At 43.8% G+C, this 72,089-nt stretch overlaps 1 pseudogene; it reads right to left on the bottom strand.

Moving 5' to 3' along the window:
- Positions 1–40,707: 40,707 nt before the first annotated feature.
- LOC122116162 lies at positions 40,708–42,535 on the bottom strand (annotated as a pseudogene).
- Positions 42,536–72,089: the final 29,554 nt, after the last annotated feature.

The raw sequence follows: 72,089 nt of genomic DNA, 5'->3' as shown, positions 1-72,089 counted from the left end.
TCTCCTCCTGAGCGCCACTGTGTCAGAGTGTAAGATGAGGCCCGAGCTGCAGCCTGTTTAAATAAAACAGCTGTAGAGTTCTTCTTGGTGGGGGTCCTGTGACCTTGGCATAACAGGTATAATTTTAAAGGGGAAGGAAAAAAACAAATTGTTTAAATAGGGATACAGGTGGACCCATTGCAACAATGAGATGTACAAGACATTATGTTGAAAAATGTACTTTACAACTTTGGCAGGGGTGGGGGTGGGGTGGAAATGGGAAAGGATGGGAATGGGAAACAATGGAGGGGGCAACAATGCTTCATAAGAAATGTACTCATTATCTTGCCCATGTAATTGTAACCCCTCTGTATGGTTTTTTCACAATAAAATAAATAAAATATCTAAGTAGAGAAAATCACAGACCTTCATAACAGGGCTTACAGAAATTTGTGTAGAACTTTAACACTCATTACAGATAAATTTAGTACAGTAACTACATAAATGGAAATTAATGAGGTGCTTTCTTGTATTATGCACCTTATTCTACCTATAAAATTACTTCAAGATTTGTAAATATAGATCTCAAAAGCCAGATTGCCTAGACTCTAAATGGACAGAAAAGTTGGTAAGTGCACTGTCAGGCAGGAAGTGGACTGCATCCCAGGTTATATCACTTAAGTTTTGAAAAAAGAAAAAGCACTGTGCATTTATGTAATTAAATTTGTATATAAATTCACAGTGCTGACATCAGGAAAAATAAAGGGTGTTCATTCAATGTCATACATGTTTAAAATTTTCACCACAGGGTAGGACTGTAGTTCATTGATAATGTTCTTTGGCCTGGCTTGCTTGAGGCCCCAAGTTTGATCCTCAATACTATAAGAAAAAAATGACAAAATTTTATTTTAAAATTGAAAACAGTGAAAAGTCAGCTTATTAGCAATACTAGCTGCAGTGTCACACTCTTCTAAAGGACACAACATTTTCATTTGTTTAAAAAAATGAAGCTAGACATGAAGTCATGATGGCACGCACTTCTAATCTCAGCTTTGTAGGAAGCAGAGGGAGACTGCTATATCTAAAAATTAGTGAGGCCATCAGTTCAAACTATTACAGCAAAAACTACGTAGATCAGTAAATAAATGGAGAATCCTTGCCTCATTTAATTTTATATTTATCTAATTTGAGAAAAAAGTAAGTTAAAAGTGCATTATCTCATTTGATTAAGTAAGGTCATACACTTACTGACATACCGAATAGCATTTGGTTTTCAGCATCTTTATATTACAGACTTTATTTTACAGACTTCTGATTCTCAAGCAACAAATCTTCTCCACACAGATAAAGGTAGAGTCGCGATTTGCACAAGTCAAGGTGCTAGCACTTAAAATTTTCTGACGGCATGAACTCACACTTTGTGTGTGTGTCTGCACACATGTATATGTGAGTGTGCACGCATGTCCATGCTCAGGCCTGAGCACTGTCCCTCAAGACTTCTGGCTCAGGGTTGTCACTCCACCAGTGAACTGCAACCCCACCATGGTTAACAGGAGGTAAGAGTCTCCTGAACTTTCCTGCCAGGCTGTCTTTCAACCTTGTTTCCATTTTAGCATCCTGAAGACCTAGGAGAACAGGCGTGAGCTTCTGCTGCCTAGAAAGCAGTGGATGAGTCTTGACCAAGCCAGGAATAGGCAAACAAGCTCTGCTAATGACAACAACTACACACCTAAGATCACTACTCAGAACATTGACAACTACACCCCTAGCTGCAGTACTCAGAACAGTGACAACTGCACACCTAATCTCAATACTCAGAACAATGACAACCACACTCAAAACTACAATACTCAGAAAACTGAATACAGAACACCAAACCTCAATACTCATAACAGTGAAAACTACACACATAAGCTCAGTACTCACAACAGTGACAACTGCACACCTAAATTCAACATTCAGAAAAGTGACAACTACAAATCTAACTTCAGTAATCAGAACAGTGACAACTCTACAGCTAACACCAATATTTAGAACAGTCAAAACAGTGACAAATGCACACCTAATCTCACTACTCAGAAAAGTGACAACCACACACCTAACCTCAATACTCAGAAGAGTGATGACAGCACACCTAACCCCAACACTCAGAACAGTGACAACTACACACCTAACCTCAACACTCAGAACAGTGACAATTGTACACCTAATCTCAACTCAGAACAGACACAGCTACACACCTAATCTCAATACTCAGAAAAGTGATAATTTCACAACTAACTCCAGTACTCAGAACAGTGAAAAATACACACCCAACCTCAATACTCAGAACAGTGAAAACTACATACCTAAACTCAATACTCAGAACCGTGACAACCACACTCCTAACTTCAATACTCAGAACACTGACAACAGCACACCAAACCTCAATACTCAGAAGTGACAAATATACACATGAACTCACTACTCAAAACAGTGGCAACTACACACCTCATTTCAACATTAAAAACAGTGACAACCAAACACATAACCTCAATATCAGAACAGTGACACCTGCACACCTAACATCAATACTCAGAACAGTCAAAACAGTAACAAATGCACATCTAATCTCAATACTCAGACTAGTGACAACCGCACACCTAACCTGAATACTCAGAACAGTGACAACAGAACACCTAAACTCAACACTCAGAATGGTGACAACTACACATCTAACCTCAACACTCAGAGCAGTGACAACTACACTCCTAACCACAGTACTCTGAACAGTGACAACCACACACCTAACATCAATACTCAGAACAATGACAATAGCACACCTAACCTCAGTACTCAGATCAGTGACAACTGCATATCTCAAACACTCAGAACAGTGACATCCAAACACCTAACTTCAAAACTCAGAACAGTGACAACTGCACACCTAACATCAATCTCAGAACAGTCAGAACAATGACAACTGCACACCTAACCTCACTACTCAGAACAGTGACAGCTATATACCTAACCTCAGCACTCAGAACTGTGACAACCACACACCTAACCTAAATACACACAAAAGCAACAACTGCACATCTAACTTCAGTCATCAGAATAGTGACAACTACATACCTAAACTCAATACTCAGAACAGTGACAAATACACGCCTAACCTCAGTTTTCTGAACAGTGACAACTACCACATAACCTCAGTACTCAGAACAGTGACAACCGCACACCTAACCTCAATATTCAGAGCAGTGCAGACCAAACCTCGACTCAGACCAGAGATAACTACCCACCTAATCTCAGTCAGAACAGTAACAACTACACACTTAACCTCAACACTCAGAATAGTGACAACTACACATTTAACCTCAGTACTCAGAACAGTGACAACTACACACCTAACTTCTTTCCACAGAAAAGTGACAACCACATACCTAACCTCAATACTCAGAACAGTTACAATTGCACATCTAACCTCAACACCTAGAACAGTGACAACCACACAGCTAACCTCAACAATCAGAAGAGTGACAACCACACACTTCACCTCATGACAACCACTCACCTCACTCAGCACTCAGGGAAGAAATGGGAGGCAGGTGCAGACGCCTCAGGCCAGGGCCGGTCAGGTGGAAGTGTTTTCTGAAGTGCCCTTCCTCTTCCTGCACCAGGCCATGGTCTGATGAGGCGGGAGACATCTAGAAGCTTGGAGGTGCCAGGGTTAGGAACGCCTGTCTTAGAGCAGTCAGGGGTGATTCAGGAATGCAAGTGCAGCCAGGCCAGCGCCAGGTAGAGAAAGGCAACCCCACCCCAATCCTCTGTGGCCCCCCACCGGCCCGCCCCCTTCCCTTCATGCCTGTCCCCTTCCTCACCATGTGTGGGCTGGGCCAGTGGTGGTGGAAGCACCAGCCCGCTCCATACTTGCTTGCTGGCTCGGTGGCACCCCAATTTTGTCACACTCCAGGGCCAACTGGGGCGCCAGCCAGGCTCCCCCTTTCATAGGCTCCCACCTTCGTGGCCAAGAGCACTCTTGGCACATGAAATGCCTCCGGGGCTCTCATCCTCGCTGCACACAGCGCCTTGGTCTCATGCCAAGGATCTAGGCAGCTGGCCTGGTTGTCCTGTACCCCGTGCCCTTCCTCTCCTCTCCTACCCATGTACCTGGTGGCTGAGGGCCTGGACTGTCCTGCCAAGGCTCACCGGGCACCGGGAGGCTCTTGAGCTCCTTCTGAGACTCCCTGTGGCCGCCGCCAGCGTCCAGCCTGGGAACATAAGTTCCTGTGTAGCTCCACCGAGGCTGCAGCCACCATGGCGGTCTTGTCTTGCTTGCGGCTATGCAGCTGCTGCTGCTGGCAAGAGCGATTGGCATCGCACAGGATGTGGAACCAGACCTACTCACCTTCCAGTAGCTGGTAGAAGCGGTTGGCCACGACCCAGCAAAAGTTCTCCTGCATAGAATCGCTGGTGGTGGCCACAGGGCACCAGAGCACCCTTATCCAGCTTTGGTCACTGCAGGTCTAGGCAGGCAGCCCACACAAGCAACGCTCAGCACATCCTGTGGCAAGGACCCATTCCACCTGCCTCCTCCCTCTCTGCTGGGCCCTGTCCAGTCCCTCCAAGCACCTGCCCCTGCCACTGCTGCTACCGCTGCCTACCCAACCGCCGTGAGGCAGCCAATCAGCACCCAGAGACATTCCCCTTTCCCAACCGGTGAGCCAGAGAGCCCAATCACAGGCCGGTGGCTGTTACTTCACTTGACCTCTGCACCCCACCCCCGGCCCATTCCGGAGGGACGGGGCCAGAGGTGAAACCACAACAGATGGACGCAGGTGACTTGCACTGCCAACCAGGGGGTCAGTCTTGGCTATCCTGTAACCCCATGGAACTTGGGGTACTTTCCATGTCTGCCACACGTCTGTGAAGGTTACACATTCACTTAGCCATTCAACAGCCATGTACTTAGCATTTAGTGTGTTGTTGAAGAAGCACCAGCTGCTTCTTGTTATGGACCTTAGACCTTAGTCTGCATACTGAGAAAAAAGAAGGAATCCTTTCTAACTTCCGTTCCAAGGTTCTACCTTGAAGACGTGATTCCTAGTGCAAAGAAATAGCCATGAGGACATGACTCCCAGCACAAGTGCAAGGATCTAACCATGAGGTCGTGACTCCCAGTGCAAGGATTTGACCATGAGGATGTGATTCCCAGTGCAAGTGTCTGACCATGAGGATGTGACTTCTAATGAAAGGGTCTGACCATGAGAATGTGACTCCTAGTGCATGAATGTGACCATGAGGATGTGACTCCAAGTGCAAGTGTCTAGCCATGAGGATGTGACTCCTAGTGCAAGGGTCTGAGCATGAGGACATGACTTCTAGTGCAAGAATCTGACCATGAGGATGTGACTCCTAGTGCAAGGGTCTGACCATGAGGATGCGTGGGAAAGCTTTACTTTGGAAATGAAGGTGAAGGTGAAAGGGAAAGATGATAAGGGGCAGATGAAGACGTCTTGAGGTGGGATGGAGTGCAAACCTTATTAAGCTCACAGGAAAGCAGTGTGACTGGGAGGAGAAGGATTAGACAAAGACCTAATTTTAGTCTTCATTCCAGGAGCAGTGCCTTAAACACAACCAATTTATATTTGAAAGGACCACTCTAACTGTGCTGTGAAGAAACTAGAGTGTATTATCCAGGGAAGAACTGATGAGGTCACTTGGACTTAGGATGGTAGCAGTGGATATAAGTAAGAGTGACTAGATCAGCAGGACTTGGGACTGTGTTTGGTATGGATGATAAAGCTGAGGTGACGATTCTTTTGCTGGCGTGGGCATCTGCAATGGGAATGCTTGTCACAACTAAATACAACACTGGGAAGGGACCATGAGTTTCATCTTGGGCATGTTGAGGTTGGTGATTGGATAGTTTTGTTTGTCATTTCAGACATTCAGTTAAGGCCTGGAGCTCAGAACAGATGGGTTTCTTTCAGGAAATCTTTCCCACATACTAGTGGCTGCCCCATCTTACAGACATCACTTTTCTTACATATTGGATTTTGTTCAGGTATCAGGTAACTGTGGACCACAGGGGAAACGGGGCCCCTTCCAGCCTCAACCTTCATTAATCTTACATCATTCATTGTAATTCCATTCTTTTGCCAGCAACTGCTGAGGAATAGGTTGCCTTGAATATCTGGCAGAGCAGATTGGAGGGGGAAAATTCAGGGCAAGCTTTTCTTATACCTAAAAAGAAATTGAAGCTGGGTACAGGTGGTATGCCTAGCATCCTAACTACTGAGAAGACTAATATGTCAGCATCGTGGTTCAAAACCATCCTGGGCAGACAAGTCTGGCAAAAACTCTTCTCTCCAACTAACCCTTCATTGCAACTACACATATGGAGAAAGCCTAGATCCTGAATTTTTTGGTACTTCCAACTTAACCCACTTGGGAACCTCCCTACCTTCCTACTTGTCATTAAATAAGTTCACCAATAAAATAAAGTGGAAAAAAAATAATATGGACAGAAGGTGTGTTTCATTTTTTACTTTTTTGTGGTCATGGGGCTTGAATGCAGGGCCTGAGTGCTGCCCTGAGCTTTTTTCTCTCATGGTTAGTGCTCTACCAGTTTGAACCATACTGGCACTCCTAGCTTTCTGGTGGTTAATCGGAGATAAGAATCTCATAGACTGGGGCTGAGAAGGTTGCTCAGTGGTAGAGCGCTTGCCTTGCATGCATGAGGCCCTGGGTTCAATTCCTCAGCACCACATAAGAAAAAAGACAAAAGCAGGGAGTGGTGCTGTGGCTTAAGTGATAGATCACTAGCCTTGAGCTGAAGAGCTGAGGGACAGTGCCCAGGCCCAGAGTTCAGGCCCCATGACCGCACCAAAAAAAAAAAAAAGAATCTCATATCTCAGCCTTATGATTAGTATTACAGAAGTGAGCCACTGCCTTCTGGTTGGACAAAAGGTTTTGATAAATGCAGTGACATAGTCAACCTCCCAAACATTGTATTAACTAAAAGAAGCCAGAGGTAAAAGGCCATTTATTGTATGATTCCACTGACATAAAATATGTGTAAAACAGGCAAATCCATAGAGACAGAGTAGATTAGTGCTAACAGGAATTAGGGGCAATGTAATGTTGGAGAATTACTCCTCAATAGGTCTTCTGTAAGGTAATAAAAAATACTCCAGAAATAATGCAACAGTAACACAAAATTGTGAATTGCTAAATGTCACTGACTTACACATTTCACATTGTGAAAATAATAATTTTTTAACCACAACTTAAGGAGAAAATGTACTTTGTACCTAGATCAAATTTGAACCCTGTCCTGCCACCCATTAACTCTGTGATTTTGGACATGTATTTTTGGGCCTTGTTTTCTCATCCATAAAATGGAGACATCACAGTCCCTACCTCCAAGGGCTACTTTGAAGTTGGAATGAGATCATTCATATACAGTGATCAGCACAGTGCCATCACATAATAACTTCTCATGAGAAGTCTTGTTATTAAATGTTATTAGTGTCATTCATCATCAATCACATAATTTTCAGTCAGGCTTAATAGCAGATAGAGTCATCTTAAATTTTCTTAAGGTTTGTTTTTGTTTCTGTTTTGGGGCTTGATCATAGAGCCCGAGCGCTGTCGCTGGACCTCTTTGTGCTCAAGATTAGTGTTCTACCACTTGAGATACAACTCTACTTCCAGTTTTTGAGTGTCTAATTGGAGATAAAAATCTCATGGGGACTTTTCTGCCCATCCAGCGTCAAATCTCAATCCTCAGACGTCAGCCTCATGAGTAGCTAGGATTAGAGGTGTGAGCCAACAGCACCCAAATTCTGAAGTTTTCTTTTTTGAATTGGGCTGGTACTGGGTCTTGAATTCAGGTCCTCTCATTCTTGCATTGCTTTTTTTGTGAAGTTTGACATTCTACCACTTGAACCACAACTCTACTTTTGGGTTTTTCCTGGTTAATTGGATATAATAGTCTCACGATTTTCTACAGAGGCTGGCTTCTAAACCTTGATCCTCAGATCTCAGCCTCCTAAGTTGCTAGGACCACAGGTGTGAACACAGGTGTGAACTCCCAGAAGATTATTTTTTTTTTGGTCTGTTCTTTTTTGGTTGTGGGAATTGAACCCAGAACACTGTGCTTGCTAGACAATCACTTTGCCACTGAGCTACATCCCATCCTGAAGATTCTTTATGCAACAACATTAATACCTGTACAAGAGACCATACTTTGTGAAGAACGGTAGCAAGCCAATGTTATCTCTGGTACCTTTAAGCTGTCACTATACCACCATAAAAACATCCACTTGAGAGAAGGGGTTATTGTTTTATCATTGGACTTCTGGAATCAGACAACTTCCCCCCATTATTCCTATTTTCCTTCCAGCAAGGTTAGCATACAAGTTCTTAGGGCTTGTCCTATGAGCATTGAATCTTAATGTCCAAAGCACAAAGGACCATAATAACTGTAAGTAAATCTATCCTATTTGCTTCAGAACTAAGAACTGCTTTAAGATGGCTGAAATGGAGATAAGTTGTCTCTTGCTGATATTATCTGGTCACTGGTTTCTGAATTTACTGTAGACCTTATAATAATAGGTCTCACCTATTTTACTGATCATTTTTCTGCTGGGAGATTGCAATCTTAAATACATTCATGAAATACAATCAGACTGCATTAGCATGAGTTATTTACAACACTGTGTTTGATGTGAGCAATTTTGCAAACATCAAATAACTCAAGATGTGAAAATGATCTGTAGTAATTATAAGTAATTACACACATGCCCATAAAGTAGAAAATATGTATGTAATATTATATATATCCCAGTGGTTATTACCAACAATGGATACACAGTGAAGGTAAACTGTACACAAAATGTAAAATGCTTTGAGTTTCAAAAGTTTCATTAAATATAATATAAAATTGCCAAGTACCAGTGGCTCATGCCTATAGTCGTAGCTAACCAGGAGGCTGAGATCTAAGGACTGTAGTTCAAAGCCAGCCTATGGCAGAAAGTCTATGAGACTCTCATTTCCAATCAACCACAAAAAAGGCCCCAAGGGGAGCCATGGCTCAAGTCTTAAGCTGAAAAGCTTAGAGACAGTGCCCACGCCTTACATTCAAGCCTTGGTGCCAAAATCTTCAGATAGACTTAGAATTTAATTCAATTGAGAGTTCAACTCTCAATAGTTACTCCTTGCGATTACATTTTGGTGAAGCCAAGGAAGAGCAGCTTCAGTGCCTTGAAAGTCACCTTTCTTTCTGTAATTATTTATTCTCTGGATGAATGAATTTCTTGTTTGTGTGTCTTTGCTCAAGGCAAATATTTTTAATGTGTTAAAATTATATAAAGGGCTAGGTGCCTGTGACGTATTCCTGTATCCTAGTTACTCAGGAGGCTGAGATCTGAAGTTTAAGGTTCAAAGCTAGCCCAGGTAGGAATGGCCATGAGATTCTTATCTCCGATTAACCACCAAAAGCCCAAAGTGGAGTTGTGGCTCAAGTGGTAGAGCACTAGTCTTGAGCACAAAATCTCACGGACAGCACCCAGATCCTGAGTTCAAACCCCAGGACAGGCAAAAAGAAAAAAAGCATAAAAATTCAACAAATTAATATATGACAAACAAGATACATCACAGGATCAAGTGGATGTGATACTGTTTATTTTTACTGGTAATTGCAGCTGAATCTTATACAGCGCCTACTAATTGCCAGTCATACTTCTGACCTGCTCGTGGAATCCATGTATCTCCTTAATGACATGGATGCCTTCATTCATTTCCCCATGTTCTGTGGCATGAGTGTTCTAAGAAGAAGAGGTAGGTTTGTCAGTCCAGGGAGAGTGTACTGAGTCTGCTCTCCTGACCTGGTGTTTTAGTGATAAGCACTGAGCTAAAAGTTGAGGTTTTAGTAGGGCAAGCTCTTCTTAAAGACCTATTTACAATAATGATGAGAACCAGTGCTCAAGCCTGTAATCCTAGCTACTTAGGAGACTGAGATGTGAGGATTGCTTGTGCAGACAAGTCCATGAAACTCTTATCTCCAATTAACCATCAAAAAGCCAGAAAAAGAAGTATGGCTCAAGTGGTAGAACACTGCCTTGAACAAAAAAGCTAAAGCCCCACAACCAACCAAAAATAAAAATAGAAATGAAGGAGGAGGAGGAAGAGGAGGGGGAGAAGGAGGGGCAAGAGCAGGAGGAGGAGGAGGAACGCCTATGTAAGCAAGGAACAAACAATATTGTTAGCTGGAGGTACTGTTTTTCAGAAACACCTTAAAAGCAGACTTCTGTATAGATCCATAATTCTATCATTAATCCAAATTATATAAAAGAGCTAGTGGGTACAGACAAGATACTTAGATCCTCCAAAATACTGTTTTGCTATCTGAAAACTATACCAGGTCACTGTTAATGCTGGATTGTCTAAGATGCTGAAATATAGCTGCCATTCTACATCTATTTCAAATTTGTGTTCAGAAGTAAGCTAATACCGTTCTCCTCCAAGGATGATTTGTTGACCAGCAGAATTTCAGGCCTACCTTAAGAGCTGCCAAATATGAATTTATACTTTATAATATCCCTAGGAAATTCCAGTGCTCTGTAAAACTTGAGAAGCTTTTAGCTAGAGTAAAAAAATACAAAGTCAGCATTTGGATCTCTCAGTACCATCTTTTGGGAGCCCAATCATCATGTACGGCTGAGATATTTGCGTTGGTCATTTTTGTGTAGTTATATCCATGGTATTAGAGATGTTAGTTCATCATGGTTGAGGGTGGGATAGAGTAGAGCAGCCCACATCACGAAGGCCACGATGCAGAGAAAGGAGAGGGAACTGGAGACCATGTATAACCTTAAAGCCTCTGTGCTGCCCAACTTCCCCTGTAACCTACTTCCTCCAGGCAGTCCGCCCTCCCAAAGTTTTCATGGTCTCACAAAACAGCAGCACTAGTTGAGCTGTATGCCTTGAAAATATGAGCTGGTGGGGGACATTTCATATTAAGGTATAACATTCTGCCCCTGGGCCCTGCAGGCTCATGTTCCTCTCACAAGGCAAATTCTCCAAGACTCCAAAGTCTTAACAGTTCCAACAATGGTCAAGAGTCTAAATATAAAGTCTTTTATAAGACTCAGGGAACTTTAGACTCCTGTAAAAAAAAAAACAGTAAAATCATATATACTTCTGGATTCTGGTGCTCACATCTGGAATCCTAGTTACTCAGGAGGCTGAGATCTGATGCTGCTTGTGGTTCAAAGGTAGCCTGAACAGGAAAGTCAGTGAGAATCTTCTCTTCAATTAACCACCAAAAAGGCAGAAGCAGAGATGAGTCAAGTGGTAGAATGATAACCTTGAGTATAAAAGCTCAGGGATAGTACCCAAGCCCTGAGTTCAAACCCCAGGACCATTACGTACATGCATACACACACACACACACACACACACACACACACACACATACGCACACACACACACACATAGAAGAATTTTTGTTTTTGGCTGGGCAATGAATGTATCTGATGTGCAGCAACCAGGCTCAGAAAGATAAGGAGCTCATGTCTTCTTTCATATGCAAATCTTTTTAAACTTCTTTTTTGTTGCCAGTACAGGGCCTTGAATTCAGGGTGCTGTCCCTAATTTTTTTCACTCAAGGCTAGCCCTCTACCACTTGAGGTACAACTCCATTCTTAGGTTTTGGCTGGTTAATTGGAGATAATAATATCACAGACTTTCTTGCCTGACTGGCTTTGAACTACAATCAGACCTCAGCCTCCCAAGTGACTAGAATTATGGCCATTAGCCACTAGTGCCTGGAACACATGTGGGTCTTACACCTAAAACAAATATATATAAATACATACAGGTCTTACCAAACTTACTATGGTATAAGCTGGCATGACATATATCTAAAACATAAACATATATATGTAGATATATACATATACATGTATATATCTACATATATATTTATATGTATATATATATATATATATATATGTCATACCAAATTGACTAGAGTATGGTATAAGCTGTAGTGAGATTCCATACCAAAACCCCATCAAAAAGCTAATAGTTTAACAAAAATGACTATCAAGAAACTGAAATGTGTCTTGACTAGAGCAGGTGGATGCTAATGGGAGAGGAAATGAATAGAGAGAAGAATGGTGAGAAAATGTATATATCAGTCTCAATAGATGTATGTGAAAATGGAACTTGGAAACTGAATGAGATAGGTGAGTTTGGGTTTGGGATAGGTGCAGGATCAGAAACAGATGGAGGGAGAATGATTGTTCAAGAAGCACTGTGCACGTAAATCAAAACTCTTCTGTAAAACTATTTGAAGGTAGCAATAAGAAACATGGTAAAAATTGGGCAAAATGCATCCAACAGGTCACAAAAGACCCTGTGGATATTATGAGAGGTACAGGGAGAACATGCCCAACACCAGTGATTAGGGAAATGTGGATCCAAATTGACATTAAATTCATTAAAGTGACAAAATCAGAGAGGACTGATTGTGCTAGATTCTAAGAGGTGATGTGCTTAGAGTTTCCTGGAGGTTTACAGAGCAAAGGCTTGTTTTCCAAATGGCGGTACAGGGAGATGTATGCACCTCTAGCTCCCAAGTGCATGCCAACAGCAGAAGGCAGTGACACACACCTATGTGCATACTACATTGCTCACCATAGTCAAAGAAGCCAGAAGCACCCTAAGGACCCCTTGGCAGGTGACTGTACACAGAGAACATCACATGTATGCACAGTGGAGTATTTAAATGCCGTGGGCTGTACACGAGAATATGTGCCCACACTGGATTATTGACACATAGTGGGCTATACAGAGAACATGGCATGCACACACAGTGGATTATTTACACATAATGAGACTCGGAGAACATGGTATATGCACACAGTGGAGTATTGACACACAGTGGGCTGTACACAGAGACATGGCATGTGCACACAATGGAGTATTGACACACAGTGGGTTGCACACAGAGAGCACAGAGTGTGCACAAGTGGAATATTGACACACAGTGTACTGTACAACTGTACATGGAGAACACAGCATGTGCCCACAGCGGAGAACTTATACACGGTGGACTGTACATGGAGACATGACCTGTTCACACAGTGGAATTACAAACTGTGGACTGTACACAGAGAACAGGATGTGTACACACAGAGGGGTATTGATACACCATGGGGTGTACATGTAGAACACGGCCTGAGCATGCAGTGGAGTATTTACACACAGTGCACTGTACACGGAGAGCGTGGTGTGTGCGTGCAGTGGAGTACTGACACACAGTGGGCATGGAGGACACAGTGTGGTCACACAGGGGAATACTGACACACAGTGAACTGCACACAGAGAACACAGCATGTACACACAGGGTTGTATTGACACACAGTGCACTGTACACGGAGAACATTACATATACATATAGTGGAGTATTTACGTACAATGAACTATACACAGGGAACACGATTTGTGCATGCAGTGGAGTATTTACAAACAGTGGACTATACCCACAGAACATGACATGTGATTGCAGTGGAGTATTCACACATAGTGGACTACATGGAGAACACAATACATGTATGCAGTGGAGTATTGATCCTGAGAAGAAAGGTAAGAGGCTGATTGTTGGGCCTACAATGGCCATTCCTGAGAATGGTTGGCCCTGAGGCCCTCCTGGACTTCTCAGAAATCCTGTCTCCTCAATCCGGCTGCCTGAAACCTCATTCTGGCCCTCAGCACCTCATCCCAGCTGCCAGGGGACCCCTGTTGGCCCTGGTCATTCATCTCGTGGTGCCTGCAGATCCCACTGGCCAGCCTTGGGCCATTTACCCTGGGTGGTCCAACACCCTATCTGGACCCCAGATCCTCTGCCCAGGTAGTCTTGAGACACTGTCTGGCCCTTAGCCCATGACCTCCCTAACACCAGGGCTGGAAGACCTTTGACCCCTTGCCCTGGAGTTTTCCCAGTCTCAGCCAGCTGACTCTTGGCCTCTTGCCAAGAACATGTCCAGCCCTCAGCCCCTAGACCTGGTCTGCCCAGACACCCTGCCATTTGCATTCCTCCTATTAGAGGCTCAGCATGCTCTGAGCTGTGCACTCCACATTGAGGGGGTTACCTTGGGGCTCAGGGTAGCCCACTGGGAGCTTCTCTCAAGTAGGTAGACTCATGAGGGTACTGGTGTGGCCAGGCTGTGGGTGGCAGGCTTCCTGGCCATGTGTAGATGTCTTCTATGAAAGACATTTTGTTTTATTTTGTGAGAAATGAGACAGTGTCTCAATCAAGCCCAGGCCATCCTTGAACTTACATTCCTCCTGAGGAAACCACCACACTGCTCATTTCTTTGCCACATTATAGGGGCGGTGTGCCTAACTCCCAGTGTGCTGCTGAGGAAATGCCTTGGGCAGTTGGCAGTGGGCAGGAGAAGCCACAAGGTCTCTGAATTGATGAAATGGATGTGCAGCCTGGCCTGGCACCTTGTTGCAAGACTAGAGGGATCAGATTCCTGGAAGTTGAACATGCACAGTGTTTTGTTCTGGTAAGTTAGCCCAGGCAGGTGTCAGTGTTGTGTAGGATAGGAGGACTTTAAATGTGGTTTTTATCCGGTCTTGACAACTGAACGGATTTAGGCTTAGAAGGGGGGAGGGGTGACAGAGTTCAGTTGCCTCTGACCACATACATGTGCTCATGTGTATATTCTCTCTGCCCACCCCATTTTTTCTTTGTGTTGTGTATGGGGAATTGATGCTAAAGCTCTTGTTAAATGTGGAATTCAGAGGTAAATAATCATTCTTCTCTTAACTATCTTGAGAACAGAGCTTACTGTGTGCCTTAGGCTGGACTTTGGTGTAGCTCTCCTCATGCCTCTTCTATCAAAGTGCTTGGATTATGGGGTGCCTGGCTCATTTATTTTAATTTTTTGGCAGTACTGGGGTTTGAACCCAGGGCATTGCCTTTGGTATACAGGCATTTCAACCTTAGAGCCACACTTCCCACCTTGGCCCTTTTTCCATTATTTTTCTTATAGGTTCTCACTTCCCCCTTCTTTCTACCTATGTCTCCCAGGGAGCTGAGATTACAGAAATGAACTGTCATACTCAAAGGAGTCTAATTTTTAAAATCTTTTGAAGTATCCTGGTGAGAGAAGATTTTAGGATACGATTCTTTGTATTTTACTCTAAGCTTGCTGATTAGCCTAGCTTCTTTTGCCTTCTGATTGTTTTCATTAATTTATCAGAGATAGCAGGAACGAATAACCAGATCCTACAATGGCTACAAGATCTTATACATCTGACCTTACCTCTGCTCTTTCTTCTCTACTTCTACCTGTAGTTAGCCTGCTTTGACCTTGAATTATGTTCCAGATTGGCTTTTTCCACTTCTGTTAACACAGAGCTATAAATTAGGCATACAAGTTTTCCTTTGACTTCAGTAGCAATAACAAAAACCACTTTGCTTGCAAAGATTACTTGTGTCAATTTTTCCTTGTTGTGGCAATTTTTAGGATGTAATACCACTTAAGTGTTAATACTGTTCAGTGTGTCAGCAGCAGGGATTCCTTTGCTTTGATCATTGTTCTAATTGTCTATCTTGGATTTGGAACATTTCGGTGTTCATATTGTTGAGTCTTGAAGTCTTCCCTGTGTTCTAGAATTTCCTTAATCTACACCTGAGGTTTAGTTTTTGTGAGGCTTGTTGATCATGGATGTGTAGCTGTAAGTCAGAAGGAGTGGTGGACTGGCTGTTGTTCACATTTAACCACTGCCCTTGTCCTGCCTTTGCAGGCATTGATTCTGACTCCCAGAGGCCATACATTTAGTGGGTATTCCTATGGGGGTTGTGCCACCGGGTTGCTGACCACCTCTTCTGTGGCCAATTCTGTGCTTGAACTTGGTGGCATGCTTATTTTCCTAATTTCCCTTTGGAAACAGACAGTTTTGGCTCAAATAACTGTGAAGATTGTACCTGTGGGCTCAAAGGGGGTTTAGGGGAAGAGGTTATCCAAAACTCTGATGTCTGCAACAGTTGATGGGGTGTGGGAGGTTGGCTCTGACCTTTCTTTGCCTTCCAGAATGATGTTAGCCATGGAAGACTTGGGGGGAAAACACTACCATCTTTTCCAGCACGAGGACTTGGAACTTCTTTTCTTAGACAGTGGAAGAACTTTTCCACTTCTGTTCCAGGTTCTCTACAGATGCAGTAGCAGCAGAGCAGGCAGGTGAACTGTGTATGCCCTGTGAGATATCTGGGTAGATACATGGGCATAGAGAGGCCTGGAAAGTCCTGAATAGCTCAGGTAAGCAGCCCAGAGGGATAGGCTGGTAAGGGTAATGTCTAGGGAGAAACTTGGGCCTAAGTAGGGCTTGTTCCCATACTATGTCATTGAGGCAGCTATCTGTCCTCCAGATCTCATCCTGGTATACTGACATATTTTGGGTGATTGTAGGAGGCCAAGGAATGCTGTAAACCATTGTTATAAAGGCTTCCTCACCCTGATGAGTGCTCTTTTCCTCATGAGTGCTCTTTTCCTGGTGAGTATGTGCTCTCCTCCTGGTGTATATGTTCTCCTAGTGAGTGCTCTCCTCCTGGTTGAGTGTTCACCATTTTACTCCCACTCGTGGACTAGTGGATACTGATGACATTCTTGGAGAGCCTGGGAGGAGGAGCATCAGTGTGTCTTCCTCTTTTTTTTTTTTTTTTTTAGAAACAAAGGACTTTATTGGTCACAGCAATAGCAGTGGCCCAAGAACCCCCATCTTCTTGTCCTGGTTCTCTGAGACCCAATTCACGCAGCAGGGTAACATGAAGACAGCTGAGTGATCACTGCTTATGCAGTAAGTTGTGAGAACAGAACCTCAACATTAGGAAACCTGAACACTTTATAATACAAAATAGTATGGGTGTTCTTTATCCAAAGAGAGACAGTATCTTCTATAGTGGTTCACAATACAAAAATATTTTAGAAGTTAGTTCAGGACTAAAGCAGTCATTGCCTTTTGTGGCAAAACATGGACATTGAGAGCTATGTGAAGAACTGCCTCCTCAACAGATGTTTCAAATAATTTATTGAAAAAAACTAATAAATTCTGTGTATCATATATGATACTTTCCCATAAGAAAAATTTTAAATTTCACAGAACTGTAAACATTTTTATTTTTACTTTTTTTTTCTTTTGCCAGTTTTGGGGCTTGAACATTGGGCCTGGGCACTGTCCCTGAGCTCCTTTTGCTCACAGCTAGCACTTGAGCCACAGCACTACCTTCTGGCTTTTTCTATAATTAATTGGAGGTAAGAGTCTCACAAACTCCTCTGCCCTGATTGGGCTGGCTTTGAACCCTGATCCTCTGATCTCAGCTTCCTGAGTAGCTAGTATTACAGGTGTCAGGTGTGAGACACCGGTGCCCGGCAAAAGTTTGTATTTTTAAAAAGATGACAAAGCAGTGAAACTACCACAGTGTTATATGTGTTTTCTTCATTTTTCTACTTAGGAAAAAGCCTAAAAACATTTAATATATTTTCTCATGATTTTTCTGCTAAAAGGATATACAAAAGTGGATGAATCTATCTTTTCTTTGTTCAAAATATTTTAACATTAAAGTCTAATGACATGTTACAATACATATATTTGTATGATGTTCCTATTTCTATAACAGTTTCTCTACACTCTATGAACAGTGCACACATGATTCTGTGTAAATCCTTACAGTGTTTCATTGTTACAGAACTTGAGTCCAAGTCAAATAAGGGAAAGACTAGGTCTAAGTCAGTCCTCACCTGTTTTCACAGCCATACTGGAGCCTGACCAGGTGATGGTGCTGTCAGCCCAGCTTAGGAGGCCTAGAGGTAAGTCAAGCCACCCTTTGAATTGTAGATTCACCTTGTTGTTAGACAAAGATAGGATATGCAGATATACTGTGATTAAGCCCCTGGGAAATCCTGCCTCTCTTGGTGCCTTTTGTTTTATGTTGGGGCTTTATCATGACTCAAGCATGAGGTTTTGGTCTTTAAAATTTGGTGTAAGCTCTAGTCTAGGCTGCTGGTCTATGAGACAGGAGTCCACCATGTAGACACCGGCCTTTAAATAAAGATTCCTGATTTAAGCTTTCAAAATGTGGCTTCTCTGGATTTGCATCTGAGATACTTTATAACACAAGTACATGTTAATGAACATGACCAAAGTCTTTGTTTAAAATATTATTATAGCACCAGTAGAATTTGACTAAATGTGAACCAAATTCATAATACATTCTCTAAAATCCTATTCAACAACTTGAAGTTTATTATGTTTGTATATGTCCTGCGTATGAGAGAAAATAGGTTAATTCTGTAGCAGGACACCACAAAAAAAAAAAAGAAAGAAAGAAAGCATCATTTTTTTCCATATGTAACTAAACTATTGTGCTAATATATGTGCTATTGTGCTGTATATGTGCAGATAATTCAAAAGTATTGAAGAGAGAATAGCACCTTAGAAACAACCCTAACATAAATAGTATAACAAAAAAAATTAAGTCTAATAATCTCTTTACATCTCTTTTCTTATTTGTTTCCTGGACCTAGCTCATTCACTTACATAAAATTATTTATGGAGCCCTATATTATAAATCAAATGTTTGTATAAACAAAAACCACATTAGATGCTTGGCAAGCAAAAATAAATTAATTTGATTAAATTACCATAGCTAAGATATGGAACCAACCAGATGCCCCTCAGTAGATGAATGGATCAAGAAAATGTGGTTTATATATACACAATGGAATTCTATGCCTCCATCAGAAAGAATGATATTTCCCCATTTGTTAGGAAATGGAAAGGCTTGGAAAAAATTATATTAAGTGAAGTAAGCCAAGCTCAAAGAAACAAAGGTCCCATGGTTTCCCTTATTTGCAGTATCTAGTATATGTATGAGTCAAGCAGGACATGTCAGATAATGTGATGTTAGGAAAATGAACCCTTAGATAAGTATTTATATGTTTTTTTTTCTTTCATGCATTTGTTTCTAACTCATTTATAAGATTATTTCTTTGTAGCTTTGTATGTCCCTCCCCCACAGTACAACCCCTGCTTTCACTATATTTGATGTCGGTATAATTTGTGGAGGAGATGGGGAAAAACAAGTCGGTTAAGGATACAGGTAGACCCGATGCAACTATGAGAAGTACAAGTTGTCATGTCAAAAAGGAACTTTACAGCTTTGGTGCTGGGGGGGAAGGGGGGGAGGGTTAGGATTGGGGGGGCGGGGGGAGGCTGGGAAGGGATGTGAAGGGTTAACAAAGGAGGAGGATGCAATGCTTGATAAGAAATGTACTCATTATTTTGCCCATGTAATTGTAACCCCTCTGTACAATATGTTCACAAAAAATTAAAATTAAAATTAATAAAAAAAGAAAAATGAACAAAGATTATATTCAGAGAACAACATTTCTTTATTTAAGTTGAGTGGAGGTTAAGTGTTATGTATACATATGTTAACTGTATTACTCTGTATTTGCTGATGCCCAAAAACTTTAATAATATAAAAACAAAACAAAACAAAAAAGCAGTCTGGAGATTCACATTGTGGATATTCACCAACATTAGACTTTCAACCAAGCAAGGAGAGACATAAGAATCATGAAGCTCTTCTCAACATGATTTCCTCCTTCAAAACTAACTCCATTATCCTGGGTATCTAAGCACATTCACTTTATTCTGAACAATAAATGGGGTTTGTCTTTTCTGTGGAGTGAAATGTGTGGAACAGGCTTTGCTGAAATATTGAGAATTATTTCTACTATAACCCGATTTTGTCTTCAGAAATAGAGCAATATCCAGTGATTGCATTGTTCGGGGTTATTTTTAAATTGATTAAAGCTTCCACTAATTATGTCACACACACACACACACACACACACACACACACACACACACACACACAAAACATTTAGTGCCAGGTGCCAATGGCTAATGCTTATAACCCTACTCTGGAGTCTGAGATCTAAGGATCATGGTTCAAAGCCAGCCTGGGCAGGAACATCTTTGAGACATGTACCTCTAAATAACCAGCAAAAAGCTGGAAGTAAAGTTGTGGCTCAAGTGGTAGAGCCTTGAGTGAAAAACTAATAGATTGCACCAAAGCCCTGAATTCAAACTCAAGTACAGAATGAAAGAAAGAAAGAAAGAAAGAAAGAAAGGAAGAAAGGAAGGAAGGAAGGAAAGAAGGAAGGAAGGAGGAAGGAAGGAAGGAAGGAAGGAAGGAAGGAAGGAAGGAAGGAAGGAAGGAAGGAAGGAAGATTTACTGAACAGCTGATATGTGTATAGATGGATGTTGACAGAATGGACCACATGTTCACGAACTTGTGGTAAAGGGATGCAGAACAGGCAAGTGGCCTGTACACAACAACTAAGCAATGGAACTCTCATTAGAGCCCAGGAGAGGGACTGTGTGGGGCCAAAGCCAGTCTCCACCCAACGCTGTGAGGGCCAGGACTGCATGACTGTGTGGGAGGCAGGAGTCTGGTCTGAGTGCTCATTCAAGTGTGGCAAAGGTGTTCGTCATCGGACAGTGAGATGTACAAACCCAAGAAAGAAATGTGTCCTCTCCACCAGACCGAGGGAGGCTGAACATTGTGAGGATTATTCAAAATGCTATGTGTGGCAGATGGGTGACTGGTCTAAGTGCTCAATTACCTGTGGCAAAGGAATGCAGTCTCGTGTTATCCAGTGCATGCATAAGATCACAGGAAGACATGGAAATGAATGTTTCTCTTCAGAAAAACCTACAGCATATAGGCCATGCCACCTTCAGCCCTGCAACGAGAACATCAATGTAAATACCATAACTTCACCTAGACTTGCAGCTCTGACTTTCAAGTGCCCAGCAGATCAATGGCCTGTTTACTGCCGAGTGATCTGAGAAAAGAACCTGTGTCAAGACATGAGGTGGTATCAGCGATGCTGTGACCTGTGCAGGGATTTCTATGCCCAAAAGCTTCAGCAGAAGAATTGACCTCTAGGAAGATGGCCAATCACTCCCTCTCTTTGCAATTACATTATTTATAAACACCCCACTAGCATATTCTTCCTCTTTCACGAGGAAGCTATGTTGTAAGCACAGTGAGAAAACTGGGCCAAGAAGCGGGACTGGGCATTTCACCACATTAGCCTGCGGGGGCCATTTGTGTACTGTGCAGTGATTCCAACTACAGGTTGGCCCTGATTTGAGTTCTGTTTAACTTCAAGTTCTTGGGAATGCTTACAAAGTGGGCAGGTCTCCTGGAGGAGTCCAGATTCTAGGGATGGGGGTGGGGTGGGTGGGCTCAATCCCAGTTGAGGCTAGGTCATTGGGACTGAAGGAGGGGTGGGGTACTGTGCTGTCCTGGGTACCACTGCACTGACTGCTGTACCAGACCTCTCCCTGGCTTTGCCTTCAGCTCCTCTTCTTATCACCTTCCCTTTCATATCTGGAGCCATTCTGCAGTGGTGTCCTAAAGCAGATGAGGAACAGAGGAGGTTTCTTTGCACTGCCTGCTTAGTGATGGAGTTAATGTTCCTTAGAGCTCTGTATTTTATACTACCCTTCTCAACAAGCACTGTCTTCTGATGAGAGATCCTCTATATTTTTTTGGTGTTAAAACATTTCTATGAGTGATAGTTGATAGTTGTGTGATGACTTGTCACTGAACAAATTGGTAGCCTTTATCTTAAAAACGTCTTTAGTTAATGCAAATATCTGGGGATTAGTGGCCTAGCTGGTAGAGCCAGAGGATTCTGGAACCTGAATTGGACTGTGGTATTCCTCGCTGCTCATTGCCAAGCATTCTGCAGGTTGGCACCAGAGACCTAGTGCAGTACCAGAGAGGGGCTGTCATGTCCACAGGTCGGTGCCTGGCTTTGGCTGTGTCCTGTTGGATGCCTGGCTTTGGCTGCGCCATTCCCGGATGTTATTCTTTCTTTTCCCATGGAGCTCCCTGAGTGGCAGCAAGAACCAGAGGACAGAGCTGGTCTGGGGATGCTGAGCTCCAAGTGTGAATGGGTGTCTTGCCTTCTTCCTTTTGCCTTGTACTTCCTTCTTCCTTGTCCTTCTTTCTCATTTTAGATCTTTTGAGTTGGAAATGGGCGTATATACTCTATCATTCTTTGGTGTGTGTAAAGAGAAAGAAAGTGCAATTTCTTTGGGATATAGTTGGTGCTCTAGAAAGATGGAGCAGGTGTGCCTGGGCTCCTGACACATCTGTCATCACTGTGGGGTAGGGTGTACCTTACTCTGTCAGAGGCTTGAACTTGCCATGGAGTGGCAGCTGAAGGTTGATGAAGGTTAAGGGTAAACTTAAGATCCCCTGGATAACAGTGAGGGAGGCTGAGATGTGTTGGATGTAGGAGGACTAAAGAAACAAAGATCATGCATAGGTGGTGGGATAGAGGAGATGTTGGCTGCTGGCCTTTAGAGGCCTCAACTCCCACCATTATATTGGTCTGGGGCTTCTGTGAATTGGCTTGTGAACTCTGGGGTGTTCAGCAACAACCCTAGCTTCTACCCACCATGTGTCAGCGACAGGCAAAGGCTACTGCTCCTCTGTGGCAAACAGAAGTGCCTCTAAAGAGTGCCCAGTGTCCTTTCTTATGGGGAATTGCTACTGTAGCCCAGTGGCTCTCCTAAGTCTTTTGGTAATGTCTCTAGGTGGTCCTGAATTAAGTGAGAAAGTGTGTTAGATTCCAAATTCTGTGAGTTTACCTTCCCAGGAGTGTATGTACCTGGGTGGCACTGAACGAACCCCAGAGTCCTTTCAAAAATTGTGGCCCTGGGTTAGGTGTAATGTTCAATTGATGCAGTGCAAGCCTAGCAAGCTTAATAGGCTAATGTTTAAAAATCTTAGTATTACCAAAAAACTGTGGTCCATCTAAGTATGGTGATGCATACCTGTAATCTTCACATTTGGGACCGAGCAGGGTCTGTAAGATGCAGTCTGGACTTTGTAATAAGAGCTTGTCTTTTTTTCTTTTTTGTCAGTCATGGGCCTGAACTCTGGGCCTGGGCACTGTCGCTCAGCTCTTCAACTCAAGGCTAGCACTCTACCACTTGAGTCATAGCACCACTTCTGGCTTTTTTCTGCTTATGTTTTGCTGAAGAATCAAACCCAGGGCCTCATGCATGCAAGGCAAGCACTTTACCACTGAGCCAACTTCCAAGCCCAGAGCTTATCTTTTTTTTAAAAAAAAAAAAAAGCAAGAGGTGGTTTGGTGGGAGGGGAATGGAGAATGACTGGATGTAACTTCTTTTGCAGCTATGTTACCTTGACTCTCTTCAAGTCTGATTCATCCTCCATGGGGCTGCAGTCCTATGGGTGCTCTTATTAACCTTCATTGGTCTGGGTCTGGAGCATCTTGGATATGACATAAGGTCTTACTCTGAGTCAGACTTGAACATGTTTCCTAGTGTGAGAAAAGCTTCTTTTCTATGAAATGTACATTTATTACTTTCTGTCTATCTTGTGAGAATAGTTTTCTGGAAAATTTCCTTGTTGTCCTGGTGGCTTGGCCTTTATTGATTATATTTTGGTTATATTTTTGCCTGCTGCACTTGAAGAATCCTATTCAAAGCTCCTTGAATGTTTGTGAAACCCTGTTAATTCACATCTATTTCCATATTCTGTATCTGAACTCAGCCAGTGTGAGCACATGGGCAAGGCCTCTTGGCTTAGGGAATAAGAGTGAGCAGCACCTGCTATGTGTGCTTACTGGCCAAATTTTTGGTTGATGGCACACCTTTCTGCAGGAGTAAATTTTGTCTTGCTGAGTTCCTTTGGAGTTGATGTTCTTATTCCTAGAGGACAGCCCAGTATCCAGAGCCATTTGTAACACTACTGACTCTAGGATAGCTTCAATGGGCAATTTTCATGAAGACTTTCAGGGAGAGAGCAGCAATACTGGGTTTGGCTGACCAGCAACCACTCTTGTTCTCCTGGAATCCAGGACCTGCCCTTTGCTCCCTTCCTTCTCTGTGGCTGACAGAGCCTCTGTCCGGTCCCTGTGGATCATGGAGTGAGAGCAGAGATTACAGTTCTGTCCCCTCCTCCCCAGCTTCTCCAAGCTCAATGGTGGATTGTGGCTCTTAGGTCTGTATGATGTGGCCATTGCAGGCCCAATATAAAGTGATTGTGTCTGCAAGTCAGTGAGTGTGTGTGTGTGTGTATGTGTTTGTGTGTGTGTGTGTTGTGTGTGCATGTGCACAGACTAATACTGGTTCTTCAACTAAAGGCCTCTTGCTCTTGCTTAGCTTTGTTGCTCAAGGCTAGTGCTCTATTACTTGAGCCATACCTTCCCTTGACTTTATGCAAGTTGCAATGCTCAGATCTCAGCCTGCTGACTTCTCCATTTGTAGAGGTGGTTTTCCTGTCTCCTAGAGCTCACTGTCCCTGTCCTTTTTTCCATGCCTTGCACGGGACCTGAAGCAGAAGCCATGCCTGTTAGAAGGAGCAGGATGCAGTTGTCATGAGAAACATGAAGCCTGAGATACTGTGGCAGCACAGGGTGTATTGGAAGCTGAACCCACTCCAGTAGGAGAATGTTTGCCTGTGTCGAGGAGCTTGGTGTGGCTGTGCTGCTTTGGCAGGGGCAGAACCACTTCAAAAGTCAAGATATTTGGCTTGGTCATTGTCACCATCAGTTTTACATGGTATTTGTTTGGTCTGTGGTGAGGGGTCTATAGTTGTTGTCTTTTCAGAAGCTGCTGATGAAGCTGTGGAGAGGGGAGAGACTGGAATAGACCCTGAGGTTGGGCCTCAGATGGGTGGGCCTCAGCCCTTGTCTCCCCTCCCCTCAGGTGGGTGGGCTGCTGCCCTCACCTCTGCCTTTTGGCAACCAGCATCCACCGTGGTTCTGCCCTGGCAGAGAGCCTCAGCACCTCATCTAGAGGTTTTTTCTCTCTCTGAATAAGGCAGGGGTTTTTGTTCCACACTGCCCAGGTTTCTTCTGACAGCGAGAGGGAAGTAGAGCTGAGGTATGCAATTTGTTCAAGTCTTACAACCTTTGTTGAAAACTCCCAGAGTGGTGAGCAGTGTCTGGCCTGTGCTGCTCAAGACTGTGTTTGCTGAGGAAGCTACCACTCTGGGAGACAGTCGTTCCTTTTAGCAATGAAAATCACTGTGGATAGAACTACGATTTAGGATGAAAGAATCTTATCACAGTGGAGATTCTTGACCTACGTTGGCCCCTGTAGCAGAATGTTGCTGATTGACAGCAGGTAGGTAGAGGGATGTACAGTGGGATGTAGGCTGGAACTGTTGGGTGGCTTGCCCCTAAGTGCTGGTGTTGTGATACAGCACAGGGCTGTTCTCATTACCCATCCTTTCTGCCTGCATTCACATCCTTTTGGGGGACACAGTTTATGTTCTCCAGCTTAAGTTCTGCTTTCCCTTCTGCTGTGCTCTGCAGACAGGTCACCTCCAATCTTGACTACCCTGGTCTCAGCGAGGTGGAGGACTCACCATTCCAGATGAGCCCTTGAGCAGGGCCCAGGCCCAATGAGTTTGTCTGTGTTCAGGGTTATAGAACCCCGAGATTCCTGGTTCTCTTTCCTGCTGTTCTGGGAAATTGAGATTCTTATAGAGATGTGCAGTCTTTATTTATGGTGTTCACCACTGGCTCAGATATCTGCCTCTGCCCCATGGCAGAGCTTCCTTCAGTTCTCTGTCTCATAGCTATACCTCTTGATTTTCTTTTTGCCTTGAGAGCTCAGAGGATACAGTCTGGACCAGCATTCCCTTTGAACTCCACCTGCAGAACAGGCTCGTGGAGGCTGTCCCAGCAGGCTGTTGCTGGAGGCTTCCTCTTCTTCTCTGTGAAAGTTAACTACCCACAGGTGTTCCTTCTGCTCCTGGGGCCACTCTGGTCTGGTGAGAAACCTCTGAGTCTTGTTTCCTGTTAGGAAGAGCACAGACCCTTTGTGCCCATCTGGACCAGCCATGTTGAATAAATGGCATGCTAGTGTGCCCAGTGTCTGCCACATGGCAATGTGCACCAGGCAGTTCGAGCTGCCGCTCTGGCCAAAGTAACAGAGGCTTCCAAAACTAGCTGGAATTTCCACTTTCTTCTTGAGTCCTTTGCAACTATTTCTATGCCCAAGGGCCCTGTTATAAGCATAGCTGGTCCTTAGGTGGCCATGTGTAGCATCAAGTCTTACGTTCTCCCCTCAGTCCTGTTCTAGGCTCTGAGTGGAATTGCCTGTGTGTCCTCCAGGACTGAGCAGGAGAGAGGAGCTGGATTTTGTACTGCACTCTTGTCTTCATTAAGAAAAGGGTGTCTTGGTTTGATTTAGGGAGAGATAGGGTTAAGCCAGAATACTTGGGGGAGGAGCCCATCCCTTGAGTTGTCAAAGGCCTTGAGGAGCCTGAACCTCTTAGGCATTTGAGATGTGCCCAACACTGTCAGCTGACCTGCATCTGGGTTTGCTCCTTGGCACCAGAGGCATCAAGGTAGATCAAGAGGCAGTCATCGCTTGGAGAGGAAGCATTTAACTTCTGAGGTGGCAACACAATACTGTCTCACTGTAGAGATGGCTGAGGAAGATTAGCAACAAATTTTTGACATGTGCAAACTCCTTTTCAGTTCTGGGTACCAAATAGCCCTCCCAGAGTGAGGGAGGAGGATCAGGCTACCACCTTGGTTGTCAGTGCACTGCTGTTCATCTGCTTTTTAACTGATAGGAATTGTTTAAGAGTCTTTGTGGAAGACATTCAGATGTAAAGTTCTCTGTATTCCCATTTGCTCCCTCTGGCTTTTAGTTTTTTGTTTTTTTTTTTTCCCATCTTGCTAGCTGTTCAATTTTGGAGTATCACACCCCAGTCATCTTTTATACTAGACAAGTTTTGTAATGTTAATTTTAGTAGTAGTTTCATTTAAATCAGATTTTATGTATTTTTTGACTTATTAAAAATTGAAGTTAAGAGAGTCACTCACTTTGCTGTGTTTTCTGCAGTCTAGCTGCATTTCTGTAGATATTCCAGTAGGAGTTGCTACTAAGTCATCTACAAGTAATGGAAGCTTGGTGTTTTGGATGCTGAGACTTGAAATATACTTTGTCTTGCTTGTTTCATCCATTTAGTCAGTTCAGTTTCTTTTTGAATTTTTGTAAGCAAGCATTGGAATATCAATGTTGTCATGAGTGCATTTAGGGTTGTGGTTGGCCAGGAAGTAACATTTTAAGTCTGTGTGGGCTTTCAAGTTTCTGTCACAGTAGTGCAGAGTGGAGATGAGGAGACTGTCTACCCTAAAACCAGGGCAGCTGGGTGCAAAACAGGACCATGGTTATGCCAGTGGGATAACCGTGTGGGAGTGAGTGGAAAGGGTTGTGTCTGTGGGTTGGGGATGCATACTATCTGGAATGTGGGAGGATCTGGATTTCATCCCCACTATTGGAAATAAACCACCTTGGGTTTTTCCAAAACAGATGAATCTGTTTGGCTCGAGGGCCAGAACATATCAGTAGAGTACAGGGCTGCCCATGTGGTTTAAGCCAGAACAAAGCCTTGTTTTCTTTTTTTGCAGGTGTGATCCCCCTTTATCCTAGTGGGATGTACTTCTGACTGAGAAGAAAGCCAGCAGTGTGTCTGCTGCAGTTTGTGAGGAACCCCTGCTCTGGCTGGGGTCTCGATGCTAGGTGTTGAGATCTTCTCCAGGGAGAAACATTCCAAGGGCTCTGATCTAGTGCCTTCCATGCAGGCCATCCAGCCATGGTGGACCATGGGGTGCAGAAGTGTGTGCCTCCACAGGGTTTCACAATGGGTTTTCTAATGCTTATTTAACAGTAATATTTCACCGATCAGATGTTCCCTTAACTATGCACATTTGGAAATCTGTAAAAGCTACTTTATGATGCTTGCCAGATTCTCTTTTATTAAGACAGTAACACACAGCATTCTTCAAGGTCCTTTTGTGCTTCCCATCCATGGGAAGCATTTCTTGTGACCATGATGCAAGCGTCATCCAGGTTCCAGCAGCTCCTGCTGTGCAACAGAGGTGCCCAGTGTGGTGAGGTGAGTGGAGTTGGGTAGACGGTCCACCATGCAGGGTGTGAAAGTGCAGCGGACTCTGTCATCAATAGCATATACTCCTCTCCACTTTTATTATGGTCTACACGAGGGCCAAGAACCTTTTTCTCAGCCAAGGGCCATCTGGATTTTTATGACATTGTTCTGGGGCTGAACAGACAGCTGTGAGCATCCAGTGAAAAACATGTGTGCTGACCTGTCACATGTCAAGTGATTTTTGTGGCCCTTACATGACTGACTGAGTGTCCTTCAATTCTGGTCTCAAAGGAGGATTCTGGAGCAATAGTGGAAGGATGAACACTGCTTGCCAGTGGGACTTGGGGTGTTTGCAGAATTGTACATTGCTCCCCCCAGTGCTCTCTCTCCCACTTCCTGTATTAAGCTATTTGTTATTTCTAGTCTTCTTTCTCTCTGTTTTCCCTTCTTGTCTCTGGATTGCTTTCCTCTGTCCTCTCTCCACTATCCCTTAACCTCAAGTTCTTTTCCTTTCCCTTCTCAGGTAGGCAGAATTCTCCTGAGAGTTTGTGTGCAGGGGGAAGAAGAGCATCCTCATGGCTGGGTAGGTATAGGCTGCAGCTGATTGGAATTCCTGCTGTCTCCCAGTGTCATCTTTTCTCCCTGTTTAACTTTCTCTATCAGCTCTAATGTGGGAAAGCAGAGCAAGGGGAGTAAAAACTAGAGACATGCCTGGGAGAAATTCCGCTGGTCTGTTCCTGGTGAGGTTTGAGCCATCATGCACAGATTTTATTTAGTCCATTTAATATAGTGGCTGTGGAAGTTGGTAGCAGATGTCTTGAATCCTATTGAAGGAACTATAAATATGAGCTTGTGGCACCTTGATCTTATACATGGGCCCAATTTGATTTCAGTTTATTTAGTTAAAACTTGACAATGCTGCTAGCTACACTGCAGTAGGTATAGGAAACTTCTGACTTCAGCTTACAAAACTGCGACGGACCAGCTCTGCCTGAGCACTGGGACCAATGGGACAGGGATCTGGGGATAGGTGGGCAAGGAGTAGGCGAAGTGACAGACACAGACTCAAAAGAGTTGCATCTGAGTGTATCTTTATTGAGGAGAATTAACATTTTCATACAGTGTGTGATGGTGACATAGATTCTTTTTTTATTTAAGCAAGTAATCAATTTTTAGGAAAAGAAAAACATTGATGGATTACATAAAAATTGATTACTATCCCACCAACTGTTTAAGCTAAATGGTGTGAAACAATGCGTCATCTAGTCAGCCTTTTTATGTTTAATAATGAACAAACCTAAGACAGGGCTGTACATATATTGCACTCTTTTTATTTTTTTCATATATTTTCAAGCCCCTTTGAAACCATCCTAAAAACCACTTTCAGGTTGAATCAGGCATTCTCCGTTTTCTATAATTTTAATCCCAATATTTGTTCACATAAATTTCTAATTATTATTTTAAACTGTCTTGTTGTTTTGATAATAAACACCATAATGGTCCAGATCTACTTATTCTTTGCATAAAATCTAATGAGTTCCAAAACACCCTTTTTCCTTTTACATTAATCCATCTATTTTCATCTTTGTAAACTCCTGTATAAGGCAATGGTTCATGGGTCAGCTCAGGAAATGTGATGTCACTAACTTTATATTTTGTGGGAAATCACCATCTATTCCCTATAATGTAAGCTGGACTAAAAGTAGTCATAACTGTTGGGGAATTTTTCTTTTCCTTTAATTATCAGGGGTCCCTTTTTCTAGAACTCTCTGTGCTTTTGGGATAACTCCTTCTGGCTTAGTTTAATTCATTAATTCTGCCTGTTGTAACATATCTAGAGATTTTAAATTTCCATATTTATTATGAATGAGCCACAAAACTGCTTGTGAAATTGTAGGAGTTCCTGGAGGCAGTGTCACATCAAATGATAGATTGATTGTGGCATTGCCCACATTTAATCTTTTGTCTTTATTATTCAGAGAAGCTGTCTCCATTGGATTGGAAAGAAACAACATGCTCTATTCGTGGATCAATAGAAAAATAGCCAAAATGAGAATAAAGGCAATGAATGTATAGCCAAGAAGAATATAGTAAGAATAAAGGTAGAGGCTATAAAGGTGCAGCCAAGTGTATGGGAAACCTTGAACCAACACCCCCTTCCTGCAGGCATGCTTCCTTGAAGCTTATGCTTTATCTGGCATGATATCTCATGCAGACTCTGAAGGAGGTGGCATGGCACAAAACCTATACCTTTCTACCTACACCTTCCTATTTCATGCAGCTCAGATAGCACTGTCTCTTCCTAGTGGAGTTTTTGCTCATGAATATGGGTGCTTACTGATGTGTCCTGTGTAAAGAACTTGAGAAGATTGCAGTTAATAAAGCAGGGTACAGTACCTTGGAAGACCCAGAAACATTGAAGTGGGTTCAGAGTTAATTGGAAAAGAAGAGAACTGGAATGAACGCTGGAGTCAAGGTGGCTTCTACATGTGAGCTTTTAGTTGGACTGCAGCCCCAGTGTGAAATGGAAGACTTCTTTGCCTCCATTGGACCAAGAGACCCTTGTGGTCAGGTCAGCAGGAGGATCCTGGAGTGATTTGTTAATCCTGCCCTACAGAGGGAAGGGGGATTCTGCATATCCCCCGTGGGAATGGGCAATTGGCACCACAGTCATGGGAGATCGATTGTAAAATGAGCCCATTTTATTTTATTCACATAAAATATTATAGGCTTGTTTAAAACTTAATTCTCATCCTGAGTATGCAAAATACAAATTCCAAAAAAATGTTCAATTTTTTTACTTTGTACTTTGCAAATATACAAAATAGAAGTTTGGTTAAATTTATATTACATATTTATTAAGGTGAAGAACTATGTAACAGGTTAGCTCTGCTTAAGGCATACTTAGGAATAAACGATTGTACAAATTATTGTGCCTTTGAAGCCACATTGCATAACAGACTATCTCCGTAAAAATTGTTAAAGAAGTAAACCAAGTATAACTTAGTCATACATATAGATCAGAAGACAAATATATAGTCCTTGTCAGGGCTGGGAAGGTGGCTCAGTGGTAGAGCGCTTGCCTTGCATTCCTGAGGCCCTGGGTTCGATTCCTCAGCACCACATAAGCAAAAAGAAAAAAGCTGGAAGTGGCACTGTGGCTCAAGTGGTAGAATGCAAGCCTTGAGCTGAAGAGCTGAGGGTCAGTGCCCCGAACCAGAGTTCAGGCCCCATGACCAGACCCCCCCCAAACATATATATATATATATATATATATATATATATATATATATAGTCCTTGTCAAAGCATACAGCAGTTTGAGAACTTTGGCTTCCTCTTTTGTACCTTTAGAACCAAGACTCATCAAGCACCATCATTTAGGCTATTAGAACACATATTCTGTACTGAAATCTCTTCCTCTTCTTCTAACTAAATAATGGCTTTTAGAAGGCAAAGGGAATACAAGGTGTTCTTTATATTTATATTGCATCTGAGACAATCTGTGAGAAGCAGAGTGGGGGAGGGGTGTAGAGTGAGACTAACACCACCACAAGGCCACAAGAGGCAGGCCTCCTGGAGCAGAGCAGAGGCCAGGCCTGTGGAGAGGAAAGCCCTGTGGTATAGAGAGGCCTGCTGGAAAGAGAGAGAAACCTGCCACCTGGAGGCTGCAGCTGCTCTTAGTTCTGAGGTAGCCCAGGACAAGGCAGTTATAGACCAGCTAGTAAAACTCCTTTGTCACCTTTGGCCATGGATTTTCCCTCCTCTGAGATCATTACAAATTCAAGGGAATTCTGGTCTTCCCTCTCCCTCACCCCACCCCAACTGATGGATCTAATTTGCACCCCATTATCCACAGCTTCCAGTAATCCCCTTGGTGGTGTCTTGTAAATCCAGGAATACTCAAGTTGATTTAGAATTGCAATGATAGCCGATACAATCTCAGACCCATCTGTTCAATTTTGTTTTTTTAATTTTGCCTTTGGATTCTTCCTTTCTCTTGATTATCCATTCACAAGAGATATTGGAAACTTTCCCATGGTTGTAGTGCTTTGCCAACATGAGCTCTCTCACATGGGAAGACAGTATGAAGGATTTTCTACTGGCAGTATGTGACTGTGTATCCACAGTCAGGGATTTAAGAGTGTCTCTATGCATCAGGCCAGGGGACCCACCTGGACAAGGCTGTTTCTATGCATCAGGACAGGAGACTCATCTAGACAAGGCAATCTGTATGCATCAGGCGAGGGGACCCACCTGGACAAGGCCGTCTCTGTGTGTCAGGCCAGGAGACGCACCTGGACAAGGCAGTCTCTATGTGTATGTCCAGGTGAGCCCACCTGGACAAGGCCGTCTCTGTGAGTCAAGCCAGGAGACTCACCTGGACAAGGCAGTCTCTATGTTTCAGGCCAGGGGACCTATCTGGATAAGACCCTCTCTATGGGTCAAGCCAGGAGACCAACCTGGACAAGGCTGTTGAACTTGTGGCACAGGAATGGCAGCACGACTAGTGTTGCCTGGTCAGTTCATCAGAATGGGCAAACTTCTACCCAAAGCCATCCCAGTCACAGTGGTAAGGTAAGGTGTCTCACCTGTATGGGTTCAGAAATGCACCTTGAGATGAGAGCTCCTTGGATAGGTTTGGCTGCAGCCCATGTGCTCACACGCATGGGTGGCCTTTGTGTGGCCATGACCTTCTTACTTCCTTCGGCTTTGGCTCCTCTGGCAGGTAGGAACCAGGTCACCTGCTCAGGCAGGCAGGGTGGGTAGTTGGGCCCTCGATGGGCATGGGATATAGGGGCTAGCAGTAGAGTTGGGTGACAGTCCCTATTGACCAGCAATTCCTCATGACAGGCTAAGGTAGTCCTAATGGGGAGCTGTTGCCCCAAGGAGAATTCTTTTTTTTTTCACTTTTCCGCAAACTTTGTTACAAACATACAATTCTTTAAATATAGACTGTAAAACTCCATTTGCAAAAGTCTGCTATTGTAAGGAGTGCACACTAGCAGGAAGGATTCTTAACTTTTTCTATGAGTTTTCTGTCAGTTTTGCTAGTTAGTGGTAAATACGGGACCCGCTGTTTTACAGGCCTGTCCGAAGCTTGTGGCTGTATTCACATTGCTCTTTTGAAGCAGCCCTGCATGTATCAAAATTGTTCAGAATCTGAGCTTCAACCTACAGGCAGTGAGATCAACAGCCCGTCTGGACTCTGCTTTTTGAACGGTTTTCAGGAAGTGTGATTTCTGGATGGGTACTGCACTTCACAGATTTGTTTGAATTGCCCATGCAGCTCTATGTTAAAGTGCATTCTTCTTTTCAAAAATAAGCAAGAGAAATAATCTTTTTACTTTTTAATTAACCAAGGTACTTAAAAAAATGAACTTTTTGGTCTCTCAGCAGATATTCTCAAATTGATCCTACTACTACAATTTCCATGTTCTATTTACAACATTTATAGGATTCTGGGTGGAGGGAACTTTATAAAATGAAAGGTGCAGCTTCACTTGAAGCAGAAATCAGCTCTACAAATTCATACATAGGCATACGCACTTGGCTTACAATGTATAAGCTTGTTGGTATTTACAGAGATCAAAGACAACCCTCTCCAAAAAAAAAAAAAAGAACAAAAAACAACCTTTTAAAGTAATTGCCAACCTAAACTCTAATTGTACATTTAGATCAGGAAGCTGTCTCCTGCTATCAAGTTTTGGTTTTAATTGAAATAACTTTGTAGATTCTCTACTGGAAGGACATGAGTCCCCCGCTTTGGAGTGAAGAGCCAAGTCTAACAAAGGTACCAATAGATAGAACTGTCTCTGAAGATTCCCACAGAACAAAAACATGCTATGTAGCACTGTATCAGAACAGGTGATCTTAACCAATGATTTTAGAAAGACATCTGTATGAAAGTCCAAAAGGAAAACAAAATGCTTAATAATATAGATGTTCTAGGACTTCAGAAAAAAGTTCACATACACTGATATAGTCTTGATACTGATGCCACTGAAAAATAATTCAAATACTACTTGCCTCCTATTGGAATGTGCAAAATGATAGACTGTAAAAAATGTGTCTACACTAACTGAAAGTCAGTTTCTAGACTTTTTGTCCAATCTATAGGGTTTTAAGAATCCAAGTTTTTTTTCCCCCTAGGTAGAACTTTGGGTTTTGAACTCAGGGCCTTGTGTTTGCTTGGCAAATGCTCTACCACTTAAGCCACACGCCCAGTCCTATTATTGGTATTATTTTTTGCTTTATTTTTCAGATAGGGTCTTTTGTTTATAGCCCAGGGCTGGCCTTGGGCCACGATCTCCTATCTCTGTCTCCAAAATGCCTGGGATTACAGGCATGTTCCAAAATGCCCAGCTCCAGAGAGCTTTTTTACACAGAAGAGTGACATGGTAGAAGAAAAGGATTTATGCTTATTATCAATTTAAAACAAACCTCCAAATGTGTTTAGTGATAAAATCCTGTTCTTTCATTTTCTTTCAGTCTCTTGTACTTTTTTCTCCCAAGAAGAAATGTTAAAAGGGAAGAAACAATCCACTTGCCCTTCTATTTCCAAGCACATATTTTTCTGACCAGCCTGATCCAGCAACACAAGACAAAACATTTTGCCTTTAAGAGATGGTCTCAGTGAGTCTTGAAAAAGTTAGCCATTGAAGAGATGCTGGAGGTAGGAAAAAAGAACAAACTCATGCCTTCTGCAAAATGCTAGTGGCCACTTAATGTATCTATCACTTTCTCTTCACAACTCTGGACCTTCATTTCCCTGTGTGCCCTCTCTTTTTTTTTTTGGGTCCGGTCGTGGGGCCTGAACTCTGGACCTGGGCGCTGTCCCTCTGCTCTTCAGCTCAAGGCTAGAGCTCTACCACTTGAGCTACAGTGCCACTTCCGGCTTTTTTCTTTTTGCTTATGTGGTGCTGAGGAATCGAACCCAGGGCCTCAAGCATGCAAGGCAAGCGCTCTACCGCTGAGCCACCTTCCCAGCCCGACTGTGTGCCCTCTCTTATCTGTCTGTGGATAGCAGAAATAGCATGGGGAAAATAAAAATTGCTCCCGGATTCAAAAATCTATTAGAAAAGTTGAGTTAAAACTTTCACTATCGTGCTAGCTTAGCTTCTAATAAAGTTGTGCTCTCCCTTTTACTAGTTTACTGTGGTAAAGCTAACAATATGGCATCTTCTCGTTTTAACATGGTTCTATCTGTCCCAATTGGAATGTCTAATTCCAAGAAGGCATGAGTTAGATTCCCAAACGAGAGTAAGACTGTGGACAGCATATTCCATACTGCATTAGGAAATACAAAAGGCATTCACAAAGGCCTTGCTTGATTCAGGGGGACACATCGCAATTGGAAATCCCCAAGACAAGAAATCTTTACAATGCTGATGCAATTTTATTTTTCCATTTTCTGAATTTAACTTTCAGTACTGAAAAGTGGATTGCACATGTTCCAGTAATGAAACTAGGTTTTAAGAATAAGGTCTGAGGATGACTTACACAGTCAAGTCAGATATGGCAATGGAAATTGCTACTCAAGAGTCCAGTTATCTCAAGAAACTTCTGAAGCTAATATTAAAAATGAATACTTTTTTTCGAAATTAAAGCAGAAGAAATGAGGCTGTAATTTGTCATTTCCACCTTGCATATGGAATTTCAAATGGGACATATGGACTTTTTTCTTATCTGTATTTTAAGGTAAACATGGTTCTTATTTTCTTTTTTCTTTTCTACAAACTATCTCCCCCCACCCTGCCCTATCCCCACCCTTACACCCATTATCCAGTATACTGAATGGGAATTGTAACTCTTTCAGAAGACAGCTAATTGATTTACAGTACTCTAAAAACAACCCTGAAAACTGATAATCTCATTCATTTACTGTAACTTCAGTGCTGTTATCGACAGAAAAGAAAAAGTTACCTTAAGGCTTAAGGGAAAGTAACTTATTAAATTGTGAATGCAGCATTTTTTACTCTCCCATCCATTGGAAACTAGCAAAATGTATTCTGAATCAACAATACAAACTTTCTAACGTTAGCAAAGATTTCTACTCTCCTGACATAATGTTAGAATAATATTCATAAACAGAATATCTAGGGGAGCCTGAGAAACCATGATCCACATCACACAAAGATCCTATGCATTTCATGATCAAAAAGTGCTTTATCTTTGAGAAATATGTCAGGGATAAAATGGAAATATACAAAGCAAAAAACACTTGACACTTTTTCACAATTGTGGAAAAGGAGCAAAAAGATCTGCTCTCTGAACAGGCCTTACTTATGCACAAGACTTTTAAGGTGTCCTAAATTAATATTGATTAAAAGAATTCATAATAGTGGGGATTTCACTCCACTATATTTAAAAAATAAACAGAGATTGGACATCAAAGCTGTCAACTTTGTTATTCATCAGAGCAATTCTGATACTTAGAAAACTCAATTGAATTAGCTCCAGGATCAAAACATTAACTTTCCCCAATCAAAAAGGATACAATCAAAAACATACCTAGAGTGCTATAGAACAACTCTCAGCAAACAAGTCATTTTCATATAAGCAAAAAGTCACTTCTTTCCTCTCCCTTCTCACTGATCAAGGCCACACGATTTTCAAATGAATATCTACTGAGAGATCAGTTGTGCATTGGACAAAGTACATAATTGGGTTAAAAATGAAAACAAAATTTTCAGTGAAGAATACTTATGTGCATGGCTTACACACTCCAGCTTCTTAATTTTATCCACCTCAAGAGCAAGGTAGATGCACAGTCACCTTGTGTAGATTACATTCTACTCCCCTGTAAAGCCAGTCAAGGTCATATTTAAGCATCTTCAGCAACAACAGTGCCTGAAGTGTGCAGCCATTTACAGACCACTCAATATGAGGGCATTATTATAACCAGCCTCTTTTGCCCACAACCTGGCATTTTCAGATAAGACAAGATAATTGTTTTGTTTTGAGAAAACCGAAGCTTGAATCTCTTAAAAGACCTGCAATTTACTGCAAAGTGACCCAGAGGTAACAAAGCAGGAGGTTAATGGCTGCCTGCACCAAAAGTCTCTCAATCATTCTGCAGTAAATAATTATGGAAAGTGACATGACAAGTAGCCATTTGTGTACCACAGCTACAGCCAGTTGTACCACCTATATGCCTCCAACAGTTCCATAGGGTATTTGGGGGTTTTTAGTTTACTTTTCAGTTTGATTTTTGGTGCTATACAGACTGACATTTTGTTTGGTGCAGCATATGCACTGAAAGATCTGCTCACCAGATTTACCATTTCACTTGCTGAAATGATGAGAAGGGACAATAGAAACCTAAAGAGTTACATCTCTTCACAGAGACCGACTCTTTTGACTGTTTGAAAAAAAAAGGCTTATCTCTGTAGCTAGTTTGAAATAAAACTCAATTTTTTGAAAAGGAGTCTTAGTTCCCTATTTCTAAGGAATGTAACTATTTTCATTAGCTGGGATGTTTGCCAAATTTTAAAAACAACTTCTAAAGCGTTTGTAGTAAGCAGCTAAAAACAAAACAAAAAAGTTAGTTGCTTCCCAGAGTTTGTATAATGCCATTATCTAACTGGAACAAAGACTATTTCCTTTAATAAGCTAGTATTAATGAATGAATCTCCATGCTCTGCAGATTTCTATTGTGCCTAGTCACAGGAATGAGGATCAGTGAAATGCTACAATTAATCTACATCCTTCTGCAATCTTCCTACAGTGGAAGAGAGGTGATTAAACACCCCTGCAGGAAAAATAAGCCTCAGAGATTGGTTTAAGACTTAAAAACCCACCACTAGGACATTCACACTTAATCTTACACAGGCAGGTCAAAATTTTAATATAAATTACTTTTGCCAACACCTAGCTTACGCATTCTTTGCTCCTTTTTTTGGAGGATTCTCAAATTGATATCTAAAGACTTACATATGATATATAACTGTTATATGGTCTAATGACTAAGAAAATTTCTCTGGTAACCAAAGCTGATGCCATATATGGTAGTGTTCTTGGCATATACTCTATATGCCTCAGACCACTTCCACATTCTTTCTATTCAGCTAATTATAGCTGAGTAGCCACTGGTAAAGGATTGTGAAGACCCTGTCATTTCTACAGAATAGAAAGGCAAGGCTAGTTACTGCAATTCAGCCAAATAAAAAGAAAAGAAAAAAGATTAATAAACCACTCCCTTGAAAAGGAGAGGTACTGCACCTTTGCAAAATTGAACTGGCTCACTGCAGCTGAGCAACAGAATCACCACTGAAGCAAGAAAATAAGTTGGTCTATACAGGAATTGTACATGATTTGAAAATGCAAAAGTTACAGCGATCAACTAATAGCTGCAACCTTAATTTCCATTGCTGCCTCAGAGTTGAAACTTAAACAGTTTTTGCAAGCCTAATGCTAGCTTCTCATCTCCTTTACTAAAACTAGGAATTTGTTCTCCGCAGCAAAGAAACAAAACACTCAAAACACATAGGTAAATACAGCAGGACATTATTGAAAACAGCTGCCTTGTGGTACAAAATACAGTACAAGTATACGGATGTCATTAAAACATCAAAAATACTATTGCTCCCATACAATTTAGGAAACATTCTTGGCAACGGAGAAAAATTGAAAAGAAAAGCTTTAAAAAACGTTTAAAAATTCTACTATGAATGATGTGAGTAGAGAAATAGTCTGAAAAGGACACCAATGTTTGTGGCTCTTCTATTTCTTTGAACCTAAGATCAACATTATTTTGAGTCATAGTCTAGTTTTTTTAAAAAAGCCTAATTTTATATACACAAGTATCTCCCTCTCAGCCACAAATACATGAAAATGACCTTTTTGTATATTACTTATTTCCCAATAAATACAAAAAGATTGTATAGATTGAATACCAAAATAAGATAATAAAAAGGATATGCAATAAATTAAAAAGGCAGCTCAAATAAAGGACAGGCATGCAGTTAAAAAAAATACTAAGATTGTGGAGATGGGGTTACTTGCCTCCTGGTTGAGAAGGTGTCACACAAAGAATACCTGAAAACTTTGGAAAGAACATTAGCTCCCATTCAATTCAAAGTTTCCTAGGCCTGTGACATTTTTAGAAATACCTTTTGATGGGGTGGGATTAACTTGATTAACAAAAATCATTTCTACTGAAAATCCATTTAAAATATAGAAGAGGCGATCCATGAAAACCCCAACTTTTATTCTTGAAAGACAGCTGGATAAACTGGCCAATGCCAGTATGTTGCAATTTCAAGATGGTATAAAAATGCTTCCAGGATATAGTCAGCATATTCACGTTCACATCAGTTCCATTCACAGATGGATTTCAGCTTCCACCGGGTGCACTGCTTGAATCATTCATCCATCATTTGCCAACTTTGATTGTGAGGTACTAATAAGATGGATCAAGTTCTTAAAAATTTGTTTTAAAGAAGAAATGATGCTGGAATTCTGAACCTGAGGATCTTTAGTATTTGAACAAATCCACAGATTAAACTGAAAGTGAATTAAGACTTCAGTTTTAGTTATTTCCAACTTCTCTGTGAGGATGCATATTCCATTAAAGCTCAGGCTTGTAGCCATACTGTTCCTTTTGCAGAAAATCATCAAGTTTTACAGTTAAAAATGCAGCCAACCAGTGGCTGTAACAGCCAAATTAGCCACAATTCACTGGCTCATATAGTAGAGCCATGGGATCTGGCTCTCATTCACACCAATGCCACTTCTTGGTAATGACCTCCACCTTTAGAGATCAAGGGAAGAACTTTAGTGAGCAGCAACCCATCCACTCAACGAGTTTGCCTTGTGCTTTATGCCTGACTTATTGTGCCTACCTCAGCAACCCCCAATGTAAAACTGCTTTTATTTTTTGAAAAAAAAAATTCCTTTTGCCCAACTTTTAAACTATTTTAGTAATGAATTCTCTAGTTCAAGCATTGGCTTTTGAATTTTCGCATCCTGGAAAACAATTCTGCAAAGAAAAAACATGGGGCCAGATTCCATGCAAAGCCATTAAAAAACAATCCAATTTGTTTTGATTTGCTGATGGCTTCTTGAATTCTTTTTTGCCTTGTCCATGATTGTGTAAAGTTGCATTCCTTTTCATAAACCTGGATTCTCAGGACTGGGTAACTGCAAAGGTCTCTCTGTCTCAAGAATTTCTGTGCAGATCTCGATCCAAAAGGCTGATTACAATGAAGGTGAAGGATAGACACTGCAACGGCGGCTAGGCCTGGAGAGATACTTTAGATTTACCCAGGTACAACACAAATTCAACTGTTATACACAGATGGATCTGGGTAAGTCAGATGTGTTTAGGGGCCCAGACTCGAAATCTATCCCCTTCAGGATTATCTAGATGAGCTTAGGAACCTCGGGTGGGAAATAGAAGCTGAGACTCTTGCAGGTGAGGAGATGCTGTTGTCCTCTCTTTTCAGGTTGCTGTCAATTTCTGGAACTTTACTGCTTTACTCACTGTTCAAGACTGTTGTCTTATGGTTATTTCTCTTAACTATATTATTTTTTTTTAATTTTGTTGGTTTTTTTTTCTCCCTTGGTGGCCTCCCGGGCTCCCTCTCCACTAGCTCACAGGGGAATGAGCAAGAATGGGAACTAGCCAGTGGGATGGGGGATGGGGGGGCGCGGGTAACAGGGTGGGGGAGGCCAGGGGGGAAAGCTGCCATTTCAATCCTCATCCACCTCCTCGCCTTAGGACTCCTCACCCTCCCCCAGCACGACGCTCATAAAGCTTATCCCTCTGCTGCTCCTGAATTTCTTTCATCTCATCCGCATACCGGCAGAAGACGCCACCAAACTTGCTCCAGGCCTTGAAGGGCACGGTGATGGCATTGCGGTAGGACCGCTTCACCTCACTCACACGTAGAAAAACTCCTTACTTGTTGCAGCCCACATCGAAGAAGAAACGTTTGGAGTCCACAGTAATAGAGGTGCCCTCCGGGAGTTCCCCGCACAGCGCCCCCCGCCCCCCCCCCCCCCCCCCCGGGCTCCCGGCACCGCCTCTTGGGGCCTCCGGCCAGCTCGTCTTCCTCACCTCCCTAGTCGTCGATGAGCTTGGTGAGCATGTCGGAATTCGATGAGACCTTGCGCAGGCAGCACAATGGTCTGGCCGCTCTGGAGGCCACCAGGCCCGGGGCCTGCGCCAAAACCGCCGCCGCCGCGGTTGAGGGTCTGGCGGATGCACAGGAAGCTGCCGCGCTGGTTCTCCTTGAGATCCAGGTAGTATTTGCAGTTCTCGCGCACCAGGAACTCGCTCTTTTTTTTTTTAATTTAATTTTATTTTATTTGAGAACATACTGTACAGAGGGGTTACAATTACATGGGCAGGATAATGCATACATTTCTTACCAAGCATTGCAGCCTCCTCCTTTGTTTACCCTTCACCTCCCTTCCCAACCTCCCCCCTCCCCCCCACCCAATCCTTCCCCCCCACCACCCCCCCACACCGACATTGTAAAGCTCGTTTTTGACATGACAATTTGTACTTTTCATGGTTGCAACAGGTCCACCTGAATCCTTAAACGACTTGTTTGTCCCCATCTCCTCCACAACTTATACTGACATCAAATATAGTGAAAGCGGGGGTTACACTGTGGGGGAGGTACATACAAAGCAACAAAGAAATAATCTTATAAATGCGTTAGAAACACATGCATGAAAGAAACAAAAACATTAAAATACATATTTAAGGGTTCGTTTTCCTAACATCACATTATCTGACCTTTTCCGCTTGACTCATAGATGTACTAGATATTGCAAATAAGGGAAACCATGGGACCTATGTTTCTTTGGGCCTGGCTTACTTCACTTAATATAATTTTTTCCAAGCCTTTCCATTTCCTAACAAATGGGGAAATGTCATTCTTTCTGATGGAGGCATAGAATTCCATTGTGTATATATACCACATTTTCTTGATCCATTCATCTACTGAGGGGCATCTGGGTTGGTTCCATATCTTAGCTATGGTAAATAATGCTGCAATAAACATAGTTGTGCTAGTAGCTTTAGTGTGGTCTTGTTTATAAACATTTGGGTAAATGCCCAAAAGTGGGATTGCTGGGTCATAGGGGAGTTCTATGTGAAGTCTTTTGAGGAACCTCCATACTGCTTTCCAAAGTGGTTGAACTGAGGAGTGCCGGGCCCGCCGCCCTCCTCTGTGCCCACTGCCAGCTGCTGGGGACTGCTGGGGCCCAGCTGCCCATAGTGCTCGATGAAGTCGAGCAGCCAGTCGCGGAACTTGGCTGCCACCAAAATGGACAGCATGAGGCGGCTCTTGGAGCCGCCTGCGCCCACCTCGACGATCTTCAGGAAGCGGCCCTTGGCGTTCTGCTTCACGTCCAGGTAGAAGCGCTTGTTCTGGATGTCCAGCCGATTCGAGGCCAGCTCCTGCGTCTCCTGCTCGCCGCCACCACCGGGTGCGGGCTGGAAGCCTCCCTGCCAGCTGCCGCCACCGCCACTGCCGCTGCGCTCGCTGCCGCTGTCGCTGTCCACCATCTTCTCTGCTGCCGCCTCGCCGCCGCCCGCTGTGCTCGCGCCCCCACCCTCTGCCCTGCGGCTGGCGCTCCTGGGCCCCCCAGCCTTGTCCGCCTGCTCCTCACGCTCTCCCACCGCTCATCGCCAGCTGCCGCTGCCATCCCCATCCCCCAAGGAGAATTCTTGTGTGCTGGGCCAGTGGCTGTTGCTGAGCTGGGGTACTGTACCCAAGTGGGCTTCCAGGTGCTGGCCAATGGTGGCAAGGAGACTGTGGCCTGTCATCATAGGCCACCACCACCATTGGGTGGCCACATTCCAGGCTGCCTTTGCTGACCGTGATGACCGAAAGGCCGCCATACTTGCTGCCAGTGGTGAATAAGCCCATTTTATAGAGAGGAATTACTATTCTTAAGTGCGAAGACTGGCATTGGTTGAAGGTCACTCGGCTGGAATGTATGGATTTGAACTCTGCTCATGCGACTTTAAATTGAGTCTCAGACTTGAGCACCATCCACTGCAGGGCTGGTTGGAGCAACAGCTGGACGGGTTCCTCCCTCAGGATCTCTTACTCAGTGTGTGTCTGTAAAACCCACTCTTACCTTTCACCTTCTACCTTGGGTAGCCTACATCAGGGTCTTTGGTTGAGTGCCAGGCTGTGCCTGCTGCCTGATGCCTGCTTGCAGGTTGTCCTGCTCTGCAGCCAGCAAAAGCTGAAAGTGTTTCATGTACCATGCACACCAGAGACTCTAATGCATCTATGCCAACATCCTGAGGGCCACTGCCAAGCAGAGAGCACAGCTGAGCCTCAGAGACCTAGAAAACCTCTCTTGGAATGCTGGCTCTGTTCCCTCTTCCTTTTTGTCACACTGTCCAAAAACCTATGTGTGCTATACCAAGAAGTGGGTGGCTAGGCCAGTCCCTAATGGGACTTTGTTGCTGTACCCTCATGCACTTCTACCTGCCACATCCTGGGCTCGCAACCCACTGGTATAAGTGCTAGATAATCAGGCCACCACTTCACACTTCAGGACAAAAGAAGCTCACCTGAGGTCTCGGTGCAAAGTCTACATGTCCAGGGCTTGTGTTACTAACCACATCCTCACTAGGGGATCAATAGTGTACTCTCTGGGGCTTCTTCCTCTCTGGGAATGACCAGGCCTTGCTTTATTCACAGGAGTGGCATCTTAGGCAGATCCAGGAGATGCGCAGCATGGATGTGTGCCTGACTTTCATGTAGAGACTTAGATGACTGAGCCAGGAATGGATGGACAGGGAAATGCTTCTGCATCCAAGTTGCCTTGATGAATTCTTACTTAGAAGATGACCTGGCTCTAAGCAGATCTCAAGGGGAAAACAAGAGTAGATGGGCTGGGCCACATCTGTAATTCTAGCACTTAGGTGGAAGAGATAGGTAGAGAGCAGCTGGAGGCCAGACTTTAACTTCTTAGTGAGATTGTCTCAAAAGAAAGCCAACGACTGAGGAGGTAGATCAGTGGTTAAAGCAGTTTTCTACTGTGTGAAAGTGTCTGAGTTCAATTCCCAGCATTCTGAGGACAGCATAGACACAAGCTCTGTTTCCTGACCTCCTTTCAGAGGGAAAGGACCTAGCCACTTGATCAAGGTGCTTTACAATGAGAAAGACGCCAATAGTACCTCAGTCCTGCACTGCCATTGAACCTTCCCAATCTGTCTGTCCACTGATATGGACCAAGTCATCACTTCTGCTTCCCCACCACTAGGCCAGGGGACCCTTCCCTGTCTGTTCCTTCTCAGAAGGAACACAAGCCATGCTTCTCAGGTAGAACCAGAGTATTTTTGGCAGTTCCTTGGACCTGTTAGTCAGGCCATGGACCTTAAGGAATCTGCTGTTGAGATGTGGATGTGTAGGGACTGACAAAGCCACAGCTGAGGACAGAGATGGGGCCAGGGTCGCAAGGCTCCTTCCCCATTTGCACTTATCTCTGGATTACACCCAGCCATGTCCTCTGCTGCTCTGATACTGGAGATCGCTAGCACTAGGGGATCACACTGTGCATCTGTGGATTCTGATCTATGCCAAAGCATAGCCATTGGGAGTTGGTAAGGATTGCTGAAGAATGTACTCTGGAGTTGGGGGGGGCTTTCATGATGTGGTGTGTGTTGGCACAGGCAAGGGCAGTTCATAGGGAGTGCTGCCAAATCCCTCTTGAGGACCTCCTGCTTACCTGTGATCCTGCCCATGGTTACAGTTGGACTTGAGGTGGTTAGGTTGTGAGCTGACAGATCAGAGACCTTCTCTAAACAGAGCCCTGACTTATCTGGAGGGACGACTTGGCCCTGTCTGATGGCCTGCTAGCTGCTACCCAGCTCTGGCTCTTTTGGCTTAGTGGGTGTGGAGGCCATGGTGCAGGTGAGGAAGGTCCTTTCCTTCTGGCAGCCCAAGGAGGAGATTTGGTTTGTCCCTACCTCTGGGCTTTGCATTTTTGTCTTATAAGCTTAAATGTCTCTGGTCCTGGAGGAGCTCGGAGTCTAGAAGCAGAGAAATGACACAGTAAGTCCTGACAAACTTGCTTGTCACTAGTGGCAAAAGGTAGCCCAAGGTGTAGGCTGTCAGGCATTCTGGACCTCAGACATGCAATTATTCTAGTCCAATGCCATCAAGATCTGCCCTGCAGGCAGAACACTTATGTCATGGGATGATATGGTGTAGTAGACTCCAGGTGGGTTTGCCATGGAGATGCTCTCCAGGGTCAGACTCTTGAGTGGGGGTGGGCAACTTCACCTACCCCTACCAAGGGCTGAAGGGCATTCTTTCCACTAGGAAATAGCATTTTGTCATTAGTGGGGAGGGAGTTTGGGGGACAGATTGCGTAAGCAGCGTACAAGCAAGATAGCTGGTAGCGAGTGGTGAAAGCTGCACTGCAGAATGAGGAACAGGAGGCTGTAAACAGTTTACAAGGAGCCTTGAGTAGGTTGAGGTTTAAGTGAGCTCAGTGGGTGAGACTAAAGGCAGAGAGATTAGTGTTCAAGGCTAGGACTGAAAGGGTTTTGGAGAATCGTGAGGGAACTGAGTTTGAGGTAGCAGAGGTAGGATTGGGCTTGGCTGTATGGGGTTGTGGATGCAGGAGCATGAGGGTTGGGACGTGAGGGAGTGGTGGCATTCTGGCCTGTGCACATGGCATAAGTGAAGAGGGAAGGTACAGGGAAAGGACGTCTGAGGGCTCACTGGAGTCTGGGGCTAGGCCCTTGTATTGGGCCACTGAACCAGATGTGCTCGTAGTCTCTGAGTGATGCCTCCACCCTTGGGAAGCAGACATACAGATGAGGCTTTTCCAGGTTGCACCTACATACAATCAAGCATTTGATCTGTGTAGAGATCTGTGGTCCCATTGTGTGTGGTCAGGTTGAATTGGCCCAGGTCACTGGACAGGAATATAGACATCCTTTGCCCATAGGTCAGCTCTGAGGACCAGCAGAGTGGCAGAAGCACAACTGGAAGCTCGGTCCATGGAAAATCTGCACTATCCTTATCCTCCTTTTCCAAAGCCTGAGGTATCAGACCCAGCAGGACAAGGCACTGCTGTCAAGGTACATGGGATATGATCCCTCAGTGGTTACTTTTGAGGGTGTGAAATTGAGGTAAGCTGGGCAGTAATCCTTATCGACCAGACTCAAGTTTTCATTTTAGACACAGTACAGGAGGCATTAGCTGGTGAGTTACTGCTCCCATCGCTCCATGGAAGTTTGTACTGACCAGCCCAGTACTGTGAGTCCCATACAGGCCCATCATCCTTCCCCCTCTGGGACAGGTGGGAGGCCTCACAGGGACAGACAGCAAAGGACAGGGTCCTTGCTGTCCCAGAACCTTCACTTGGATTAGCTTGTCACTTGACACTGGGAGGCAATTCTGGCCTCACTGTCATCTCTCATCCCACATGCCCACAAGCATGCCATGCCAACCTACCATCAACAATACAAGTCTTTGGGCTCTGTTCCTGTCAGGGAAGGTGCCAGGCCCATTTGCATCCACGGGGCCACAAACAGCCCCAACAGCAGCCACCCCATTCCCCTCCCTCCCACCCTCATTCTTCTTACTGTCCACATGCCGCCCCGGTCTTTTCAGACTTGTGCACAGGAGATGACCCCAGCTGGCAAACATCAGCTGACCCTCCACATGCCTCAGTGTGACCACTAGGCACCTGCGTTGGTCACTCACTTGGGTGAGTGTCTGTGCACACTTGTTCCCACACAACACACTAACACTGGGTCAGGCTTAGACACAGTCACACAGAGCTTTCTCTGCAATTACCACAATGCCCTAAGCTCCTTTCTTCCCCAGACATCCTTGAAAATGAGATCACTGAAAAGGGCCCTGTGCCAATGTAATCCTGGCCCTGTCTCCATGCCCACTATCCAACACTCCCCCAGTTTAAACACTCATCACAGGTGAAAGAAGCTCGCTACAGACATGTGAAATGAGGTATCACAAGAGCTGCATCTACCCAACTGCATTTCACTTGGCATGCTTTGGCTGAATTCTGACATGTCCCTTCCTAGCCAGTCCCGGGCCCAATACTGCCTCTCAGCTCTGCTGCCAGGGGCCTAACACCTTTCTCACCTTTTGTAGGCTTTCACACGTGTGTATGTGTGTGTGTGTGTGTGTGTGTGTGTGTGTGTGTGTGTGTGTGTGTGTTAATTCCATGATCCTCCTCAGTTCCCCTTTCTAAAAGTGGTAGAGTTTTTCTGAGCTCCTGCCAGCAAGCCTCCAGGGGAATGGGTCTTACTTTGCCAAGAGATTCTGCCCATACCTGGAGAGAAAATGCGATGATGGTTCTCATGATTGTGGAGGACATGTACACCATATGGACAGTAACAAAGGGTACTTGTTGCAGATGCCCAGGGGGTATCCACAACCCTTTTGGCCCCATGGAGGCACGGTGCTCCAGCAAACAGGCCCTGTGAGTGACTAGGTGATCCTTGTCCTGCAAGGCTCTCACTGATGTGGCCAGCTGGAGCACACCCAGGTCTCACCCAAGGGGACATGTAGGTCTTTGCAGAACCAGCTTTCACTCCTCTTCATCCCTTCACTGGCCTCTCTGTCATCTCTCCTCTTACAAGTCCCCAGGTGCACCCACTCACTCAACTTCCAGCCATCAACCCTGCAAGTCTGGGGGACTTGAAGCTGCCTGGGAAGGTGCCAGGCCCACAAACGACGATATAACCACAAATAGCCTCAACAGTTACCACACAGCATTCTCCATCCCCTCCCAACCAATGCTTCTTTCTGGCCTTATGTCACTCCCTGTCTTTTCAGACCTAGCAGTTATATAAACACATGCTAGAAAGGGCTGGCTGCATCTGCCTGTATGAGGCTCTCCCATGGAGTTCCTTGTCTCTGTCCTCCCATTTCAGTGGAAACATCTGGAGGTGAGGCTGCAGGTGAAGGCGACTGGCTTGGTGCTGTTCCTTCCAAAGAAGGGATAGCCAGCCTTAGGTACAAACACACAAACACACACACACAGGTGAAAGCCATTCAGGGGCAGAATACTGTGTGTTGTGTATGGCGGAGACACCAGAAGGAGAATGTGTGTGTGTGTGGAGGGAGGCAGCATCGTGGAAGGCCTGATGTGGATCCTTTGGGGACTGATCTCCTGAGCTCTGCCGGCACTGCTGTTAGCACTGGCTTGCGCCATCTTCCAGCTCCACTGACACCAGAGCAACAGCCATCACCACAAATGCACTGACCACAAGCTTCTGCATGCAGGGAATCTTGCCTAAGGGCTCTTCAGACAGCTCCAGAACTAAGCCCCACGTTGCACCAGCCCCCGCCACACACCTGCCTGCCCTCTTACTCATTAATCCTCTGCCTTCTTTCCCTACTGTTTCCTTTGTTTCCACTGTTCTTATTGTTAATTTCAAAAAAACTGGCACACAATGACATCTCTCTGGTGGAAAAAAGTTCCAATCCGTGGCCCCAAATCATTTTCGAGTTGGTGCAGCCCCTGGCACTGTTTACTAGGGAACACAATCCTTGAACAGTTACCCTTCAGAGGACCTCCCCACTCTTTGCCTCCTTGTTTTTGGCAGTCAAGAAGCTATCCAACCTTCCTTATTCTGGATTCCTTACCTTTTTGCTGGTAGCCTGTTATCTGCCCATATTAGTAGGAGTAGTACCTCTGATTTAGGTCACAGGCCTCTGTGTCCCAACAGTAAATGGAACTCAGAACCGATCTCACAGGGCATCATCCTAAGGTGGCAGGGAATTTTGGAGGACAGGAGTGCAAAGGAAAACACGGAGGGAAGGGCATACTCCAGTTGTTGCCCAGTCCAATGCAAGGAGAACTACTCTGGAGGGTACATGTTGGGGAGACATTCCTGGGGCCCAAAGTTCACATAAAGTCCTATCAGCAGTTCTGTCACACAGGGATTCATGAGGGGGAAAGAGGAAGGGAGAGCCTGTTTGTCTAAAGACGTGGCCAACCATGTCTTATCTTCTGCTGATGACCTCACATGAACAGTTGGAACTAACACACACAAGCCCTTACAAAACAACTAGCATGTGTGCAAACCAATGCACACAGTATTCAGATAGCATTTCTGGCCAGCATCCTGGAAGGTAGGTTGGAAGGAGCTGCTGGCTAGCACTGAAGAGAATGTAGAATGGCGTAGGGGGACGACTGGGAGAACTCTCCCTAGATGAATCTGTGCTAGCTTGGAGAACCCATCCAAGCTCTGAAGAAATAGGTCACTTGAATTAATAACAGCGCCAATGCTGGGGTTTCCTGCCACAGGGACTTTTGCACAATTCATCAGGATATCTTGGCAAGACTACTTACTCCTAACAGCACTGGGAAGACCAAGGGGTTAGAAGGCTCTAGAATGTCCTTGCAGACAGCACCAATGGATATTTCCAGTCCATGGCTAGCAGGAAATAGTGTGTGAGGGAGGGGGACAGTAGATTTAGGAAGGGAGGTGAGGGGGAAGTGGTTGGACAATCCCAATCTCTGTCAGAGAGACTGCAAGAACCCTAGCAAAACCTTTCCTTTTCCTCAACAAAACAGGTATGCATATCTCATTGTGGAAAGCACTGCATCTGGCTTAGACATTCACCTGTGAGCAGAAACAGAGAAAGGAACCTCTGGCACCACCAGACATAGACCTCCTGACCTCCCTGACTGAACCTGACTAACCTGACTGGTTCTCCTGTGGCATGAATTCTGCCAGCCATTGTTTAGCTCACCAATGGATGCCATCCTGCAATGTGCTCCTCATGGGCCTGCTTTCCTTGAGGAAGGTTCATCACATGCCATGTTTACCCTCTGCATTCTCAGTGAAAGATAGGTGGCTTCCTTCAGGGCACTGAAGCAAAGACAAGGTCTTTAATTAGAAAAAAGAAAGAATTTCACAGGAATAAGAGCAGGGGGATATTCAGAGCGACTTTAGTAAGGAGCCATAAATGTCTGTTCCACACCTATATATGCTCCACTCCCATACTGAGTTTTATCACAACACCTAATTCTATCACATGCAATGTGACAGAGGCGTCCCAGGAAGGAAAGTCCTTCAGAGTATTACCACCAATTAAACATAAAAAAACCAGAAGAAATGACATGGCTCAAGAGCTAGTCAGTGTCACCCTTCAGGACAAAACCTCCGTGACAGTTTCCTGGCCTTGAGTTTAAGCTCTACAACTGGCACTGAAATAATAATAGTAATAATTCTACAGAGATACGACAGATTTGTGGCATTGGATAAGATGTCCACTCAAATCAGGTGATTGGGATAGTTAATATCTCTGAAAATATTTTTTTGTGGAGTCCTACTTTTCTTATCTTTGTGGCCAGGTGATCCTTGCTCTAAGTTTAGCAGTTGCATTACTACGTTGGTTTCCATTCTGTGGTTGCTGGTGGCAACTTCAGTCTGAAAGAATTACAGCCCTGCATGCCCCTGTGGAAAGCATTGGAGACCACACGAAGCCTTTACCAGCTTGTTACCATCAGACAAAGTGTTGGCACAATCATCATCTCATGCTGAACCAGACAGTCATGACGCAGAGAAGCCATGCTGCTGAAAGGAAAACCTCCCACTCCTACTGCTTTAACTCATGCCAACGTGCACTTACTTTTCATAATGTCACCCATTCAGTACTGCCATACACATGCAATCACACTGTGCATGACTGTGAGGGACAGCACTGCAGGAACTGCTGATTTCACTGTATCTTGTTCCTTCGTTTTTCCTAGTACTACCCCAGCAAGGGGTAGTTAAACAACCACTGGGGCAAAGAGAAGCTGCACTTATAGGCTATTTTTCTAAAGTGGGTGTACCATTTGCACTCTGCTGCCATTGGATGAATGTCTGAATCTCTCTGATCTTAACTAATATCACTATAACAAACATTGTTAGTGCAAATTTTTGTGAGGTCTGAGGTTACACATCCAGTGTGCTTCAAATAGGTAATGGCATCCAAAACCCTGCCATGTGTTTGTCATCTATATTTGATGGTGGTCAAAGCTGACCATACAAGTCTTTTGCTCACATTGCAGTTAGGTTGTATTTCTGTGTTCTGACCATGGAGTTGTGAGCCATGTTCCAGAACATTTTATTGGACTGTGCGAGGTGACAAAATCAGAAAAAGCTGAAGGTTGCTCAGAGTCTAAATTTTTCAAGTACAAAGCTGAGATTCAAACATGGGCAGTGCGTGCTTAGACACCATCGTGAGCAGTTGCTCACCACAATCATCACTGTGGGCACAGATGGACAGCCATTCAGAGGCACAGGTACCTCCTAGCATTATTAATTATGCGTACCTGTGACTAGTCTAGCTGATCTGAGGACAGCTAAGGAATGCTTTAACTCACACACTAATGGGCTAATAAAAGTGACAAGGTTTCATTATACTACAAGGTATTTTATACTCTGGATTCAATACTTTGGACAAGGAGCACTAAATTGTGACTGTATCACTTTTTTGGAGGCAGCAGGGGAAGCAAGTGAACAGTCTCTGAAATGTGAAAGGTCATGAGCTACCACCTCCTATCCACATCCTAAGGCCCCTTTGCTAGAAAAGAATGCATCTCCTCCCTAAAAGCATCCCCAGAAGAATGGCCCAGTATGGACCTAAGGAGGTTCTGTAAGCATCCAAAGAAAACCAGGTTTCAAGTGACTCAGTGACAACAATAGATTTGCCAACCAACTGCCACCATTAGGAGGTCAGAGTGAGTTTACTTTGTGGCTTGGGTAGTAGCAATTGGAGTCTGACTTGATGGGTCTTCTGAAGAACCCAGCAGGATTAAATAAAGTGGCCAAGCAGATTGACATGCCACAGTACCTGTGCCCACATCACTCAGTACCTTATCACTAGGTGGTTCTACAGACTACCTGACAGTGCACAGAGGAAGGCTGCATAGCCAAGTGCTCAGGATACACTGACCAAAGGTCATTGCTGAGGAACAGAAATGAGCAGAAAAGGCTCAGCTCCTCAGTAACATGGACTCTCCCATTGGGTGAAGCACAAAAACTCTGAAGACATACAGGCCTGTGTTCAAGTCCTATTTCTAACACATTGGAGCAGATTAAGCCAGAGCTCAAGTTCTGGTACAAAGCTGTGATAATATCCATGTCTGTTAGGGAGAAGTCACATGTTGCTTGTTATACTCCAAGCTCAGTGCTAAAGGAAGCACATGTCCACAGACACAGATAGCTCTCATTCACTCATTGCCAATCTGGACACAGGTGACAATGCTGAACCCCAGAACCCAGACTGTTCATAAGAGGCCCTAATCCCTTCACCAACTTGGCAAAGTGAGACCTGTATTTCCAGCAAAGCAGAGGAACCGCAAATTGCAGAGTCTCTGGAATTCCAGCACAAGCTTCTTAATCCTGATTCTTCACAATCTCTATAAGCTTAGTGCCCATCCCTCATGGTCACTATGTTGACTGACTGTGGCTGAAGGCTCAGCCAATGCCAGAGGTAAAGGCAGCTTTCGGGGGTATGCACAGGGTGCCTAGTGCCTGGGCCTCCAAACATTAGTGAGAACTAAGAGCAGAAAGCCTGTGGTCAGGCCTTCTGAGCCCCATGCAGGACAGCAGCCGAACAACTGCCTTATCTTCAGCCACAGAACCAGGGGGCCCGTTATCAGACTCAGCCAAAACACACAGGCTCAGAGTTCCAAAAGAACCAAGTTTCTGAACACTATAATCAAATTCCACTCAGAAGTGAACCGGATGGAGACACATTCATCTACAAATACTGATAGATGGTAACCTGCCTCTATAAAACCTTAAACGAATCAAAAGATGGGGAAGATAAGGCGTAACAGCCTTCCCTGATAATCCTATAATGGAAATGCAAGCAAATACATGCTCCTTCTGAATAACTTCCTACTGACACTCTTCAAGCTCTTTGCTTGTCATGGAAAAAGTTACCCTGCTGCCTAGCCAGCCAAAAGACCTTCTTATCCATCCACTAAGGCTCAGTGGTAGAGTGCTCAGAGTGCAGAAGGCACTGGGTCCAAGCCCCAGCATTTTTTACACACAGGAACACCACCACTATATTGTGACACATGATCCTGATCAAGGGCTGTCAAAAACCAGATCCACAATCCTACAAACAGCTCTAATGAAAACATTCTGTTTGTTCTAAGATAAGGACATTTAGTTGAATATTAATATGGCCCATCCCCTCTCCTGCCATTGAGAATGACTCAGGAAGTTTGCTGTCTCTAGGACACCAGCCCAAGCAGAAGCAGCACAAGCTTCATCAGCAGGTCCAACCTGTAGCTCCACAGAACCAAGAACATTATGCAAGACAGTCAATTCAGTCAACACTACTTCAAGATGTGTTTCATCGGTAACACAGGTCAAGCCATAGAGATCACAATGGCAGAAAACTCAACAACATCCAATTCTGGCTGTTGGTAATGCTCTGGTAAAAGAACTGCTCTTCCGAAAGACTTAATGGCCTTTGGATGAGGCTCCATCAATGCTTGATACAGGATGCATGGTGTACTTCCCCTCCCTTGTTCACCCACAGCTCAGTGTGTGTAGTGCAGTGACTACATAAAGACAAGTGGGAGCCCAGATTACACAGGCACCATACAAATTCTAGGGAAGAGACCTTTCAGGACCCACACCCACTGCATCTGGGACAGACACCAAGTCACTGAGTCAGCAAGCCCAGCAAGCAGCAGGCATTCAGCAAACTGGGTCTCAAAGAAGGAAAATGGTAACATCTAAAAGAGTGTGCCCCAAGACCACTGATATTCTATGGGACCAGAGTACAATGGGCAGGGGGCAACATTTGCCTTCCAAACATCAACTTCCTAAAATCTGCAGGATACTGCCTTCACCCCTCCCCTCTATGCTGAGGGATCAGTGTGCTAAGATTGTGCTGCAAATCTTCTTGTAGCCCTGATTAAAACTGAAAAATACTGAAGAGTAAGAAGAGGAACAGCCAGCAGGTGGCATGTGAACTACAGGGTAGCCAAGAAAGAATAGCAGAGGCCAATTTACAATGACATGAACAAACAATGAAATGAGAAGGCAAAATCAACAGCTTATCAGGAGCAGGAGAAAAAGACACCCAAGTGGCAGGAGTCAGGCAGCTGGCCCACACTGCCATAGAACTGTAATCTGCTCCCACAGGAAAACCCTTTGCAGCTGCCAGCACTGCCTGCCAGCCAGCCTGACACCATGCTCTGCATTCTACCATTAGGCCTCTAATCCATTTCACCCAAATTTCTGCTCAGATGTCCTTATAAGATCCCTAGGCTGGGTGCTGATGGCTCACACCTGTAATCCTAGCTACTTAGGAGGGTAAGATCTGAGGATCACAGTTCAAAGCCAGCTTGGGCAGGAAAGTCCGTGAGACTCCTATCTCCAATTAGCTACTAGAAAACTAGAAGTGGCACAGTGGCTCAAATGATAGATCACTCGCCTTGAGCTGAAGAGTACAGGGACAGGCATAGTACCAAAGTTCAAGCCCCATGACCGACAATAATAAGTAAATAAATAAATAAGCATATAAATAAATAAATAAGATCCCTAGGAACATAGCTCTTTGGCCTTACCAGGTCTCCTAGCCCCATGAATGGGATACTGACCTGCCACCCAAGACCAGCACAGCCAACCCAGGACACTAGGGCCAAGAGCAATGTAATGACTCCAACTACTAAGAGTAAGGCTCCTCATCCTGGATGCCTGGCTAGTTCCACTTCAGTGTCTGACAGCTGCTGGGTACCCCATGCTCATTGGTCACCCTACCTGTCACAGAGTCCATGTGCACCAGGAGCAACACAGAGCAATGAGCCACAGCCATGTGAAGTTAGAACATAAATGACCAGCACACAGAGTATAAAATAAAACCCACCTTGGAAAAACACACAGAATCAGGCAGGGGAGGTACTGGGGACCTCACTTTAGACACCGGAGATGCCAGTGAATAGAGCCCATGGTGACTGCTTCCCCACAGAGAGTAAAACATTGGGTATGTCCACAGGACACACTGAGCTCACGTTTCCTCCCAGGGTGGTTGCATCAAGTCTGGGAGCCCAGGAGTCCTGAGACAGGGCAGAGAAAATGAGTGACAGGGACAAGCCTGCTGCTGGAGCCTTTATTCCCCAACTTCTCCCTAAAGAAAAAGCATGAGCTATTGAATCCACACTTGTGACCCCGCAGAGGCTATACAACCATGCATATCATGCAGAGCTCTGGTCCACGGGGATCTCTGGGCAGACAGCGATCTGTTACTTGTCACAGCAGTTAGTACAGAAAGTACCTCACTTTAAGCACACACTTTTCCTTTCTCTTGGTAGTGCATTCTGTTTCATACAGTAAAATGAAGAGCAACGCCAGGTTCTACTACCAAATCACTTCTCATGCCATTCCATCCAACAGTATGTTGAAAGTGAAAAAAGGAATCTTTGTCATTTTTTAAAGCAAACTGATGTAATTATGTCCAACATAACCAGCTAATTCTTTTTTTTGGGAGGGGTCCAGTCGTAGGGACTGAACTCTGGGCCTGGGCGCTGTCCCTCAGCTCTTCAGCTCAAAGCTAGCGCTCTACCACTTGAGCCACAGCGCCATTTCCAGCTTTTTTCTTTCTGCTTAAGTGGTGCTGAGAAATCGAACCCAGGGCCTCAGGCATGCAAGGCAAGCGCTCTACCACTGAGCCAACTTCCCAGACCCAAACCAGCTAATCCTTTAGTTTATTTTTTATAATTATCTTTAAGTAGTTGTACAAAGAAGTTCCCATTCTACAAAATAGTATATGAGTACAAAGTGTCTGACAACATTGTCACTCTCTTAACCCATCCCTTCTCTCACTTTTTTTATTTAATTGAGATTAGGTGATTACATAAATTTCACATATTTACAGTATTGTGAAATAGTGATACTTAGAGTCACGATCACATTTTAACTTTCACAAGGCAAATTGTCAATATCATGGTCTATATATTATGTGAATTCTATGAGCTTTGTCAATACAAGTTATTTTTTCCACATCTGGTGATGTTTACATTTCTTTCTTTTTGCTTATTGTAGGATGTTTCCACTTATTCTGTTCCTCTTCCTGGCTTCCCTCTGTGTGTGTGTATATCTATCATATATATAGTCAAGAAAATGGAGTCATTTAGCAATGACATGACAAAATGGGGGCTGTCCATTGTTTCTTGAGTCCTGTTACTTTGCCATATCTTCTTGCATTTGGCTTTATCATCAACATATCAGGGAGACCATGTACCATTTCTCTCTTTGTTCTTGGCTTACTTTGCTCAAAATAATCTGCTCTAGTTCCATCCATTTCCCTGCAAATGTCATTATTTTGTCCTTTCTAATGACTGCATAATATTCCATTGTTTATAAGTACCACAATTTTTGGATGCACTTATCAGTAATGGGGAATCTGAGTTGTTTCCAAATCTTGGCTATTGTGTACAGTGCTGCAATAAACATGGAGGTCCATGTGTCTTTGTATACTGGTTCCTGTTGCTCAGGGTAGATGCCTAGGAGTGGTATGGCTGGGTTATAGGGGAGATCTATATTTAGCTTTCTGAGGTATCTCCAGACTATTTTCCACAGTGGTTGTATTAGTATACATTCCAACCAGTAATGCAGTGGGGTTCCTCTTTCTTCCACATCCCCTCCAGCATTTGTCATTGGCTGACATTAGGATGTGGGCCATTCTGACTGGGGTAAGGTGTCTCAGTGTTGTTTTTATTTGCATTTCCTTTACAGCCAGGGATGATGAATATTTCCTCATAACCAGCTAATTCTAAGAGCCAAGTGATATAAGAGAGCAAAAGAAAGGGTAACACCGTCAAAAAAGAAATGATTCCCTGATTTCTGTAAGTATAAGCCCTCTGAACATCACCTTTATATACTTTTTTTTTAATGTTATTCATGGGGCTTGAAATCAGGGCCTGACCACTGTCCAGGAGCTTTGTTCCTGAATGCAAGTGGCTCTACGACTTTGAACCACTGTGCCACTTCCAGTTTGCTGGTGGTTAGTTGAAGATAAGAGTCTTACAGACTTTCTTGCCTGAGATGGCTTTGAAACATAATTCACTCTCAGCCTGCTGAGCAGCTAGGATGACAGGCATAGCCACTGTCATGCGGCTCAATTTTTAAAAGTCTTTAATACTTAAAACCAAGAAATGTACTCATTACTTGACTTAGGAAACAGTAACCTCTCTGTGTATCACCTTTGTCATAACAACAACAAATAATAATAAAATAAATTATTAAACCACTATCTCCACATGAGAAAGAGCCTGTGGCCTGACAAGCAATGGCAAGCAGGGTGGGTCTGAGCTCTCTTCACAGACCTGCCTGTCCACAGGTCGGTCTGTGCAGGGCTCCCCTCCTCACCGTGGTCAGGCAGCATTTACCCTATGGCTCTGAAGGAGCCTGATCATACAGAGTGATCCTCCACACCAGGTCCTCCAAGGAGTCAGGAATAAATGTGAGGCACTCCATGAGTGTCAAAGGTTAAAACGTAGTATTGGCAAAGACACCAAGCACTTGCTGTAGAGAAAAAAAAAGAGGCTGAATGCTCAGAGCAAGCAGGGACACAAGAACCAGGAAGCCAACAAGCAGGTATTAGAGATGAAACTCTTCGGAGCCCTCAAGTGCCACTTACCATTTATGATGGAAACATGGGTAATTTCCACCAAACTCCAGCCCCCAACCACTGGCTCAGACGAGAGCCAGTGAAGCACAGCCATCCCCCAAGTCTTGCAAGTGTTATCACGGTACACACGCATAAGGAGGTGAGACTAGACAGGCCCTAAGGTCCAAAAGAGTAATATTTCCAAAGGACTGAGTTGGATCTCAGACCCTTTCACTAGGTCTTGCAGGAGCTAATATGGATGACCGGCCTCTTTCCTCCTCTAGCTTCCTGTGAGGTGGGGTGATATCTCTGCCCACATGAGGCTCTTTCCAATGCCAGGAAGTCCCCAACATAGCTAAGGTGATTTCAGCAACAGGCTCTTTTTATCTCCAGAACTGTTAGCTAAAGCAACCTCTTCTTTAAGAAGTACCCAGCCTCTAATACCTTATCCTGTTAATGAGATACTAAGAGATCCTGAGGGTTACACACAGTTTCCTCCCAATGGCCCAATGAGTCCCCATGGATGCCCTGAGTGAACATCTACATGGTAATGATATCACAGGGCCTGTGTGCTCCCTCAGTGACAGCTCCCATGGCTGAAGCTCCACCACAAATCCACAAAGGTCTTCTGGAGTCCTGAGAGAAGAAGAAGACTGAACACAGTCCCATGTGCCCCTGGAAATGGACTTAATCCTGCACCCAATATACAGGGTAAAAGTCATACCAGCCACTGACTACTCAAGAGACCAGGACAAGTCACACATCGAGCTTTTACACCAGTAGGGTCAAAACACAGCCTCCACAAGCTACACACTGGTTCCAACCCAGTTCCTCAACTACACAAGGTTACTTTCATGAAGTCAGTTTATCCACCTGGAAAACCAAGAGACAGCACATAGCAAATAGTATCACTTGCCCAAAAACATGCCTGTCATGAGGCAGTACTGGGCAGAACTTAGCTCCTTCCTAGACTCAACAAAACATTCTGTGCAATAACACAGGGAGGAATAGTGCAAAGAACCCTGTGAATGAGCTGCTCCATGAAAACCACTCACATCTTCCTCATTATTTCCATCCGGCTATGAGGAAACTGGGGCTTCAAGATATGTTTGGTGATGTAACATCCCCTCCATCCATGAATGTAAGCACACTCAGTGCCGACCTCACCTTCTGACTACTGCTGCAGGAAGACATGTACCCAGAGCATTGTACATTGAAGAGTGGTGCGAGTGTCCCAGACACACCTGTGGGCTTGTGGCATGGTACTGCTGGGTGGCACACAAGTTTGAGGCTGAGGATGAATTCTGCTTTCATCATCACCTGTCACAGCAGTGAGCACAGGGCACACAAAAGGAATGTGCAGGCAGAGCTATGTAGTGTGAGCTGCCCACAGCCTCAGCCCTGTCCCTGTTAAGGCCCCCATGACCTCACTGACTGGGTGGAAGCAAGCTTTGCACTTGTCACTCTGCAAGGAGAGTCCTACATCACACTATAGGACTGCACTGAGGCCATCCTCCTAATCCTCCTACCTGCCTGTGGACTCTGCTGCTGTCTTCAGGATGACAACAAGCACCCCAGGATGATCTTAGGTAGGCAGTACTAGCATGCGACTGAAAGACCATTCATTTTTCTAAGGAGCTCTAGGTTCCCATGGGCAGGGCCCTTGCCAGTACTGATACAAAGGAGCCACCTCAACCCACTGTCAGATTCATGCTGCTGTGGAGCCACTCTGGCCTCTTCTAATTCCTATGCGGAAGCACTAACTCTGTAGGAGGATTTTGGAGGTGAGTAGGGTAGGTGTGAGGCTAGGAAGGTAATGTGCCCTTTGGAAAGTTAATGCACTCACCACACACTTCTCAGGCCAGCACAAATCTGGACAGCAGGACACAAGGAACGGGGCATATAGAAAAGGAATAGGGGGTAAAGTTCAAGAAGCCCTGGTAGTCATAAATTAGGTTCAGCTCTGCCAAAGAGAGCACAACACTCAGATTTCAGTGGTCCATCCTAAACACTGAGCTCTGCTAGAGAACAGGGGATTCCTTAGTTGCTGATAATCCTGGAAGATGAATATACAATCATAACCCAAACCACAATGCAAACCAAAGACCTGGGTCCAGCATTCCTCCAAAAGGGAAGAAGAGGGTTTACTTTCTCAAAGCCTACTGACCTGAGTGTGGGTAAAGCTACTCAGAGATGCTTATCCAGGACACTGCAGGGTTTAGACAGAGTAATACCAAGTGCCATTACAGACTACAAATATTAGCAGTGTCCACCTTGAAACCAGTACTTCACAAGTACAAAATAGAAGTAGTTGGGCTTCAAAACCCTTGAGCACAAACACAAATGACAAAAAACAAACACAAACACATATCATTATGGGGAAGGGCAAATGATTGGTATCGCATCTACGTTATACTGAGGACTGCTAAAATTCATCCTCACCAAGCTATTCACAATATGAGGAGTTGAAGGAAAGTGAGACTAAGAGAAATGACTCCTACTTCAGAAATTTGTCTTACAGAATGCAGCTTCACAGAGACGTCAGGGCACTGCAGCTTCCCAGGGTGGAACCTACCTGAAAATTTATGTTAGGGTCCCCTATCTTATTATGAACACACTATACTTTAAATCCTCCTCTGGGCCAGCTATGAGACACAATGATTAATTCTCACAAATTAATAAGACTTGGTATATCTTAGCAATGGTAAATAATGCTGCAATAAACATAGTTGTGCTGGTAGCTTTACTATGGTCTTGCTTTTGATCATTTTGGTAAGTGCCCAAGAGTGGGATTGCTGGGTCATAGGGGAGCTCTATGTGGAGTCTTTTGAGGAACCTCCATACTACTTTCCAAAGTGGTTGAACAAGTTTACACTCTCACCAACAATGGAGTAAGGTTCCCTTTTGTCCCTCCAGCATCTTGCTTCTAGCCATTCTATCTGGGGTGAGATGGTATCTCAATGTTGTGATGATTTGCATTTCTTTTATGGCTAGTGAGGTTGAGCATTTCTTCATGTGTCTATTGGCCATCCTTCTTTGTTGTTGCTTTCTATGTCCCTCCTCCATGGTATAACCCCTGCTTTCACTGTATTTGATGTTGTTATAATTTGTGGAGGGGAAGGAAAAGAACAAAAATTTTTAATAGGAATACAGGGGGATCCATTACAACAATGAGATGTACAAGATGTTATGTCGAAAAACAAACTTTACAACTTTGACTGGGGTTGGTGGTGGTGGTGGTGGTGATGATGGTGTGGAGAGGGGCCGGTGGGAGGAGAGAGAAAGGGATGGGAAGGGAACACAAAGGAGGAAGCAACAATGCTTGATAAGAAATGTACTCATTATCTTGCCCATGTAATTGTAACCCCACTGTATGGTATTCTCACAATAAAAAATAACACTTGGCAGCTGTGACCAAGGAAACACAACCTGCAAAGCCAGCCCATTGAAAATTACGAAGGATTCCTGAAAAATACTGAAATGATGGTAGAGAGTGCATTGTCAGGAACTGGAAGGTTTATGGTTAAAATGACAATTATCCCCAAACTGACCTATAAATTGAATATAATTCCAGTAAACATCACAAAGCATTTTGTAGATATCAATGACCTATTTCTAAAATATATTTTAAAAAGCAAAGGAATCTTTAACAGCAGGACAATCTTAAAAAAATATTTAGGACACTGCCACTACTACCATTTTTAAAGTCAATGTAGTGTTAGGGGATGTGTCTCAAGTAGTAATATGCCTGCCTAGCAGGACGGGGATAAGTTAAAACCCCAGTTACACACACACACACACACACACACACACACACACAAAATTGCATCTATACCAGTTAACACCAAAAGAATATGGAAGACTAGCGCAAAGCTGGTTATTTAAAAACAGAAAAAGAAACAGACCAATATGTATACAGCAGATTTATTTGACAAAAGCGACAGACATATTTAAGCTATTCAAAGGATTGAACTTTGCAAGAGTACTAACACAACAAATTTGGGGGGACAAGATGGTCCTTCATCCTACCCTCATGAAACAGGTATGATGGATCATAAATCTGTACATAAGAAGTAAAATTACGAAGCTTCGGAAAGAAAATACACTTGCAACCTCAAAAATAATTGTTTCTCTTTTTGCCGTAATAAGGTTAGAAATCACACTTTCTAATCAGGTACTCTTCAACTGGTGGCACTCTTCCTGTCCAAACAGACGCTTGTTTTGTGCTCATTCTGACATCATGTCTCTTCTGGTCCAAGATAAAAGCCACCAGGAAAATAGCAAGTCCGCCCTATCCCCAGTATTCATAAAAATCATATGCCAGGGGCCAGTTAGGTCCCATGAACATCCCTGCAACAGTTGTGATCCATAACCCAGACCTTCTCCACATCCGACTCCAACAGGGTAAATTCCTGCTAAGTCTACAGGGGACCACCATTCTTAATTATACCCAATTCCAATATACCAATCATTGACATAAAATGAACTATTATTTTCATATAGACCACATATATTCTCCTATATGCTTTAAAACATCTGTAGTTTACATATACCAAACATAATTTTGTAAGGGATCATAACAACAACAACAAAAAAGGTCTGTACATATCAGCACAGTTGCAAGCAACTTTTTTGAATAACTCTGAATTGCATTCTTTGAACCCAGAGATATAGAACTTAATAAGACAAAAGAACAATCGTATGAAATTAAAAGTTCCATTTATAATTTGATGGTGTTAATTCAGCGCAGTAATAAGCAATAAGTCAGGTCTGGGATTATAGTTAAATAATAGGAACTAGCTAGCATATGAAGCCCTGGATTCAAGAGGGAACATAAGAAAAAAGGAAGGCAAGGCCAGACAAGGGCAAGGGCATGGGCAAGGACAAGGGCAAGGCCAATGCCAAGGCAAATACAAGGACAAGGTAAGGGCAAGGACAAGGGCAAGGGCAAGGATAAGGACAAGGGCAAGGGCAAGGGCAAGGACAGGGACAAAGACAAGGAAAAGTACAAGGGCAAGGACAAGGGCAAGGACGAGGGCAAGAACAAGGCCAAGGGCAAGGGCAAGGGAAAGGGAAAGTGCAAGGGCAAGGACCATTTAAGGAGAAGGGCAAGGAAAAGAGCAAGTACAAGAGCAAGGGCAAGGACAAGGGCAAGGGCTAGGCAAGGGCAAGGGCAAGAACAGGGACAGGGACAAGGACAAGGGCCAGGACAAGGACAAGGGCAAGGAAAAGGACAACGGCAAGGACAAGGAGAGTGCAAGGACAAGGACAAGGGCAAGGGCAAGGATAAGGACAAGGACAAAGACAAGAACAAGGACAAGGACAGGGAAAAGGAGAAGGACAAGGGCAAGGACAAGGATAGGGACAAGCAAAAGTATAAGGGCAAGGACAAGGGCAAGGACAAGGACAAGGATAAGGGCAAGCATGGGCGAGGACTAAGGCAAGCACAAGGGAAAACAAGGGCAAGGACATGGACAGCGACAAGGACAGGGACAGGAACAAGGACAAGGGCAAAGACAAGGACAGGGACAAGGACAAAGACAAGGGCAAGGGCAAGGACAAGGGCAAGGACAAAGACAATAACAAGGACAAGGACAGAGACAAGGAGAAGGACAAGGGCAAGGACAAGGACAGGGACAAGGACAAGTATAAGGGAAAGGATAAGGGCAAGTACAAGGACAAGGGCAAGGACAAGGACAAGGGCAAGCACAAGGGAAAACAAGGGCAAGGACATGGACAGCGACAAGGACAGGGTCAGGGACAAGGACAAGGGCAAAGACAAGGACAGGGACAAGGACAAAGACAAGGGCAAGGGCAAGGACAAGGACAAGGGCAAGGACAAGAACAAGACTCAGAGTTTGGAGTGCCTATATACCAAGAGTAATGCCCTGGGTTCAAACCCCAGTACTGCCAAAAAATAAATTTAAAATAAGTGATCAGGGCACCCCATAATCCAATCCCTAGGGAAAATGAGTGGCTGAAGGCCAGCTGGCCAATTCTCACAGAATCCCTGGCCAAGTGGCTATGATGCAGATCGGGTTTCTGGGCAGCCCAGGGCAAGGGTTCAGTTGGGCTGACCTCAGGCCAGCCCAATGCAATTTGATATCATTGAGTGCTCCTCTCCCCCGCCTGTCCTCTCCCATTCCCCCCACCCCCTACCCTCTCCCTCTGGCCTACTTGTCCCCCTCCAGCCCCCTGCCATCCTCCTCGACCTCCTCATGTCCTCGTCCTCTTCACGCCCTGTCCCCCCATTCCCCACTTGTCCCCTTCCTGTCCCCCCGTTCCCCTCTGCCTCCCTACCTTTCCCCCTACACTCCCCCTCCTCTCCCCTCCTGTCCCCCTCCTGTCCCCCTACAGTCACCCTAGCGTCCCACCTGCCCCCCTCCTCTTCCTTCATCCCCCTCCCTGGCACCCCCTGACCCTTCTTCCCTTGGCCGTCCCATCCACCCTGCTCCATCAAAGGTCGCCGTGGATCTCTGGCCTTGCTGCCAGCTTGCTGGCCAGCTGAGGTCTGGAGGGAGCAGGACTTGAACAGAAGGAAGCACCCGGTGCTGGCCACCCTGGCTTGATCCAGAGAACCTGGGGCGCCCCCAGATGGGACTCGAAGCATTAGAGTGTTAGAAGCAGACTGGTTCCAGGAACAAGTCGGAACCAGGGCCAAGGTCGGACTAGGGGCTGAGTCTGTCCGGGGTCTCAGAGCAGCCTAGGACCAAGGGCTGGGATCCAGACCGGGATCAGGCCAGGGACCGCCTGGGGCAGTGCTTGGGCTGGCCCCTGGCACCTCCTGGCAGGGCTCACCATGGCTGCTCCAGGGCTGGCGCCTCCCTCCCTGGCCTCTCTGGGCACCGCCCCTCCCATCAAAGCTCACCTCTGAGGCCACTCCTGGCTTGGTACCTCTGGAAAGAGCTCACCTCCGTGGCTGCTCCCAGCTGGGGGCTCTCAGGCTCATGGCTCCCTGCAGCCCTCACCTTAGAGGCCACTCCCTGGCCGGGCTCCCTGCTCCCGGCTCTGGGCAGTGCTCACCTCAGCAGCCACTCTGGGCTCCAGGATTCTGGCCGGGCTCACCTCAGTACTTGTGGATACACGGGGCCACATCCACGGGTCTCAGGATTCACTCTTGTGCCCGAGACTCAAACAAATGGCCAGAAAAGATGGATTCTCTGTTCCACAGTAGTATGGCAAAGCCTCTCCAGCCACCAGCTGAACGAGGTCTGGCGGGGTGGGCCCACGAACCAAAGACAAACCCTGGGCCCTGAGGCCCTGCCTTGGGTGCTCCCGCCAGCTGCTCTGGGGAGGCAAGGAGAAAGGATGGGCAGAGGGTAGCCAGGGCCCGGGGCTGGTAGGAGGTTGGAGCCACCTGGGGCCCTGGGGACCAGAGCAGGTTGGAGGGTTTGAAGGATGTGAACAGTCACCCGCCAAGGAGCCATTAGGCAGCTTCCGGTTTCTTTGACTGTGGTGGACAATGTTCTACCGACATGGGTGTGTCTACCCCTGCCTTCACCTGTTGGCATACACTGGGATCTAGCAGTGCACACCATCTCCCCACACTGCAACTCTGCAAACTTCAGGGACATGCTAAGCACATCACTTCTTAGAACCTAGCACAATCAGCCCTGTTTGTTTTTGTCACTTTAATAACTAGTGATTTTGATCCACAGTTCCCTAATTTCTGGTATTGGGCATCTTCTCCCTGTACCTCTCATGATATCCACAGGGCCTTTTGTAACCTGTCAGATGCATTTTGCCCAATTTTTATCATGGTTGTTATTGTTACTTTCAAATAGTTTTAGAGAAGAGTTTTGACTTAACAAGTCCATTTATGTGCACAGCAGATCTTGTACAATCATTTCCCTTCCTCCACCTATCCCAGTTGGGTTAGGTATGAGTATATTGAGATTCCATGGCATAACCCCATCAAAAAGCTAACAGCTGAATAAAAGTTAGTATCTGGAAACTGAAATTTGTCTTGACTAGAGGATGTGGATGCTAATGGGAGGGGAAGTGAATGGAGATAAGAATGGTGGGAAAATGTACACATCAGCCTTGCCTCCATTTTCAGCTTCATAGGGATCCACTGCCCAGTCCTCTGTGTGTCATCTGGGCCTCAGGTGGAAACTAAATGGACCATCATGTATTTCAGAAGAGATGTATGCATAATGGATAGGAAGAGCTAGATAAAACATTTCTTAGTATCTTCTGACCTCCATGCTCCATGTTTTGTACACTTTTCCTTTACCCAGGAAATTTCTGGCACCTGAGTGTGTTTTTCCCTGCTGAGCACCAAAGCATCCCTTCAGGAAAAGATTTGCTAAAATTCTTTGCACTTTAGTGTGACTGGCTTCTGCTACCTCTGAGGACAGTACACCAAGATGAGTTCTAACTTGTACCAAAAGTTTTCTTCTGGAGAGACATTTCTAAATTCGAAACTGAATTGGAAATGATCTTTAAGGGACAGGAAAAACTTTCTTTTTTAATCTTCCTAGTATCCAGATTATCAGTGATGAGTCAAAGCTAAGAAAATGCATTTTCTTAAGAGTAGAGGGTTTGATGCATCATAGGCCCAAGTAAATATAGTGAGGACTTTTTCCACACAAAAGTAAGATCCCAAAAGAAAGATAAACCTCATAAGGATATATGTCATTATCTTTAAAATGTGATACCTAGGCAGTACTCAGAGGCAAGTTTATAGCTCTGAGCTCCTACATCAACAAATTGGAGAGATCTGAAACCAACAATTTAATGACACATCTAAACGTCCTTGAAAAAGAGCAGCAACATAAACTCCAATCCAGTAGATGGAAAGATATAATTAAAATTAAATCAGAATTAAATTAATTAGAATCCAAAAAATACTATAGAAAGAATCAACAAAACAAAGAGTTGGTTCTTCAAAAAAATTAACAAAATTGACAGACCCTTAGCAAATCCTATCAGAAAAAGAAGAGAACACACCCAAATAAATAAACTCAGAGATGAGAATGGAAACATCCCCATGGAAACGACCAAGATTCAGAACATTATAAGGGAATACTTCTCAAAACTTTATGAGAATAAGTTTGAGAACTTGACAGAAATGGACCTTTTCCTAGCAAATATTGACATGCCAAAACTAAACCAAGATGAGTTAAACCAGCTTAACAGGCCCATATCAAGCTTTGAAATAGAAATAGCAAGAAGAGACCGCTAAGCTAAGAAAAGTCGAGGATCAGATGGTTTTACAGAGGAATTCTACAAGGCCTTCAAAGCAGAGCTCACACCAATACTCCTCCAACTCTTCAATGAAATCACAAGAGAAAGTTCATTACCGAACACATTCTATAAAGCCATCATAACCCTCATCCCAAAACCAGGCAGGGACTCATCAAAGAAAGAGAACTATAGACCCATTTCTTTGATGAACATTGATGCAAAACTTTCAACAAAATTTTTGCCAATAGACTTCAACAATTCATCCAAAAAATCATACACCACGATCAAACAGGATTCATTTCAGGGATGCAAAGCTGGTTCAATATACGTAAATCAATTAATATTATTCATCACATCAACAGGAGCAAGGATAAGAACCACATGGTTATCTCAATAGATGCAGAAAAAGCATTCGACAAGATCCAACACCCCTTCATGATGAAGGTTTTGGAAAAATTAGGAATCCATGGAACATTCCTCAATACAAGAAAGGCTGAATATGACAAACCTACAGACAGCATTATACTTAATTGTGAAAAACTAAAGCCATTTCCTCTTAACTCAGGAACAAGACAAGGGTGTCCACTCTCGCCACTTCCCTTCAATCTAGTATTAGAATGCATAGCTACAGAAATAAGACAAGATGCTAACATAAAGGGGATCCAAATAGGGAAAGAAGAAATAAAATTGTCCCTCTTTGCAGATGACATGATTTTGTATTTAAACAATCCCATAGACTCCACTCCCAAATTACTCAAGCTGATTCAAAACTTTGGCAAAATAGCAGGGTATAAAATTAACCCCCCAAAAATCAATGGCTTTTCTGTATGCCAACAATGAGAAAAGTGTGGCTGAAATTGGAAAGTAACTCCATTTGTAATAGCCCCACAAAAAATAAAATACCTCTGAATTAACTTAACTAAAGAAGTGAAGGACCTCTATGATGAAAACGTTAAAATCTTGAAAAAGGAAATCAAAACAGAACTTCGAAAATGGCAAAACCTCCCATGCTCCTGGATTGGAAAGATTAACATCGTGAAAATGGCAATACTTCCCAAGGCTATCTACAAATTCAATGTTATACTTATCAACATTCCAACCTCATTCTTCAAGGAAATAGAAGAGGCAATCCAAAAATTCATATGGAACAATAAAAGACCCCGAATAGCAAAAACGCTCCTCAACGGAAAGAACACTGCTGGAGGAATATCAATACCAAATTTCACACTCTACTATAAAGCCATAGTAATCAAAACAGCTTGGTATTGGCAGAAGAACAGACCTCAGGACCAATGGAATTGAATTGAAAACCCAGAAACGAACCTACAGACCTATAGCCAACTAATCTTCAATAAGGGAGCTAAAAAAATAGAATGGAAGAAACACAGCCTCTTCAGTAAATGGTGCTGGCAAAATTGGTTAACTACTTTTAGAAAACAAAAACTAGATCCTTATATATCACCCTGCATCAGAATCAACTCCAAATTGATCAAAGACCTCAGAGTCAAAGCAGACACTCTGAACACATTACAGGATGGAATAGGAGAAACCCTAGGCCTCCTTGGCTCAGGCCGAAATTTTCTTAATAGAGACCAGGAAACACAACAAATAAAAGAAAGGTTGGACAAATGGGATTGCATGAAGTTGCAGAGCTTCTGCATGGCAAAGGACATAGCTAGCAAGATCAATAGAAAGCCCACAGATTGGGAGAAGATCTTTACTAGCCATACACTGGACAAGGGTCTCATATCTAAAATGTACTTGGAACTCAAAAAATTAAATCCCCCAACAGCAAATCCTCAAAGAAAGAACTGCCCAATAAATAAGTGGACTAAAGTCTTGAAGAGAAACTTCTCTGAAGAAGAAATAAGGATGTCCAATAGACACATGAAGAAATGCTCAACCTCCCTAGCCATAAAAGAAATGCAAATCAAAACAACATTGAGATACCACCTCACCCCTGTTAGAATGGCTATAATTAAGAATTCTAACAGCAACAGATGCTGGAGGGGATGTGGACAGAAGGGATCCTTACTGCATTGTTGGTGGGAGTGTAAACTTGTTCAACCACTTTGGAAAGCAGTATGGAGGTTCCTCAAAAGACTTCACATAGAACTCCCCTATGACCCAGCAATCCCACTTTTGGGCATTTACCCAAATGTTTACAAAGAAAACCACACTAAAGCTACCAGCACAACTATGTTTATTGCAGCATTATTTACCATAGCTAAGATCTTGAACCAACCCAGATGCCCCTCAGTAGATGAATGGATCAAGAAAATGTGGTATATATACACAATGGAATTCTATGCCTCCATGAGAAAGAATGACATTTCCCCATTTGTTAGGAAATGGAAAGGCTTGGAAAAAATTATATTAAGTGAAGTAAGCCAAGCCCAAAGAAACAAAGGTCCCATGGTTTCCCTTATTTGCAATATCTAGTATATGTATGAGTCAAGCAGGAAAGGTCAGATAATTTAATGTTACGAAAATGAACCCTTAGATATGTATTTAAATGTTTTTTTCTTTCATGCATTTGTGTCTAACTCATTTATAAGATTATTTCTTTGTAGCTTTGTATGTCCCTCCCCCACAGTATAACCCCTGCTTTCACTATATTTGATGTCGGTATAATTTGTGAAGGATATGGGGTGGACCTGATGTAACTATCAGAAGTACAAGTTGTCATGTCAAAAACAAACTTTACAATTTTGGTGTGTTTGGGGGGGAGGGGTTGGGTGGGGGGGGCGGGGGGAGGCTCGGAAGGGATGTGAAGGGTAAACAAAGGAGGAGGCTGCAATGCTTGATAAGAAATGTACTCATTATCTTGCCCATGTAATTGTAATCCCTCTGTACAGTATGTTCACAAAAAATAACAATTAAAGTTAAAAAAAATAAAATAAAGTATGATACCTGATGTAGTGGCATATATCTGTATTACCCAGCACTATAGCAATTAAGGTAGGAGAAATGAAAGTTTAAGGCTAGCCTGAGCTGTATAGTAAGAACTCAAAGGCAAACAAACAGCCCTCTTAGAAAATTAAGAGGGTTTTAGTTAAAGGGCACCCTGTGTATTTGTGATAGAATCACAGGAAAATACCTATGAAAAAGCAAAGAGGCTGAGTAAACATGGAGGCCAAAAAAGGAGTGAGCAATGTAGAGACACTGATGTGCTTGTGTGATCATACTTTGAATCGATTGCCTTCCATTAGGACTTCCTGCAATGATGGAAGTGTTTTCAGGTTCAGATTCCAGTATGGCCATCCATCCTCAGCCACACTTGGCCTACTGGGCACAGAAAATCTGGCTAGTGTGACTAAGCAAGTGGATTTTAATCTTGAGGGATGTCAACTTAATTTAAATAGCTACCCAGAACTAGTAGTTTACACATTGTAAACTGTAGTTATAACACCATTGCTTTTGCCAACTGCAATTCTAAAAATATTTTGTTAATAAACGCTCTTGATAGAGAAATGATAGAACTACCAATATATCACAGCTTTCAAGATGCAAACAGCTTATTTATTGAAAAGATGATTTCTTTTTTTTCTTTTTTTGTGAAAATATTGTACAGAGGGGTTACAATTACATGGGCAAGATAATGACTACATTTCTTATTGTACCCTTATTTTGTTTCCCCTTCCCATCCCATCCTCTCCCCACAACCAACCCTCATGCCCCAGCAAAGTTGTAAAGTTCGTTTTCAACAAAACGACTTGTATGTCTCATTGTTGCAATGGGTCCACCTGTATCCCCATTTAAACGATTTGTTTTTCCCATTCCCCTCCACAAATTATAACATCATCAAGTACAGTGAAAGCATGGGTTATACCGTTTGAGAGGAACATACAAAGCAACAAAGAAATAATCTTATAAATGTGTTAGAAACAATCGCATGAAAGTAAAAACATTTGAATGCATATCTTAGGGTTCATTTCCCTAACATCAACTTATCTGAACTTTTCTATTTGACTCAGACATATACTAGTTATTGCAAATAAGGGAAACCATGGGACCTATGTTTCTTTGGTCCTGGCTTACTTCACTTAATATAATTTTTCCAAGTCTTTCCATTTCCTAACAAATGGGGCAATGTCATTCTTTCTGATGGAGGCATAGAATTCCATTGTGTATATATACCATATTTTCTTGATCCATTCATCTACTGAGGGGCATCTGGGTTGGTTTCATATCTTAGCTATGGTAAATATGGCTGCAATAAACCAAGTCGTGCTGGTAGCTTTAGTGTGGTCATGTTTGAGATAATTTGGGTAAATGCCCAAACGTGGGATTGCTGGGTCATAGGGGAGCTACATGTAGAGTCTGTTGAGGAACCTCCATACTGCTTTCCAAAGTGGTTGAACAAGTTCACACTCCCACCAACCACTTCTGTCCACATCCCCTCCAGCATCTGTTGTTATTAGAGTTCTTGATTATAGCCGTTCTAACTAGGTTGAGGTGGTATCTCAATGCTGTTTTGATTTGCGTGACTTTTATGGCTAGAGAGATTGAGCATTTCTTCGTGTGTCTATTGGCCATCCTTCTTTCCTCTTCAGAGAAGTTTCTCTTTAAGTCTTTAGCCCACTTATTTATTGGGCAGTTGTTTCTTTGAAGATTTGTTGTTGGCGGATTTAATTTTTTGAGTTCCACGTATATTTTAGATATGAGACCCTTGTCTGTTGTATGGCTAGTGAAGATCTTCTCCCAATCCTTGGGCTTTCTATTGATCTTGCTAGCTATGTCCTTTGCCATGCTGAAAACATGATTTCTGACTGACTCATCTCCTGCTCCAACCCATTACCCAGCTTTCATAGCCTTGGTGCCTTTCACTGGTTTCTGAAATGAGCCTTCAATACTGGATTTTGGAAAGAAGTGGCTGGACTTACCTCTCCAGGATATCATTTTTTGCCTGCTCAATGAGAGGACAAAGCAGTGGCGTCAAGGCACCCATGCTATTAATGAGCTGCTTTTCCAGGGGTGACAACTGTGTCTGTGAGTGGTGTTGACTCTTAGGAGCATTATTTGATCTTGCATGAAGATCTATTTCCAAACATGCAAGAGATGTGGTTTTCTTCAGTATGCTTGAACTCATACCATTGCTTAGAGAAAAAGAAAATACAAGCTGTTAGGTGTCAGAATGCCACACAGGGTAAAATAAAGGGTGAGTGTATGAAAGGTGTCTTAGAGTGACAAAATCCTGAAGAGGAGAAAAAAGTGTAACAAAAGTTCTTATCACCCCATTGTTTCCTAGACCAGTGTGATCCTGTCAATCCTTCTTCGAAGTTGGTGAGGGCA

The sequence above is a fragment of the Dipodomys spectabilis genome, unplaced genomic scaffold (genome assembly GCF_019054845.1).
Source record: "Dipodomys spectabilis isolate Male_0828 unplaced genomic scaffold, ASM1905484v1 ptg000127l, whole genome shotgun sequence".
In the NCBI taxonomy this organism is placed as follows: domain Eukaryota; kingdom Metazoa; phylum Chordata; class Mammalia; order Rodentia; family Heteromyidae; genus Dipodomys; species Dipodomys spectabilis.
This window is presented reverse-complemented; position numbering and strand designations above follow the sequence as displayed.